At 35.9% G+C, this 72,089-nt stretch overlaps 4 protein-coding genes and 1 long non-coding RNA gene across 6 annotated transcripts; 3 read left to right on the forward strand and 2 right to left on the reverse strand.

Annotated features, from left to right (window-relative positions):
• The first annotated feature begins 1,629 nt into the window (after positions 1–1,629).
• Positions 1,630–3,457, forward strand: LOC145121154 (ATP-dependent protease La (LON) domain protein). Of its 2 annotated transcripts, none has more exons than XM_079057028.1 (7): positions 1,630–2,013; positions 2,145–2,213; positions 2,320–2,439; positions 2,542–2,616; positions 2,750–2,845; positions 2,938–3,079; positions 3,184–3,457. In XM_079057028.1, the coding sequence occupies exons 1-7, from the start codon at positions 1,711–1,713 to the stop codon at positions 3,342–3,344; spliced, it is 966 nt and encodes a 321-aa protein (XP_078913154.1). In that variant the 5' UTR covers positions 1,630–1,710; the 3' UTR covers positions 3,345–3,457. The 2 variants fall into 2 exon arrangements, with proteins under 2 accessions (XP_078913154.1, XP_078913097.1); XM_079056971.1 differs by having other exon boundaries at positions 1,631–2,013; positions 2,711–2,845.
• A 216-nt stretch (positions 3,458–3,673) lies between these two features.
• Positions 3,674–5,116, forward strand: LOC145121303 (alpha/beta-Hydrolases superfamily protein). The gene is made up of 3 exons (XM_079057089.1): positions 3,674–3,945; positions 4,095–4,390; positions 4,482–5,116. The coding sequence occupies exons 1-3, from the start codon at positions 3,844–3,846 to the stop codon at positions 5,008–5,010; spliced, it is 927 nt and encodes a 308-aa protein (XP_078913215.1). The 5' UTR covers positions 3,674–3,843; the 3' UTR covers positions 5,011–5,116.
• A 3,654-nt stretch (positions 5,117–8,770) lies between these two features.
• On the reverse strand, positions 8,771–11,338 carry LOC145104574 (receptor-like protein 46). The gene has a single exon (XM_079041798.1). It carries the CDS (start codon positions 11,307–11,309, stop codon positions 8,889–8,891), a length of 2,421 nt encoding a protein of 806 aa, XP_078897924.1. The 5' UTR covers positions 11,310–11,338; the 3' UTR covers positions 8,771–8,888.
• A 692-nt stretch (positions 11,339–12,030) lies between these two features.
• On the reverse strand, positions 12,031–13,809 carry LOC145121356 (MICOS complex subunit MIC10-like). Its single transcript, XM_079057126.1, has 3 exons — positions 13,551–13,809; positions 12,372–12,493; positions 12,031–12,261 (listed from the first exon to the last, which is right to left on the reverse strand). The coding sequence occupies exons 1-3, from the start codon at positions 13,678–13,680 to the stop codon at positions 12,256–12,258; spliced, it is 258 nt and encodes an 85-aa protein (XP_078913252.1). The 5' UTR covers positions 13,681–13,809; the 3' UTR covers positions 12,031–12,255.
• Positions 13,810–48,738: 34,929 nt separating this feature from the next.
• LOC145104579 (uncharacterized) lies at positions 48,739–50,446 on the forward strand. Its single transcript, XR_013707103.1, has 3 exons — positions 48,739–49,302; positions 49,405–49,459; positions 49,708–50,446. It is a non-coding gene; the product is annotated as an uncharacterized LOC145104579 (long non-coding RNA).
• The last annotated feature ends 21,643 nt before the right edge of the window (positions 50,447–72,089 follow it).

A 72,089-nucleotide genomic window follows, 5' to 3' on the forward strand; every position in this document is an offset into this window, starting at 1 on the left:
GTACGCCCAACGTACTCTCCAAAACGTCACTGTTTCGCTTAATGCCCCTTTACGCCCAGTGTACCATCCAGGTACGCCCAACGTAAGGGCCAAAGTTGCAAAGATTACAATTTAAAGGGTAGAAAGGGAAACTTACCAGGACTCGAGTGTAATAATGCATGCCAAAACCATAGGTCCTGTGAAACAATCGCCTCCAATATAACAGTCGACACCCCATGATCACCTCGCGTGAATTGACCATGCCACACGTTGGGACAATTTGCCCACTCCAATTGTGTACAATCAATGCTACCAAGCATCCCTAGAAAACAATGTTTAGCTTGATGCGCGACATACAACTGTTCGACATCACTTTTAGTCGGATGTCGCAAGTATATGTAACGGTAAAGCTCTATAACACACTCACAAAAAGATATGTACAATCTCGATCCGTTCTCTCAGACATTTTCAAATACTCATCTGATGCGTCTGCGACTATGTCATATCTCAATTGTCTAAAAGCGGTCGTACATTTTTGTATTGTAGTAAAATCGCGTTTACCTCTAGCATCCCATCTTAATTGGAAAAACTCATAATTACGTTCCAAATCTCTAGCTATACGTAAGAATAAATTTTTACTAATACGAAAACGTTCTTCAAATTTTGATAGATCATATAAACTATCAGGGGCAAAATAATCACGTACCAAAAGTTCATTTGCCGCTTCTCGATCCCGCTTGATCCATTTTCTACGTTTTTTCTCGCCGTGTGAATTTTCGCCTCTCTCACGTACCATGTCTTGTGTCGCAGACAACAGTGTGTGCAAAACCAACTCGTCATCAGAATCATCATCGAATGAAGAAGAAATTGAACCGAAAAAATTATCCTTTTTTTAAGTGTGTGATTGTTTTGGAAGAGTGTGTTTTGTTGTGAAAAAATGTGTAAAATGAATGTATATATAGAAAGAAAGTTAATTAATAAATGAATATAATTTTTTTTAATGCTTTTCAAACGGTCGAAATATGCCCCCCCAACGTTTAAATTTGAGGCAACCAATCAAAACCCCCGTCTTCTTCCGTCCTAGCACTCACGTCACACCCAACCGACCGACCCTGGGGGCGGTGTTCACACGTCTCTTGGGGTGCCACCTGAGATTCTCACGCGTGGAATTCGTTCCATTCCGGTTAGCCTTAGGTAAAATGACAATATGTTTTTTCCCTTACCAAAACAGTGTATTTTAAAAATATATTTACTAAAATGGTGTGGTTTTTAAAAAATTTACAATTTAGGTTAAATTTTATACCAAATCCAAATTAGAAGGTAAAGTTAAAAGGAAATGGAAATTGAATTATCATGGTAATTACCTTTTCGTTTTTTTTACATTTGGGTAACTTTTTTTACACATCTAAGTAACGAACTTGTTAGAAGTGTTCGCATATAATGGTCATATATGAACATTTCCAACAAGTTTGTTATCTAAATGTGTATAAAAAAAAGTTACTCAAATATATATTAAAAAAATAAATAAAAAATTATCCTATAAGTCAACTGCAATTTATATTCTTATTAACGTGATTCTTATTTACCTTAGTAAAGTGAAAACCAACCCAAACGCCTCCGAAACAAAATGAAATTCGTGACACGGGTACGTGGGGTAACAGGTTTCCACATAATCATGGCCGAAGAACCCCTATCCCCCCTTCACGAACTTTGTTGTTGCAGTCGTCAAAGATGAGTTGTAGAACCACTCTCAATGCCTTCACCACAAATTCAACTTCCACTTCCATTGCTGCCGTTTCTCGTTCCTCCGTTCTTTTGTCCAACATCACTCTCAATTCCTTCCCTACAGTAGGAACAAGTAGAGGAGGAGGAGCAGCCTCAATTACAACCTCTCATCTGCTTTATTATTATTCCCTCCGGCGTCTAGATTCCAAAACCCAACTACTCAGACGCCCCAATAAGAAATTACGACGCAATATCGTAGCCTACGCGGCCTTCTTGGAGCTTCCGCTTCTCCCTTTTCCTTCTGATCAGGTATCTCGTTTCTTATGTAACTTCGCTATGATTTAACATATCGTAAACCCCACACTCAAGGTCTCAAATTCATCTCAATTTTGAAGCTTATACTTAATTTGAAATGCGGACATTTTTCTTATGTATTTCAGGTGCTAGTTCCATCTGAGGCAAAGACACTTCACCTATTTGAAGCAAGATACCTGAAGTTGTTGGATGAGGTATTGAATTCGCTTCTTTTATAGTTCTATCCTGCAAAAGTGTTATCCTTCTTTAGTTCTTTACTTCAAATTGTTGATGTGATATGCTTTTACTCTTTGATTTCAGTGTTTGTTCAAAAAGAAGAAACTTTTTGTGCATTTCGTGTTGGATCCCATTGTGGTGAGTTCCTCATCCAAAGAAGCATCCTTCGCTGCTAGATACGGTTGTTTGGTTTCTATAGAGAAGGTAAGCTTCCATTAATCATCACATTTCCTTTAATTCCTTTTCATTTTTTACTATTTTTTTCAGTCAAACTCATTGTCCTCTCAGTGTTATGACTTGTGACAGGTTGAACAATTAGATGTCGGGGCCTTGGTCTCCATTAGAGGAATTGGTCGCGTCACACTTGTGAAATTTGCAAAGGTATGTTAGCAATAATGTGTCGATTCTTCATAAGAATCTTTTAATTGTTTAAAAATTACTTCAATCAAAGGGGTAATTTCTAGTGATTCTGCAGGCGGATCCTTATTTAGAAGGCATTGTATTACCATTGCAGGACAATGTTCCAGAGAGTGAAAGTGAAATAAGTTCCAAAGTTGTAGAATTGAAAGAAGCTCTTCACAGTTTGAATAGTTTGGAAATAAAGTTAAAGGTTCTGTATTAAGTCGCAAGTCAAAAAACAACTGTCATACATTGAGATTATTTACAAAATGGTTAAACTTTTCTGCTTATGCTAATGATTAGGCTGCGAAAGATGAACCATTGCAAACACAAACAGCAAACTCCTTAGAATGGGCTCTTAAAGAACCTTCTATAGATTGTGAAGAAGCTTTCATTCCATCTTTTGCTGAGCGTGTGTCCTTTGCTGCACTTCAAAATGTTTCAGGTATAAAGTCAATTCATGATTTGGATTAATTGAAAGATGCTATAACTGGGTGTATCTTTCAAAGCACAGTGACTGAATATGAAAATTGTTATGAATTATGACAGGATCTACACAATCAGAAATGTTGAAGTTGCAAGAAGAAAAGCTGAAAGCAATGGATGTTAAAGAAACACTACAAAGACTTGAAAATTGTACGGGTTTTGTCAAGAACAGAGTCTCCATGACTGCAGCCAAGCTTGCTATACAGTCCTTGAACATGCAATAAATACAAAACTAGAGGGACCAAACTTGTGCATTTTCTAATTTATTATACAGAATTTGTAAATTGCTCATCACAATGCAACTAATAAAAATGCTTGTTTCTTGACCTTGTAGAAATAGTAGAATTATGTTTTTCATTAATATGCAATATAAATTTGAGAAAACCATTTAAAACTCATCACATTTTTCATTTTTTTTTTTTAACTCTTTCTTGAAACCAAAAAGACTAAACTTATTTAAAAAGTTACAAACACGTCCGCAATTAGTGTTTGTTTGCACACGTGGTATAAAATTGTTTACAAATAATGATTATTTGCGATTTTCCACTAGTTGTTTGAATATGATTATTTGTTATTTTGTTATATAAAAATAAGATATGTTCATGAGGCCTGAGGCCTAGAATTTTCTGAACAGATATTTGTTTTGTATTATTCCTATTTTCTCTCCAAATATCTTCCATCATCTTCCACATTACAGAATCCACATTGAGACCAGAGCAAGAAATGGGGTTAACCTCCGCCATTATTATGGCTTCATCAGCAACAACCTCCAGGTATCTTCTCAATGCTCCGAATCCAAGCTTCTCGCCGCGCCTTTCCTTCTCTGTAAGTCTCCGATTTCTCATTCTTAATCTTCTTATTTGCTCCTGTAAAAGTGGACGGTGGTTTTGGATTGGGAAGAGCATAATTATAAAAATCTCAGATATTTCAATGTTAAGTTGAATGTTGACCGTAAAGCTTCAGTTATTGTCCAGAAAATCTGCAATCTAAGCTTAAATCGTTGCCGGAGATCCTCGCCTAGGAAAAAATCATATCGCCGGGTGTGTTGCAGTCAGGTGCAGATCGAAGAAGGCACCGATGAGGAGGCATGTGAGCTGGTGAATGGAGCTGAGGTTTCTATAGGTGAAGGATCCGATACTGTTCCTGCTTATCTTCTCTCCGCTGTGAAGAACAACAATGGAACTGGTATTTTGCTATTGTCTGACGTCTTTGGGTTTGAAGATTCATGTACCAGAGATTTCGCTTATCGAATCGCCTGCAATGGTTACAAGTATGTTTACTAATTCTACCTTGGAATTAATATTCCAAATCCATTGTTGTTCTTGTAAGGAAAGCTTTGATGCTTATAAGTTATAACGCAGCGTTCTATTACCCGACCTATTCAACGGAGATCCATGGGGAAAAGAACGCCCAAAATCCTCATTTGAAGAATGGCGAGCAACTCATAACCAAATCGCTACAAAAAACATCGCAACTTCGATCAAATGGATGGTAGATGAATTCGTAGCTGCAGGAATCTCAAAGAAGCTTGGGATCGTTGGGTTTTGTTTTGGTGGCGGAAAGGTAATTGAGGTTCTGGCTGAAGATGACGAGGGTTGTTTTGGGCTCGGAGTCTCGTTCTATGGCACAAGAATCGACCCTTCTGTTGCTGCTAAAGTGAAGGTGCCGGTTTTGTATATAACAGGGGATGAGGATCCACTGTGTCCGGTGAAGGTGGTGGAAGAGATCGAGAGGGAGAATGTGGGGGGATCAAAGGTCGTGGTTTTCAAAGGGAGAGGCCATGGATTTGTTCATCGACCAGCGTCAGTTGAAGATGATACAGATGCAGAAGAAGCTTTTACGATGATGAGAAATTGGTTGCATAATGGATTGGTTGTAGAGAAAAACTAATATATCTTTGTACGTAATATAGGTTTTTTCTTCCCAATGGCAATCTCTTTCTTGGTTTTTAACAATTTCTTGAATGAATGGAAGTGTTGTATGGTTTGTAGAGTTATGGACAATTGTATATTGAAATTTGCATATAATCTAAGGTTATTTTCATAAAAGACCCTATATTTTGATTTTTTTTTTCTTTTTAGACCTAAAACTTTTTTCTTTTTCAAAAAAGACATAACTTTTTACCTGATACTTGTTGTTTTAGACCTAACAGGTCACCAAAAGGAAATTAAGTATTTTTATTTCATAAAAGACCCTACATTTAGTACTTTTTTCCAATTTAGACCTAAAATGTTTTTTATTTCAAGATTAGTTGTATAAAAACGTGATTATATCTTTTTAGTTTATACATAGACATCGATTTAAACAATGTAATTATTATGCCTACATTTATTTATGATTGGACAATTCTTTGTCCACGTATATTTATACAACACAAAGTAGTTGTAAAAGCTATTTCTTCACTACACCAAGTTCATGTAGCTTAATTTCGTTAAGGCATAAAAAAATACTTATATTCTTTTAGTTTAAATAATAGACAACGATTTAACTTTTGCATCTTTTGGCGTCGTATTGATTTACGCATAAAACATTTTTTTTAAACCATTACACATACAATGAAGTTGTATAGTATATTTTTTTTTCACGGGTGTAATATAAATAATAACAAAATGTTGTGTCTACATTTGGGAAAATTTACAGTTTCTAGTTCCAAAACCTTTTTTTTTATATTATTGGTTTAATTAGTTTTTCGATTTCAGTTACATAAAACAATTACCAAAAGCTAGGAGTTGAATACATAGACATGTGAAGTCAAATTTCCTAACAGCACAAAAGAGATTTTATATAATTTTAAGATCATAAATGCAATAACCAATTGAGTACCAAACACCTTCAAGCTTTTTTAAATTAAAATGAAATCCTAAATTTTATTTTGGTAATAAATGTGATTATACTTGAGAATTAATAATCGCGATATACAAACACCATGTGTTTGGATATTTAAGTGTGCGGTATCATTTTTGTTATTTGGATTTTTAACTTATGTTCAAATGGTTTCAATCCCATAATATAGTTTTATGTATTTATATGTGATGTTAAATTTTTTAAGAATGTCTTAAACTTGAATCTGATATATCTAAACAAAACTATTACGAATGTTTAGGATTAATATTTTTATATATGTATTTGATATAATTATAACATATTATTCAATAATGGGCTAATGCTACCAAATATTCTATGACTTTGGTTTATGAGTATGATAGTGAGTGCATTTATTAATTGTTCTAAAAAAATTGATTAAAAAATTCAACCAAAAAAATAATATAGAAAAGTGAGAGGAAAATATGTCCAAACTCACGAAATAGGTATAATAGACAAACTAAAAAAATTTATTTTGTATACAGTTTGTTAAATTACATGGTATGTTTTTTTTCTACAAATAAAAAAATTTGTTATTATGCTAAAAGATTCTTCCTAGCCATGTATTATCAATGTTACCAAAAAATATTAAATTAACATCAAACTTTTTATTAGCTGTAATAATAACATTTTTTATAAACAATATATCAAGTTTAATGATATAATATATATCCAAGATAAAGTTTAATTATATCTTTTAGACAAAAATAAAATTTTGCAATTCTTCTAGGTTATATTCGTTCAAAAGATAATAGATTAGATAACATTTTTTAGTTTATACATGTATACTTTCTTTTTCGGTGTAGTCAAGAAGTACCTTATATATTTGGTCTTGAAGATTATAACCAATTTTAAAGTTGAGTTTATTTTGAAAAAAAAAACGTTTTAGGTCTAAAATGGAAAAAACTACAAAATATAGGGTCTTTTATGAAACAAAAATACCTAATTTACATGTTGGTGACTTGCTAGGTCTGAAATAACAAGTAACAGGTAAAAGTTAGGTCTTTTTCGGAAAAGAAAAAAATTCTAGGTCTAAAAAGAAAAAAAGTCAAAATATAAGGTCTTTTATGGAAATAACCCTATAATCTAAGGCTGCCATTAGTTACGGTTTCAGAAAAATGAAATAAGTTTTCAATTTTTCATTTTAAGTTTTTATTAGAAATTTTAAAAAAACGTTTAGTTAAAATTTATTTATTTAGTATTTTCGGTTTTTAAAAAATTAGAAAATGTGCTTAGAATTAATTTTTTTATAGGTGTTCATTTTAAGAAAACGGTAATGATGGTAGGATGGAGGTGGAAAGGTGCCGGTGGCGGTGGGTTATCATCAAGACAAACGGTTAGCCATTTCTGGCGGGGTTAAGAATGAATGTGAATACAAGTTACAATCAAATGTTCGATTAGACAAAACTAGGTTTAAACAAGAAAATTTATGAAATCAAAAATGTGAGAACGAATGCTAACAATCTATTTTGGAATGTTATATTTATCGATTTTCTTTTAATATATTAAAAATTTTAATATTTAATTCTCTATAAAGTAACATTAATATCAATACAATATATTTTTTAATACAATTATAAATTCTTTTAATTTTTTAATGATTTTTTTATTATATTTATTAATCACACGCGATTAAATATCGTTCCTTCCTGCATTCTCGATTCCATAATTGTTTAGTTTGACAACCCCCCCCCCCCCCCCCCCCCCTATTGGACATATAGTATTTGAAAACAAACACATGCATTCATGTGTGTATGAGAGAACTTTATAACATGGCGTGTTGCATGTAACTAATTTTTGTATGCCATAAAATGTTTAACCTTGTTCATTTAGTATAAATTATTTTATAGACGAGTATGTTAGAAACATGGGGAAAATAGGGTAGTTTAATAATCAATATGGTTTTTCTGGATATCATGATGATCAATGATCGTGTAGGTTTATTGTGCGTAATTGATATTTCGAGCATATGCTTAGGTCTCATGGCATCCAATTCGGGATAATCATCGATGTCACTTTCAAGTGCAGATATGAAAAATAGAAAGCAATGTACTAGAAGATTGTAAGGAACGTTGAAGATTTTAAGTTGGTTCTCAAAATGGCAAATTATGAGTATAAATACTCATATTATCTGAAAATGGTTAATTATTAATGCCACTTTCAAGTTCGGGCATGAAAAGAGAAAGCGATGTACAAGAAGAATTTAAGGAATGCTTAATATCTTAAGAGAGGGTTCCCCAAAATGGTGAATTTTGAGTATAAATACTCATACTATCCGAAAGTGGACAAGATTGACGAATAGCAGTTTAAAATAGTTAAGAACAGTTTTCTGGAAAATCCGTTAGACAGCTCGAGTTGCATAGAAAAACTAATCATACAAGTACAAAGCATCGTTTCCATAGGCAGCATGGGTTGTCACAGGGGAATTGCCGGGCAACTTGATTGTTCGACATCGTGAGATGCCCCTTAGTGATCCCAAGAAGTACATATTTCTCATTATTCATTTATTCTTATCATGTTTTCCTTTGCATTTATTATCCAAACTTTTGTTTAGGTTTAGGGGCAGTCCCTCTCGACCCGACTCGATGAGCGGTCAGCGGGACCACCATCAAGGGCGTCGCCTCTTGTCATTCGTCATATTTGAGATACAAATTACTTATACAAGTATGCAATCCGTATCTAAATTGTATTATATAACAAGTTGAGTCTCCTTTGGTACTCATAATTTTTTCAATTACATTAAATGGACAGATGACACTAAAATCATCATCAGATTTTTACACCGGAGTAGTAATTTCGTAGCAAAAGAAATTGGCTTAAAACACCAAGAAACAAGATCATATATATCCAAATTCAAACAACTGGTTTAATGGGATTGATTATCGAATTGATAAGGGAAGAAATTTTCACCAACATTTGAATAGCAAAAGAAAATTCAAAAAGTATCCCATGATCAAGATTGATGAGAAGAACCCAACCGGAAAACCAACCCACACTCCTTCCCATAAAATCCATGATTGTTTCTCCTCCTTCTCCTCCACATTTGCTTTTGGTGGTGAGGGATCCTTGGGGCATTTGACCATAATCTGCATACCGCATAATCCACTATTGTTTGCAAAGAAATTCAACTCGTTCATTGTGTTCATTTGCCAACCTGTTGGAATCTTACCTGTTAACCTATTGTTGCTTACATCCAGAATCGCAAGTTGATCAAGCTTCACTAGTGATTGTGGAATCGAACCTGAGATTTTGTTGTGTGACAAATCCAAGCTCTCTATGTCCCTCAGATTCCCGAAAGACATCGGAATTTGCCCAACGAGGTTGTTGTGTGAAATGTTTAGCACTTTTATGCTTTTGAGATTTCCTAGCGATGTTGGGATATCACCAGAGATTTTATTGTTAGACAAGTCCAAGAACCAATACATATCAAGATTGTGACTAGATAGGCCTTGAAGGGAGTTCTTCCAGTTCACTATCAAGTCCTGATACTCAATGTCCTCAAGGAAATTTTCCGAGAAGAATACATCATTGGGAGCATGTTTTGTATAGAGATTTTCGATCGCTCTTTCAAGGTTTGCAATTCCTTGTGGAATACTTCCGGTTAGTTTGTTCCCAGAAAGATCAAGAATCCTGAGAGAAGTGAGGTTTGAGATTGTTCCAGGGATAAATCCTTCAAGGGAATTGTTTCTTAGGTTTAGGACTTGAAGCGTTGGAATTCGAGGAAAAACATCTTGGAAATATCCAGTAAGATCATTATTGTAAAGATCGAGACATTCGAGGTTGACCAAGTTAGTCAAATTCGAAGGTAGGTCACCAGAAAACTTATTCCCACCCAATGAAAGAGTTAAGATCTCTGTAGAAAAGGTCAACGGGATCTTACCAAAAAAGTCATTGTACGACAAGTCTACGTATAAAAGAGGGTTTTCTCTAAAGTTAGGGAAACTATCGCCAGAAAATCTGTTTCTGGACAAGTCGAGAACATGCAACCTGTTCATGTTCGACATAGACATTGGAATTTGTCCAGAAAATTTATTTCCCGACAACATAAGTGTCGTGATCGATCTGGCATGGCCAATATTCTCCGGCAACTCCTCGGAAAAGTTATTCCGGGACAAGGCAAGAAATTCTAACTTCATGGATTCAAACAGTCCCGGTGGGATAGATCCGGAGAGCTTGTTATCTGAAAGAACTATGCCTGAAATATCCATCTCCATGAGCCAATCTGGGAATCTACCTTCTAAATCATTCACGCTCAAATCAAGAAAATGCAAATCTTTCTGTGATGAAATCCATTCAGGAATTTGGCCGGATATTCCACATGAAGTCATGGAGATCTGTTCTAGACTACATCTTGGAATGATATTTGCTTTGTTATCCCAAATCAAGTTGTTTCGAGCTCCACCAATGAATAAATACCTTAATGTTGTGATGTTGAATAACCACCTTGGTATAACTCCGGTTAACTTGTTGTGTTGGAGTCGAAGGGTTTCCAACTTACTCAGCTTTTGCATTGATGATGGGATTGGACCAGTGAATTGGTTCTTGCTTAGGTCTAGTCTCGCCATGTTGGTTAGCATTCCTATGCCAGAAGGAATTTGCATGGAGAAAGAATTATCAGACAAATCCAGTGATTCTAGTTCCTTCATGTATACAACTGAAGATGGGATTCCTCCTGAGAACTGATTCTTTCCAAGGTATAATTCCCTTAACTTGGTTAAATTTCCAATCTCTTCTGGGATGTTTCCCGAAAGAAAATTTTCATTCAAGTACAAACGTTCAAGATTTCGAAGCTTACCAACTTCATGGCTCAAAACAACCCGGAGAATATTATTACTTAGATCAAGAATTCGAAGAGATTCAAGTTTGAAAAGTTGAGAAGGAATGGAACCCTGGAAGTTATTCAGCTTCATGTCAAGGTGAACTAACTCAGTGAGATTACCAAAACCATATCCGGGAATCTCTCCGTTCAAGGAATTCCTCGAGATATCAAGTAGTTTCAGAGATTGGATATGGAAAAGCGGAATCAAGATGTCGGAGAACACCGGAATTGGATTGGCGAACTCGGGAACGACATTGGAGAGGTTGAGCTCGGTAATGGTTGTGGTTGTGCTGCATTTAACACGGTCCCATGTGCAACAATCGGAATCAGGATTCCATGAGTTAAGCTCTACGAACAGTCTGGAATTAATGATGGTGGTGAGGGTGGATTTGAAGTGGAGAAGCGCTTGTTTTTGATGAAGTGGACAGGAGAATGACGGGGTTGGAATGGAATTGAGTACGAAGAAGATTGATAACATTAACAATGGTGTAGTTAGGGTGGTGGCCATGGTGGCTTTCGATGGATTGTATATTTGATTCCTTTGTACAAATAATGATGGTGAATATAAAGGGCTTGAAATGTGGAACATTCGTTTTTTTTTAATCCAAAGTTTTGACTTAAGTAAATAACGTGGAAGATCTAAATTAAGCATAATCATAGCAATGGAAAAAAGATTAATTACGTCGGTGTATCATTTCCATATCAATAAGTTTGAAATTTCTCATTTAACGCTGATTTGCATCAATAAATAAACAACCGTCACCATTAAATTATTTGTAAAAAAACTCTTTATGCTTTCTTTACTCTTTGAAATAAACAACCGTTCTCATTTTGCTCTCTCTGTTATAAGTGTCGGCATGCCGGAGAATATTGAAATGGTCATTTTAAGTATAAACAAAATTAAAATAAAATATTTGACTATGTTTTTTTTTCTTCTGAAAACACGAATTATAAAACATAAATCAATGTAGAACATATTTGGCAAACAAGTTTACTTTGACATTCATGCACAAGGCCATCGAGGCAATAAGCAACAAGAATTCTTTGCATGAATTAGGGAAAAGGAACATTGGTTATTTCTCTTTATTTTTAATAATTGAGATTGCTGATATAAACTTTTACTTATCATATAAACTATACCATCTTAAATATATAAATACCATGAGTGAATTTTGTCAAAAGCTAAGCAAAAAAGAAGACCAAAACATTAAGAAGAAGGTAAATTGGAGTGACCAAAACCAAAAGAAAATAGTTTTGATTGTACATCAAATGTATGTATGTAAAATCAGTAAATGTAATGTAAAAAGTGGACATTGCCAGTTTGCCAAAATTATTACTCTACTTCTAATTCATTCATACAAGATAAAATTCAAAATCCATTTCACTTGATCATTGAAAAACATCAACAATCTTCACAATTACATCTTCAACCCCTCATCATCTGGTTATTTTTTTCAGTCCTGAAATGTGTTCAGAAATTCAAAAAGATTTCATGCAAATGCTGATTGCTGAATACTTTCAGTTTCAGATGAATAGAAATTGAAGAAATAAAGTGAGAAAACAAAGCTACCTTAGCAACAGTGGGAGAAGTGGAAGTTGAGGCATCAAATTTGTGAGAGCAATCAGAGTATGCAGATCCAATTCCCACTCCAGCACCAAGAGCAATTGATGCCCACCGTGTAACAGGGGAACCTACCAATTTAATTTAACAAAACATTTCATCTATTAAATAATATTTTAAATTACCTTGGGCTGCCATAACCAAAGTGTTGTATAAATTATAGTAGCAACTTCATTTCATGTGGCATAAAAATTATAATTACATCAAAGTTTCAATTAACAATAAGAGAATAGCACAAATGTAGAACTTGAAGGTTTGACAGCCACAAACAAAATTTGCAAGAAATTTTTAGAACTTATGAGACTATTTCAAATGCCCAAAGATTTAGCACCTATTAGAGGAAAGATGATATCGAAAAGGTAATCAAAGAAATGATAAGAGGCAGGGGTTAAATTGATAATTTCACATGGGTTGGGTGTTCAAGAGCTGTTGAAAAGAACTGAATGATATAAATTAGATATGATACGTGAGGATCCATGCTAAGGACTTGGTAGACGAGCATAAAATGAACATTTCACAGGCTTGTGGTGGTCTTAACTGATTTTGCTATTTGTTATTCTGTTAGAAACTTACAAAGATCGGGTATATAGATGTGTATGCATTACCTATTGAGGATATGAAATGAATACTGCTGTCTTCTCAACAGCTAGTTAATAACATATATGTTAAAAAGAACTTAGTTAAACATATAGGGAAACTCATGAAATTCTTTCTCCTTTCTATAGTATGAATATTATAACTTCAACTTCCATGAGAAATGCCCATTTTCGATAATAATTTCAAAGAAAACATCTCAGTAATCTTGATACGCCAATGTCAAATATATAAACTAAACGATAAATTGAAATCTAGCATTAACAATTCAGAAGGTTGTATTTGCTGATTTAGCTTCAATTTTATTCAACTGGTTAAGGAGATATCAAACGGAGACGCATGTATGGCAAGTTCGATTTAGAAACTCCTCCTCAAACAATAACTACCTATAATATCCGTAACAAACAGAAAGCTGATTACAGTGCCCTAGCGACATATAGTTTATTATATTCTATCAAAGCATATCGATCGTCATTTGCAATCAGCGATAACGAAATTATGAATCAAGGGATTGACAATGCAATAGGAACTCACGGAATAACAGAAGACCGGCGAAAGCACCGATACCGGCGGAGTATACGAAACGACGAACACCCAAATCTAGACAGGCATCCCACTTCGCATTCAGATCGTATTGAGACGGAATCTCTTTATTTTCAGCCATTTTATAAATTTTAGAGCGTTTTCCCCTTCTTTGATCTTCAATTTTCTACAAATCGAAGGAAATGTAACCTGATTTGCTTGAGGTCTCCACGACCGCCGAGGGTTTTTCGCGAGGAAGATATGAGCCGATGACAATATACCGGTTTTCTCATATTCTTGAAACGATGGCAAAATTGTAAATTACACGGCCAACCAAATTGCCAGGTCCATTGGGCTGTGAAAAGCCTTACTCGGCTTTTACAACATTCCAACTACTTTCGGACCCAAATCCCTTAAACAATTTGGGATTTTATTTCTTAGTAAGTGGGCTTCTAAAATAATCAAATATTTGTTGTATCGTAAATATCTTGTTATGAATAGTATTCATACCCCCAAACTCCATTTCTTTCCCCATTCTTTTCCAACCTTATCCCATTTTCACCTCCATTTTTGGAGATATGAATAGTATTCTCCCATATATGGGGGAATACTATTCATATCTCCAAAAATGAAGGTGAAGTTTGGTTGCCAATTTTAGTCTCTTTCATTTTTATTTTATACATTTCTAGTTTATTTTATCTACTAATTATAATTTAAATGCAATATTTAATAATTATAATATCATGTTATATACTAATTTATATTAATTAATCATAAATATAGAGTTTAATTAGTAGAGGGGTGTATTTGGCAATATATATAAGTTATAAAAATGGAATATTCTACGAATATATTTTTTTGGGTAAAAAATGGGGTAGAAAATGAAGTAGGGTTGGAGATGAAACACTATTTACTCCATTTTTTACTCCATTTATGGGGGAAAAATGGAGATGGGTTGGAGATGGTCTTGGGGCATCTCCAACTCACCCCCAAACTCCATTTTTCCCCCATTCTTCTCCAACCCTACCTCATTTCACCTCCATTTTTGGAGATATGAATAGTATTCCCCCCATATATGGGGAATACTATTCATATATCCAAAAATGGATGTGAAGTTTGGTTGCTAACTTTAGTCTCTCTTATTTTTATTTTATACATTTTTAGTTTATTTTATCTACTAATTATAATTTGAATGCAATATTTAATATTTATAATATCATGTTATATACTAATTTATATTAAGTTAACATATAATATATATTTGTTAAAATCTAATTAGTAGAGGGGTATATTTGACAATATATATAAGTTATAAAAATGGAATATTCTAGGAATATGTTTTTTGGGGTAAAAAATTGGGTAGAAAATGGAGTAGGGTTGGAGATGAAACACTATTTACCCTATTTTTTACTCCATTTATAGAGGAAAAAATGGAGATGGGTTGGAGATGGTCTTAGAGGTGTACATTTCGATCTTCAGGTAGGTTTATTAAACCGTAGGGCGGGATGTTATTTTTACCATTTTTTTCTCAGTCAAATAGATGCCACCTAAATATCATATTATTTTTATCATAAAAGTGTGGGTTTTTTTTGGCCACACAGTAGGTGTGGATATCTTGGTAAACAATTGACGAGAGAAGAGGAGAGGAGAGAGAGGAATCTAGAGCAATGTTTTAAAAATCGGTTTTTTAGTTGAACCGGTATGGTGACCGGTTTTCGGTTCAACCGGTTTAAGCGGTTCGACCGCTGAGTAAACCGGTTTCTTTAATTTTCATCTTTTTTCGTACTTTTGTAGACATACCTACATACACCGATCAAAAATATGATGTCCATAAGTTCAAACATTAAATACAAATGAAAACAAGTTGTAGATCATTCTAAAAACATTAAAATAACTCATAATCATAAGTTTTACATCAATCCACGTGCATTAAAAAAAATTAAAGTCATAGATGAATATAAATGCATCAAAAAACTTCATAAAATTTATCATATGCTTTTATTCAGAAATTTTTTAATAAATGTGAAAAAACTACTAAAGTTTATTATGCAAAGGTTTAAATTTCATGTGTTGTTATTCAATTTAACCGGTTCAACCAGTTTAACTGAACTGGTTCAACCGGATTTTTGTAAAAACCGGACGGTTCAATCCGGTTCAGAAATAAACATAAAACCGGTGATAGTTGAACCCTTTCCTTCCTCGATTCCCGGTCCAACCGGTTTGACCAACCGGTTCAAACCGGTTTGACCAACCGGTTCAAACCGGTTTTTAAAACATTGATCTAGAGAGAGAGTGTGTGTGGCAAGATTTAGCCGAGTGCGGCCAAACCACACTCGAGACCGCAAGGTGGGGGTGGTGTTTCCAACGGGTGAAGTAGCAAACCGTGGGTGCTACTACACCCACACCCTCAATTTATATAACTAAAACATGTTTTTTATTCTATTTTTTATAACAAAACCGAATTGAATTTTTAATGCAATTTCATTTAAAAAAAACGATTATAACTGAAATCGATTTAAAAAAAAAACTAGAACAGTTCAAAACCAATATATGTGCACCTAGATTTCATCTAAGACACCTAGCGAGTAATTTGTAGTTTTTAAAGCTATTTACAAATAGTTTATTTTTTATGCTAATAATATTGAACTTATGCTGTCATTTATATTTCATTCATGTAAATAATTAGTGGTGAGTAAAACTACCAAAATATCATAATTTGAATCGGTCGATATTGAACCGACATTGTTTATGTGAATGTCAGATGGTACTCGGTATTCTAAAATCATGAAATTTAGGATTTGATATCATCGCTACCGGTGCTAGTATCGAAACTCGGTATCATACCCAGTACCATTACCGCTACCGGTAACATTAACTCGATTCAGTGGCGAATATACATATTGGGAAATCATGAAATTTAGGATTTGATATCATCGATACCGATGCTAGTATCGAAAGTCGATATCATACCCAGTACCACTACCACTACCACTAACATTGCGAGTATACATATTGGAAAGGTGGGTCACTTGACCCACCTAATTCTTTTTTTTTATACAAGTAATATATAAGATTTATTTGTTAAACATCTAAAATTTTATAAGTGACCTATCTTAAATTGTTTGAAAAAGAAGTTAATATAATTCATTAACTTTTAAAGCTCATATTTTATATCTCAATGGCCCATTTATTTAAATATCCATTAAGAAAATAACCCAATATAATTTTTGAGTTATAGTTTATGTCAGATATTAAAAAATTTGTTTTATAGTGTTAGTAATGATTCAATTGTCAAAATATTTGAAGATATTAGACCTCGTTGGATACACTTGCTAGATATTTAAATTGTTTTTCCTTATACAACCTCCTTATACGACCTGACCCGCTACTTGTATTTTGTTGACTATTTTATTTCTATATATATCGGTTTATTTAAATAGTGAACCACGCATGTTTCTGTTCTAGACTCGCCACTGACTCGATTCAATTCTCATATTGATATCGGTGCGATACCATACTCATCCTTAAAAACAATTACATCAATACTAACACCAAAAATTTATCAACAACTTGCTACATATCCAAAGTGAGGCATTAATTAAGTTGTAATCATGTATTCATATTTTAATATCCCACCTACTATGTATCCGATAAGTATTCCCTATCATGTTTGTAATATAGATGAACATGGTTTGGGACTATGGATTATATGAAAGAAAGAAAAATCTGAATACATAACCATGTACATAAGAAAAACTTTGGATTGAATCACTTTCTAACGTTGAAACGACATAGCTAATATCTAGTAAAGTTCTTTTTTCACAACACCCGGTCCTCAATGTTGGATATGAAAAAAATGTAGTGTTACGAATGGAGTATGTGTATGTATCGGCAAGCCAACTTCCTCCTCAAGGGTATTGTATAACTAATAAATGATGTATTCAACGGTTTGTTAGAAACAGGAACGAACCTGATTAGCAAGGATCTCATATCCAGATGAGTGGTTTTATAACTCACACTATCAACGTTGGAAAAATCTAGGTTTGTAAAGTCCCAAATATGTCATCAAGGAAACAATAATAGGAGAAAAAATGTAAAAGGTAACTTTATGTTACAAGGAAATGTTAAAATCAGTTCTATGAAATGCTTATAAATCTATAGATAGAAAGAACTAGAAATCGAGGTGAAAAAGAATAATAATATTATCTATATTCATTAAATTGAAACCAAACCAATATAGACAAAACCTATTTTGAATGAAACTAAAACCAGACTCATCTAAAATGGTTTTGCCCCAATAGAAAACTAACTTTTGGAAAAACTCAAAGTCTTGATAATCAACTAAAAATCAATACTTGAAACTTTTACCAGTATTTATTAGTTCAAAACAATTTTTAAACACCATAACTAATATTTCCATAGAGGAAGATAAGCGGGAGTGAGAGTTAGCCGGACGGAGTTTTCTCAGTTTGTAATGCGTGGAGACATATCGATGACTTTACTCTTGATGTTTGTGATAAGCCACTAGATGGTGTAACTTGGTCCCCATTAAGATTCAAGCGTATACTATGAATTTATAAGTTGTTTCTTGTAATAACAATTTATAAAAAACATTGATATTGAGATCAACTAGAATAAAAGATACATATTGTTGTTTCTAATCCTACTTAATAAATGAAGGTTTTTTTGACATTTGTCACACTCTCATTCAATTTAATTTTTTTTTCACATGTCATTTTATGAGATTTTCTATTTTATTAAATTCCATATAATATTTTAATATAATAATTGCAATAAATGTAGTAATAAATGTATATCAATTTTATTAATCAACTTACCTTTTAATTTTAAAATCCCCAAAATTAAAGCTCATTAGTTTCTTTTGTTTATTTATTTAAATTTAAAAGATAAAAAACATTTTCATTATAATAATTCATTATTTTTCTTATTTTCTTATAAATTCAAAGTTTTCAAATATTTTGACCTTTATATTTAACTTTTTTTTTAAATTTACCCATGTAATACATGAGTCTCACAACTAGTACATAAGTAAAGAGTTTATTTAATATTAAGTAAATAACAAAGAGCCTTTGGCCTTGAGGAATAGGAGTTGATAAATAGATGCCCTCAACCAATATTAGTGGTTCAAGTCTTGTTAGGGACTAAATATATAGATTTAGGAGTATAATAATAAATGATGTTCTTAAAAAAAGTAAACAATCTTTATTTAATGTCATATTTAGTTGTTGGCTTATGATGGAAGTTAAAGGCTTTGAAATCTTTATCTAATAGTTTATGTATGTATTATTTTAATTTTAGAACAGCTAACACACACACTTGCTATCTTACTTCTAAATATATACATTTTATCTCTAGTGATAACTAAACCCTCAGATTTCGATGAAGTCGTCTTTCTGTCAACTCATGATATCGCTAGACTATAAGTCATTTGGTAATAATTTATATATTTAAGGATGAGATTAGGGTCATTAAGAAAATAAACAATATTGTCAAACACGAATCTCACACTAAATGGCCCTCTCCCTCTTTTCCTCCATTAAGTTTGACGTAAAATAAAGAAACATGGAAAGATATTTTGATATCCTTGATCTGGTTGAAGGTTTAGTAGTCACTTGTATAGGTACATCATAGATACAACCCACTTCTATTATAATTTTGTATGCTTTAAGTGTTTGATCTAATTAAAGGTATCTCAAATAATTAAAGGTATCTCAAAATTGCTCAATCTAAAATAATTAAAAAAAGAATAACAAGTTGTATAAAAATTATGGGGTAAAATTGGGGAAAATATATTTAAGTAAAATTGTAAAAAAAATTATAAACTTAAAGTTTTTCTTATGAGTTTTATTTAAAAAAAAACCGGAAAATCAATGAAAAATTGTAAAAGATAGTAAACTAAAAAGTTGAACGAAATCTATGAGGTAAATTGAAAAAAATGAAACCCATAAAAAAGGGGAAAAAACATTTTTTTTTTTTAATATCTAGAAAAGAAAACTCATAACCATGACCTGCTTATGTCATAAAAGTTAAACCATCTAACTTAATCTATGGATTTAAGAAAATTGTTTATCCAACATTTAAGATATTCTACACAAAGTAATAATAGAAAATACCTTATTTTAAAAGCGCTACAATTTACCATCGGTAATGTGTCATCTAGGCTGATGGGGATATGTTTGTCATTTTTGTAATTTTTAAAAATATCAGTGTATGGTGTTGATGGTATTCACCATGGGTAAAGGAGAGAGAGAGAGAGAGAGAGAGAGAGAGAGAGAGAGAGAGAGAGAGAGAGAGAGAGATCCCATCATTTGCCTCACATATGCCACCGGTAGAAACCCACTGCCGGTATTATACCGGCGGTAAAAATCTTGTTGCGGCCCGGTGTTTACTGGCGGTAAAGGAGCCAGCCCAGCATACCTCCGGTGAAAATTTTACGACACCGCTTAGCCTAAGGCTAGTAGGTGTGGGCAACGTCCACATCCGCCTTTTTAGAAAAAAAGAAGGAAATGACGTTAAATGGAGGTTGTGGTGGTAACGGGAATCAACGTGCATGCGTATAACACCCAAAAACGATGAAGGGGGCGGTGTTTGTGCGTCATAATGCACAAAAACGTCCCGATGGACATTGTCCATACCTAGCAGTCTAGTGATAATAATAAGATGTTACTAGGTGGCAATTGGTATAGGCGCCTTCGACTTAAGCATGAGCAGAGGTGAGGAAATCGTGGGCAACTATCGATGTGTAAATAGAATCAACGGATCCATTTTGACAAGCACCGAAAGAAAAAAGGTTATATAAATTGAACCTTTATCCAATACCATGTAGAGTTTTGTATTGGATTCGAACTGACATCTACTATAATAAATGAATATCAATTTTGCCACATGTCAATTTCTCATAAGTTTTAACACTTGTCATTTTGTGATATTTTTAAAATAAAATAAAATCCACATGTTAATTTCTAAATTTTTCAATTTTTAAAATTAAAGTCACATAATACTTATGTGTATATATAATTATATATAAAGTATTAAATATAATAAATGTGATAATAAATTGCAATTAATATGTTTTTCATTCCTTATTTAAAAATTTTATTTTAAAAAATATTTATTATTTACATTTTGATATTTATTTTTTTTAATCAACCCGTGTATTATACGAGTTTTACACCTAGTTGTTTACTTGTTTAATATAAGCAAAAAAAATTACGCTTTTTAAGAAGTCCTTTTTTGTTTTTCCCCACGCTACCTTTTGTATCATATTCTCATGTGTTGCATAAACTTGAATGAAATAACACTCGTATTTATAGAAAGCAGTATAGCCATAACACTAAGGCCCTGTTTGATATTCATCTGACCGAGTCAGATCAGACATTTTTGGCTGACTGACTCGGAAAACAAGGTCTGACCGAGAAAGATGTTGGGAGATGGCTGACTGAGAAAGAAAGCAAGGTTTTCCAGTAGTACCTTTGGCTTGGATAAAAATTCGTAGTTATTGAAGGTTATAGGAATAGAACTTGGGTCTCCTTTGTAGAAGGAATGATGCTTACCAGCAAGCTGAAGGGCTTTTTGTATTTTATCTCAAAAATAATATATTTAATGTCTATTATGTTGGAAGTTATTATTATTATTATTATTATTATTATTATTATTATTATTAATGTCTATTATTATTATTATTATAAATGTCTATTATTATTATTATTATTATTATTATTATTATAATTGTTGTTATTATTAATGTTGTTGTTGTTGTTATTATTATTATTATTATCATCATATTGCATAGAAACGTGTAGAGCATCGGGGTAAAATGATTATTTTGCATCAGTCAGCACATTCAGTCAGATTCTCAATCAAACAACATGATTTCTTACTCAGTCAGAATTTCTTACTCAGACAGACCTTTCTCAGTCATCACTTTCTCAGTCAATTATCAAACGGGGCCTAAAACAATATATAAGACCTAAAAAGATAAAATTAACAAATTAGTAGTAAATAAATGATGTTGAAGTAAAAATGGATTGTAGGTGGCATTTTGGTGAAAAAAAGTAAGAGCCGTTTGGAGCAATGAATGAAGACCGTTAAATGGGGTAAAAAAAAGCAGCAGTCCACCAGGTTTTGTTGAGGGCCCACACCACATGTGCATCAGGATTCAGGACTGTTGGAACAAACATCGGCTGGAGTTGTTGTCGGACTTGAATCGGGTAAGACACTTGTGTACTTCTACTTCCGTCGTTGTTCCCTCTCAATTGGTTAAAATATAAAACTCTCTTAATGAAAAATAAAATAATCTAACAGTTTTTCACTAAAATTACCACATATTGATTAAATATATCTTGAGAAAACAATTTGTTTTTAGTTGGGAAAATGACCACGAGATTCACAAAATTTATTGGGCAGTAACTGGAAATCTGGACCAATCATAAAGGACTAAATGAGATCGATAAGGTCTTGCGGATGCTAATTGTTACTCGCGATTTGTTTGATGTATCATTCTTCTCTATATCTTTTCCTTTTTACTGTCTTGTGTTATTATTATTTTGCTTTGATGTTTTACTTTTAGATTGTTATTTTTAAGGAATCACATTTTAAAAGGTTTACTTTGGCTATATTTATCACATCATTGCTAGCTGTTGAGGCAGTTTATTATTTTGAGATTTTTGAGATTGTCTGTTTGGCAATCGAAAAAATAGTCTGTAAATGAAAATGTAATACACCAAAAGTAATAAGTGATAACATAAGTCGATAAATGGGATTCTCTAACAATTAATCATTTGAAACAACAAAATTATATATAATGGCGATGTGGTGAATTTGATGATGTTGGTGTGGTGTGAGAACCTCACCCAATAGCCACTAGCCTAAGGGATATTTGGACATAATTTGAAATGTTGATTTAAAAATAATAATCATATATTATAAATTGCCTGAACATATGTATGGTTTTTATGCAATCTGCTACTGCCTGTTATAAAATAATAAACTTCAATCAAATTTGTCAACTAATAAGAATGGTTTTTATGCAATCTGTTGGTATAAAGTAATAAACTTCAATCAAATTTGTCAACTAATAAGATTATCCTTGGATATTTAGGGGGTTTATTCACTTCATAACAAAAAGAAAGCGGCAAAGACAACAATGTTAGCTCTACTAGTCTAGTCACATGCTATCTTAGAAAACTTAGGACATGAGATAAGATTGACAAATAATATGGTAAATTAAAATTATTTAATTTATTGATTTCAATTAAAGGAAATCTAAAACACTTATATTAATTACAAAAGGAAAGGGACGATCACAACACTGTTGGTTGACTAGTGACCGGCTCTATTAGCATGTTACTTACAAAAGGAAAGGGACGAGGACGACACTGTTATCTCTACTAATAACGCATAGAATTTTGAGGACAAAGTTGAATCATACATAAATAGATGGGGGAAATAACAAAATGAAACAGAAAGAAACTCATCTTCAAAAAGACATTCTTTTTTATCCATCCGGGAGTTTTGAGACTGAGTTGATATGTAGAGAAAGCTTTCCACATGTTGGAGTTAATGAAAAATAGCTTAGGGCGGTTTTTCCACCTGCTGTCCTTGGATTTTGCTAGTTAGGTCTCCAAGTTTCAGTTTTCCCTAACTACGCTGCAGTTCACAGTTTCAAATATTATGCTTTAAGCTCTTGCGACAAGAGTCTAGCGGTTGACATGTAAATTATATACAGTATGTTTAAGATTCAAAATTTGCACGTCCAAAATAACGATAAAGCTCTGCGATTTGCCACTCAAGTGATGTGCTCTGGAGCAGGTTCGACATGAGTTGTCTAGAGGATGTGCCTTGCCTTTGAAATATTTTGTATTAAATATCAAATTATTTGATTTCCTTGATTACCAAAAATCACACAAATAGATGCCTATTTAAGTTTTATAAATCAATGGCAAATTTATTAATCCAAAATTTGATCATATATGCAAAATGTAACCACACTCTGTATAAAAGTTCATTCGTCATTCGTAGGCCTTAAGGACATAAATTGAATAAACAAAATCCCTTTACGATTTACTTGAGTAATTATCGTTGCGGTTGTTCACTGTTTAGACATACCAAATTATATAAACTAAATCTATGTGGCATTATCAGGGGCAAATCTAGGATTATATAATAAGGAGGCACAAACAAGGGAAATTAAGTAGTCTAACCACTTTTGGTGGTTTTTTTTTTAATCAAAATAACCGGGTTTTTTTCTTCAAAATAATCATTTTCTTCATAATGGGTCATTCCAGAATCCACTTCAAAGTATATAGATCCGGCCTGGCCCATTCACATGTTCCTGGATGCCTATGCCAACATATTTTGGAGGAAGAAATACAAAACTTTTATTCTGGATTTTATTCTGAAATATCCACACATATCGGAGATCTACACATTTTGGAGCAAAGGATCAACGAAGGTATTGGTAATATTTTTTAATAATAACAGAGTCCTTTTGGGTTGCCCTTATGACACATTTGAGGAATTAAAAGAAAATGGATTAAGGAGAAAAAATAGTTTATTAATTTATTATGCTTGATAAATTAATTAGAAACTATTTTTTGAGTTAATTGAGAATTAATTAATTCAATGGGTTGAATATTAATTAATTAAAAGTTAGTTGATTGTAATATTCAACAATCCTTTAAGGATAAGAAAGGGAACGAAAATTAGGATCATCCCACATAGGATTGGAGTTATTTTTGGGGTAAGCATTAGCAACCTATAAATAGGATACGAAGGGTCAAACCCTCCTTGCTCGCTTGCTTAGATTTTTCGAACCTCCCTTCTTCTTTTCCTTGGACGAATTTCTTAACCCTTTATAGGGTTTGTAAAAATCAATCATTCTAATTTTCTTTTGATTCTCTCTTTGGTGTCTTGGATGTGATACCATAAGAGGGATTCTACTTTGGATCCTCCCCATCCAAGCAAGGTGGCAAGGGCAAGATCATAAGCTAGAAAGTATCTAGCTACAAAAGAGGTATGTTATTCTATTTGTTCTAGTAGTTGTAGTAATAGATTGAAACCTATATCATTATAGGTTACATGTGCACATAGGAATTTTATTTAAGTCTTCTGCCGTTATATTCATATGTATAGAATGCCCCATAACCCATCACTATGATTCTAATAAGTGTTGAATTAGGTGTCTAAGCCCATAACTATTTTGGTATGTACTTGACCCGATTATGAGCATGGTCCTTTTGGGTTGCCTTCACCATAGCAACTGATAGGATGAATTAAGGAGAAAAATGATTAATTATGATTTATTAATATATTATATGAATAATATATTAAAAGAGAAATCATATTGTTTAATTAATATTGGTCAAAAATTAATTAAGAATTAATTTTGTGGCTAAAACATATTAATTAAATAAAGGGGACTGATATTGCAATTATATGATAGTTGCAAGTTGGGCTATGGATTCCTAATGGAAAGGGCATTGGACGAAATCTATGGGAAACACATATGAATTTCGTCCAAGGGCTTTCTAGAGGGACTCCATGGGTTGCTTAAGGCCTAAGCAGAGAATTAGGGTTTCACCTGAAACCCTAGCAGCCCACACAAGTATATAATGACCCCTAGGGCTCCCAAAAACGTGGCTAAGCTTTCTCTAGAAGATCTTGGACGTTTTTGGTGCTCCTCCTCCTTTTCCTAAGTCATTTTGTTGCTCATGGTGTTTGTGACTCCATTAGAGGTGCAACACTTGAGGCACTAAGCTTTCAAGAGTCAAGATCAATTTGGTGCTCCTCCTCCTTTTCCAAAATCCGATTTTTTAAGTTTGGAATGGTTGTCCTCATCAAAATTGATGGATTTGGTTAAATATGGATAATATAGGATTATTATTAGTCAAATATTTGACCTAGTAAGATTGAAAAGTTTCAATTTACACCCTTTAGGTTTTATAGTTTAAATTTGAACTTAAAAGGTTTTAGTTTTTGAAATTTAAATAGTTAAACTCTAATGTTTTGAAAAGTTTCAAAATTTGTCCTCAAGTTTTGGAATTTAAAATTTAATTAAAAAGTTTTAATTTTGAAATATTAAATTCTAAAACCCTAGTATTTTGAAAAAAGTTCAAATTACACCCTTATGGCTTTATTAATTAATTAAGTGTATAATTAAAAGAGAGTTAATAAATCCATAATGATATGGTTTAAGTTTAATTGTAACGCCCCGTTCCTGGAACGTATTTAATTTGATTAAATGTTTCTTTTTGTAAGAGCTACTCGGTGAGTTGTAGCCCTAACTCGCCGAGTAGATGTCGAATTGGACGTGGGCTTTAAGTGATCTACTCGGCGAGTCCACGCTTGGACTCGGCGAGTAGGCCAGTCAGGAGGAAACCCTAATCCTTAGGGTTTGCACCCTATTTAAACGTCCTTATAGCCCCATCTCAGCCTCCATCACCCTCAGAGCATTCCTTATCGAAACCCTTTGTCTCCATTGGTGAGTTTGAGTGATTGTTGCCTTGTGAAGGGACTTTGGGTGCACATTGGAGCAAGTGGAAGAAGGAAGGGGTTGAAGAGCTCAAGGAAGGGGACTTAGATCCAGAACACATTCATTTGTGGTCACCCATTCTGGTAATAAAGTTTCCATCTTGATTATTGATCTATTAGATCTTGTTTGTCCCTAAATTGTTGCTTTTAAGCCCTAAAACCCCAAATCCTTGGTAGAGAAACCTTATGGTTGGGCTATACTTCAGATCTGGACCCTCATTACCTTCTAGAGTTGTAAAGTCTCAGTTATGTTCGTGATTGAGGTCCCTCTTGAGCTTAGAACCCCATTAAGAGCTTAGTTTTGACATTTGGAGCCCTTAAAGCTATGCATGCATGTAAAGTTTGCAACTTTACGTGATAAGCATGCCCTAGAAGCCTAGATCTGTGGTTTGAAGCCGCTGCATGGCTCAAACCAGGTCTGTATGGAAAAAGGACTGAATGAACTCGGCGAGTAGAACGCTGGACTCGGCGAGTCCTATGAACATAGCCGTGAACTCGGGGAGTTGGTTGAGCAACTCGGCGAGTTCGTTGAAGATTGCCTTGAACTCGGCGAGTTGTTAGAAGACTCAGCGAGTTGGCTAGGGTTTCTTCCAAATCTTGGCCACGTATGAACTCGACGAGTTAAAAAGGGAACTCGACGAGCCAATCAAGGATTTCACGACTTCTCGAGTTCAGGAAGGACTCGACGAGTCAGTGATCTGCACTCGACGAGTCGAGTCAACATAGACTGTGGACTTTGACTTGGACCAAGGGTTAACCAGTTGACTTCTGATGGTTTCTGGTAATTGGGAGATTTATGAAAAAGGTTTGTATGGTACCTATAGGTGGTGGAGTTCGTGTTGGACCCAGGAGTTGAGCCTTCTTATTTCCGACGACAGTTGCAAGGTGAGTTATCCTCACTATACTAAGGGGTCTAAGGCACCAAGGCTGGCCCATTGGATATGATATCCTAGTAGTTGTATTATGTTGAGTATGAGTTAGTTATGCATGCTAGTTTGATACGCTAGAGGGTAGGTCTGTAGGACTACCTGTGATACTGATTGATTGTCTGTATGTGCATTATCTGTTACATGTTGATATGTTATGTGGGATGGGTTGAGGTTGTACTGCTCCGTGCGGTAGCCAACAAACCCTAGAGTATTCCAGATATGAGCTGAGGGCCCGATAGGCATTCCAGACTCATACTGAGGACTTGGGAGCATTCCAGATACGAGCTGAGGGCCCGGTAGGCATTCCAGACTCGTACTGAGGGCTCGGTGGCAATACAGATGTGAGCTGAGGGCCCGGTAGGCATTCCAGACTCACACTGTGGGCCCAGGGGTATTCCAGTCTGTAAAGCTGTGGACCCGTTATGTGCTGTTCTGCTCAGTTTGTTATGATATGTCATGGTGTGACATGGTTATGTGGACTGTTTGTGTATCGGTATTTTGGGGGTAACTCACTAAGCTTTCGGGCTTACAGTTTCAGTTTATTGTTTTAGGTACATCAGGGGATCGCGGCAAGGCGAAGGCATGATCATACAGCTCCTCCTATTATGTTATGTTTCTGGGAAAACTCTAATATAAATGTATTTTGAAAACAAAGTTGTAATGTTTTGATAAATTCGACATGTTTTGAAAGTTTAAATTTGGCTTGAATTTTTGGGTGTTACAAGTTGGTATCAGAGCCTTGGTTTGAGTGAATTGGAGGAACACTCGTGTGACTCCAGTCTCAAATCAAGGAAATGATTTTCAAAATGATTTTTCAAAAAGGTTTTCAAAATAAATAAAGGACGATGCAGGGCGTACGATCAGCTGGAGCCAGTAAGTAGACCCCAAAATACCATACAAGTTATTTGATTATACGATATGATAGAACAGCATGTTAGTGCTAGGCTAGGGATCTTCAGGAATTGCATGATAGAATTGCCTGAATACATGATGCCTGCTAGCCTAGGGTTTCCTTTATGTGAGATTGACATCATTACTGTAGTTGTCTAATGTATGCATCCCAGTTGTACATAATTAAGATCTTATAGCCTGAGAATGTTTGATTTGGCCTTATGTTCTGTTCTTGTTTGATTGGGAGCTTGGGGTAGGATTGGATATTCGAAAGTCTATAGGGTCCAACGTTATGCATGGCTAGCATACATTAGTGCTGCAGGGTTGGTGGAAGTTTCATGGATAGGAGGGATTGAGTGAGACCGGGAGGTCAGTTATAAGATATTTAGCATTCCTCTAGGAGTGAGGATTGAGCGCTCGCCATGTTGTGCATATTGTTAGGGTGTTGTGGTGATACTTGGGGCAAATATGGGTAGGTGTGGAAGGTAGTAGGGGCCCATGCTACTGAAAGCACAGGGCCTATACGCGTGTCAAGTAAGTCGAAATCCCTAGGGTTAGTAGGGAGTTGGCTCCCAGTGATTTATATGAATTATCTGATAACTGGTGATATGTTTCAGAATGGTGATGACGAGGCGCTTCGTGGCTGGATCCGGTTCGGGATCAGGATCAGGGGACAGGGGCCAAGAGGGGCCGACAGCACCTGAGCCAGTGGTGGAGATGGGTACAGAGGAGTTGGATGCCAGGATTCGAGAGATCCTGCATGATGAGGTTGCTGCTGCATTCCGGGCTCAGTTACCGGAGATGTTCGGGTCGATCAAGACCGCCATGGTGGAGTATTTTGATGAGCGTTATGCAGCCCTTGCAGAGACAGCCGCCGCAGCAGCTGCATCAGCTGTATCAGCGACGGGAGGAGGAGTTGGTAGAGGTTTTAAGTACAGGGACTTCGATAACACGAAGCCCCCTACTTTTGATGGGACGCAGGATCCCATCAAGGCTATGAGGTGGATTTCAGATGTGGAGGGGTGTTTCTTCACCTGCTCGTGTCCTGCTGACCAGAAGGTCAGGTGTGCTCTGAACCTGCTTAGGTCTGGGGCCAAGGACTGGTGGAGACTCGCGACTGGGTCGTACTCTGATGATCAGAGAGCTGCTGTTACTTGGGAGCAGTTCAGGGATATGTTCCGCGCCCGTTACATTCCACGGGTTGAGCGGGAGCGATTGGCACAGGAGTTTTTGAGTTTGAGACAGGATGGGGAGTCGGTGACGGAGATCACCCGGATGTTCACTGAGAGGGCGATGTTTTGCCCGGAGTTTGCTTCAGAGCAGGCCCAGATGACCCGTTATCTGAGCATGCTCAAGACGGATATCCGTCAGTTTGTGTCTACCCAGCGATGTGATACTCTTCTAGAGTTGCAGGAGGCCGCCAGACGGCGTGAGTTGGAGATTGAGCAGCAGTTGAGAGAACAGCGGCAGGCCCCGTTACATTCTCAGCCGGCGCCGAAGCGGTCTAAGACCGCTGATACTAGGACCGAGGGTCAGCAGAGCCGCACATGTGGGAAGTGTGGCAAGGGTCATTCTGGTGTGTGTCGAGCTGGTAGTGGATGCCACAAGTGTGGCAAGGAGGGGCATTACGCGAAAGACTGTCGCCAGGCCGCTCCAGTTCAGAGTATGAGGTTATGTTACCATTGTGATCAGGTTGGCCATTTGAAGGCCAACTGCCCGTTACTCGCCGCCAAACCGGCGTAGGCTCCAGCGCCGGCTACTTTGAGGATCACGGATGGGAGACCAGTCAGGGCAGAGCCTCCAAAGGCTCAGGGTCGTGCCTTCCAGCTTACAACGGAGGAGGCCAGAGCAGCACCATATGTGGTTGCTGGTATGTTTCTATCCTTATCTCGTTTTCCTATATCTGTTGTATGCTTATCTGTTGCACCTGTGGTTAGGTACGTTTTTAGTGAACTCCTTGCCTGCTTTGGTCTTATTTGACTTGGGGGCGAGTCGGTCCTTCGTATCTCAGACATTTAGTAGGGAGTTCAGTGCGCCAGTGGGCGAGTTAGAGTGTCCGTTGCGAGTGTCTATCGCCAACGAACACGGGGTTTCTGCTTCTTCAGTTTATCGAGGGTGTGACTTGGAGATTTTCGGGGTGTCATTTCCAATAGATTTGATTCCGATTCCCATGGGGGAGGTATGCGTGATTGTAGGCATGGATTGGCTCAGTCGATTCGGTGCCATGATCGACTGTGAGGGGCAGCGAGTAGTAGTTCGAACCCCAAGTGGGGGAGAACTGATTGTATATGGCGAGGGCACAAGAGTGGGATCAGGGTTTTGTTCAGCTGCCAGGGCACGACAGTACATTCAGCACGGGTGTGCAGGTTATCTAGCGTATGTGGTAGATACGCGAGCCAGGGATCAGATTTCGGTTTCCGACGTACCGGTGGTCAAGGAGTTCGCAGACGTATTCCCGGAGGAGTTACCAGGGATACCTCCGGAGAGGCAGGTCGAGTTCAGGATCGACCTGGTGCCAGGTGCGGCCCCTATTGCTATGGCGTCGTACCGATTGGCACCGCCATAGATGCAGGAGCTGTCATCGCAGCTGCAGGAACTGTTGGGCAAGCAGTTCATTCGACCTAGCAGTTCTCCATGGGGAGCACCGATACTTTTCGTCCGGAAGAAGGACGGTTCGCACCGGATGTGTATCGATTACCGGGAGTTGAATAAGTTGACGGTGAAGAACCGTTATCCACTCCCGAGGATAGACGATCTCTTCAACCAGTTGCATGGTGCATCTTGGTTTTCCAAGATAGACTTGAGGTCTGGGTATCATCAGGTCAGGGTCAGAGAGGAGGACGTGGAGAAGACCGCGTTCCGAACTCGTTATGGACATTACGAGTTCGTGGTGATGCCGTTTGGGCTCACCAACGCGCCAACGGTGTTCATGGACCTGATGAATCGGGTCTGTAGACCGATGCTTGATCGCTCGGTCATAGTGTTTATAGATGATATCTTGGTGTATTCCAAGACCCGAGAGCAGCATGAGGAACATCTGCGAGAGCTGTTGGGAGTTCTGAGACGGGAACGGTTGTACGCCAAGTTCTCGAAGTGTGAGTTTTGGTTACGGGAGGTCCAGTTCCTCGGACATCTCGTTAACCAGGAGGGGATTTTGGTCGATCCGGCCAAAATCGAGGCGGTTATGCAGTGGGAGGTTCCGAAATCTCCCTCAGATATTAGGAGCTTTCTGGGGTTGGCAGGGTACTACCGGAGGTTCATACGGGACTTCTCCAAGATTACAGTGCCCCTCACTCGTCTGACAAGGAAGGGAGTGGATTTCCGATGGGGTCCCGAGCAGCTGAGGGCGTTTGAGACCCTCCGTCAGCATTTGTGCGAGGCTCCAGTATTGACACTCCCGGAGGGAGTCGAGGATTTTGTGGTGTTCTGTGATGCATCCATCACAGGTTTATGGGCGGTCCTCATGCAGAGAGGACGAGTGATAGCCTACGCATCGCGGCAGCTGAAGCCGCATGAGACGAGATACCCTACGCATGACTTGGAACTGGGGGCGGTGGTGTTCGCCCTCAAGATATGGAGACACTACCTCTATGGGGTCCGTTGTACCATTTACACGGATCACAAGAGCTTGAGACATATCATGGATCAGCCGAACCTGAACATGAGGCAACGCAGGTGGCTGGACGTAGTCAAGGACTACGATTGCGAGATCCTTTACCATCCTGGTAAAGCGAATGTAGTGGCGGACGCTTTGAGCCGCAAGTCAGCGGGGTCTTCCACCCCAGCAGTATGTATGAGGATAGCGGTGGATTCTCCGCTGGTGAGTTTGATCAGAGATGCCTAGGTTGAGGGCATCCGCCCAGAAAATTGGAAGCTGGAGAGGATCAAGGGCGAGAACACCCGGTTTGTGTAGGATAGTCAGGGACTATTAACCCGATGCGGTCGGGTTTGGGTTCCAATGACGGGTGGGGTTAGGCAGACGGTTATGGAGGAGGCTCATAAGTCTCATTTCTCTATTCACCCGGGGGCTACCAAGATGTATCAGGATTTGAGTTTGAGCTATTGGTGGCCGTGCATGAAGCGGGAAATCGCTTGGTACGTTGAGAGGTGCTTGACCTGTAGGATGGTCAAGGCCGAGCATCAGTGGCCGCATGGAAAGTTGCAGCCCCTAGAGATTCCCATGTGGAAATGGGAACAGATCACGATGGATTTTATTACCAAATTGCCGAAGACGGCAAAGGGGTTTGATGCTATATGGGTCATCGTGGATCGATTGACCAAGAGCGCCCATTTCTTGGCTATACGAGAGGGCTCATCGGCCGAGAAATTGGCCGAATTGTACGTTCGGGAGATCGTGTCTCGCCATGGGGTTCCTGTCTCCATTGTCTCTGATCGGGATGTCAGGTTTACCTCCCGCTTCTGGCAAAAGTTTCACGAGGAGCTGGGCACGCGATAGCACTTCAGCACAGCATTCCACCCGCAGACAGACGGCCAGAGCGAGCGGACTATTCAGACCCTCGAGGACATGTTGCGGGCATGTGCCATTGATTTCGGTGGGAGCTGGGATTCTCACCTACCGCTTACGGAGTTCGCCTACAACAACAGCTATCATTCTAGCCTTGGCGCCCCGCCATTCGAGATGTTGTACGGGCGGAGATGTCGCACCCCGGTTTGTTGGGGCGAAGTTGGGCACAGGGTGATGGGTAGTACGGAGGTAGTCTTGCAGACTACCGAAAAGATCCAGCAGGTTAGACAGCGTTTGCAGACCGCTCAGAGTCGGCAGAAGAGTTATGCCGACAAACGCCGATCCGAGTTGGAGTTTCAGGTAGGTGACATGGTCCTCCTGAAGGTATCACCCTGGAAGGGTGTCATCAGATTCCGAAAGAGGGGCAAGCTGGGCCCCAGGTTCATTGGTCCTTTTAGGGTTTTGGCCCGGGTGGGTCGGGTCGCCTTTCGATTGGATCTCCCGGCAGAGCTTAGCCAGATCCACAACATTTTCCATGTTTCTCAGTTGAGGAAATGTTTGGTGGACGAGTCAGCAGTAGTACCCATGGAGGATATTCAGGTTGATAGCAGCCTGAATTATATTGAGAGACCAGTTGCGATCTTAAATCGAAAGGCAAAGACCTTGAGGAACAAGGTGGTTCAGTTAGTGAAGGTGCAGTGGCAGCACCGGAAGGGTTCAGAGTGGACGTGGGAGTCCGAAGAGGAGATGCGGGGGCATTACCCGGAGTTGTTTTCAGATGCAGCAGCAGCAGACTTCGAGGACGAAGTCTGAGACAAGTGGGGGAGAATTGTAATGCCCCGTTCCTGGTACGTATTTAATTTGATTAAATGTTTCTTTTTGTAAGAGCTACTCGGCGAGTTGTAGCCCTAACTCGCCGAGTAGATGTCGAATTGGACGCGGGCTTTAAGTGATCTACTCGGCGAGTCCACGCCTGGACTCGGCGAGTAGGCCAGTCAGGAGGAAACCCTAATCCTTAGAGTTTGCACCCTATTTAAACGTCCTTATAGCCCCATCTCAGCCTCCATCACCCTCAGAGCATTCCTTATCGAAACCCTTTGTCTCCATTGGTGAGTTTGAGTGATTGTTGCCTTGTGAAGGGACTTTTGGTGCACATTGGAGCAAGTGGAAGAAGGAAGGGGTTGAAGAGCTCAAGGAAGGGGACTTAGATCCAGAACACATTCATTTGTGGTCACCCATTCTGGTAATAAAGTTTCCATCTTGATTATTGATCTATTAGATCTTGTTTGTCCCTAAATTGTTGCTATTAAGCCCTAAAACCCCAAATCCTTGGTAGAGAAACCTTATGGTTGGGCTATACTTCAGATCTGGACCCTCATTACCTTCTAGAGTTGTAAAGTCTCAGTTATGTTCGTGATTGAGGTCCCTCTTGAGCTTAGAACCCCATTAAGAGCTTAGTTTTGACATTTGGAGCCCTTAAAGCTATGCATGCATGTAAAGTTTGCAACTTTATGTGATAAGCATGCCCTAGAAGCCTAGATCTGTGGTTTGGAGCCGCTGCATGGCTCAAACCAGGTCTGTATGGAAAAAGGACTGAATGAACTCGGCGAGTAGAACGCTGGACTCGGCGAGTCCTATGAACATAGCCGTGAACTCGGCGAGTTGGTTGAGCAACTCGGCGAGTTCGTTGAAGATTGCCTTGAACTCGGCGAGTTGTTAGAAGACTCAGCGAGTTGGCTAGGGTTTCTTCCAAATCTTGGCCACGTATGAACTCGACGAGTTAAAAAGGGAACTCGACGAGCCAATCAAGGATTTCACGACTTCTCGAGTTCAGGAAGGACTCGACGAGTCGGTGATCTGCACTCGACGAGTCGAGTCAACATAGACTGTTGACTTTGACTGTGGACTTTGACTTGGACCAAGGGTTGACCAATTGACTTCTGATGGTTTCTGGTAATTGGGAGATTTATGAAAAAGGTTTGTATGGTACCTATAGGTGGTGGAGTTCGTGTTGGACCCAGGAGTTGAGCCTTCTTATTTCCGACGACAGTTGCGAGGTGAGTTATCCTCACTATACTAAGGGGTCTAAGGCACCAAGGCCGGCCCATTGGATATGATATCCTAGTAGTTGTATTATGTTGAGTATGAGTTAGTTATGCATGCTAGTTTGATACGCTAGAGGGTAGGTCTGTAGGACTACCTGTGATACTGATTGATTGTCTGTATGTGCATTATCTGTTACATGTTGATATGTTATGTGGGATGGGTTGAGGTTGTACTGCTCCGTGCGGTAGCCAACAAACCCTAGAGTATTCCAGATATGAGCTGAGGGCCCGATAGGCATTCCAGACTCATACTGAGGACTTGGGAGCATTCCAGATACGAGCTGAGGGCCCGGTAGGCATTCCAGACTCGTACTGAGGGCTCGGTGGCAATCCAGATGTGAGCTGAGGGCCCGATAGGCATTCCAGACTCACACTGTGGGCCCAGGGGTATTCCAGTCTGTAAAGATGTGGACCCGTTATGTGCTGTTCTGCTCAGTTTGTTATGATATGTCATGGTGTGACATGGTTATGTGGACTGTATGTGTATCGGTATTTTGGGGGTAACTCACTAAGCTTTCGGGCTTACAGTTTCAGTTTTATTGTTTCAGGTACATCAGGGGATCGCGGCAAGGCGAAGGCATGATCGTACAGCTCCTCCTATTATGTTATGTTTATGGGAAAACTCTGATATAAATGTATTTTGAAAACAAAGTTGTAATGTTTTGATAAATTCGACATGTTTTGAAAGTTTAAATTTGGCTTGAATTTTTGGGTGTTACATTAATTAAATTAAAAGTATAATTTATTGAATTAGACCACCTAGTATTTTAAAAGTGTAAAATACATCCTTATACTATATATAAAATTAAAAGTCTAATATTATATATGTATGAGTAAAGAGTCAGTCTTACCGTTAGTAGACCTTATTCACGAAGCTGGTCTATAAGGGGTGTTTAAGGAAATTGCCTATAAAATGGCGATTGAATGGGTATCCACTCTTACCCACCGCACTCTTGACTAGTGGAGGGTCGTTAGCCGAACGGGTAGGATAGGACACAACCTTCCATTATAAGTATAATGAAATACGAAGTAACTAAACAATCTCATAAATTCCCAAATCTTAGTTACTTTAGGAAAAATGTGGAGTTGGTGATAATCCATGAAATTACACATTGCACCTTGTTGGTCGTTAGTGGAGCGTGTGTGGTTAACCGACACACTAATATGGGACCAATGAAGGATGGCAATGGGTAGCTCGTAGATTATCATAGATCAGTGGAGCGTGTGTGGTTAACCGGCACATTGATTAGGTGATGACATATTCGAGAGTACCAAACTAATTTGCATAGTTATCCACAACTTGTTTGTGATCCTCGGCATCCCAGTCACAAACTTGAAGGGCACAATCGAGATTTAAACATGTCATTGAAAAGTTCAATGAATCTCAAAAGATCTAGGAGTTTCAATTCATCTAAAACCTAATTTTCAATTTTCGTTTTTCATGGTGGAAATTGGTAAATCGTCATTTACATACCTTCAAATGTTCTGCAATTTGGATTACGACATCCCTCTTCCAAATTTTAGAATATTGTGTTAGATCCTAGCCTCAATATTTCATTTGGGTGCTATATTAAGGATTTTATCAACTAACTTGAATTTGTCCCGTTTTGTAGATGTCAAAGTCTAACAACTATGGTCTTCCTGAATCCGTTGGAAAAAGTTTTCCACTTGAAGATGGTGTTCCACGATTGGATTGTGGAAATGGAAATCATGCTTCACTACCTCCACCTTCTCCAATAATTCTCCCTGACCCACGTGTTCGAAGACTTGAAAAGTTCAAGGTCACTCAAGCCCTATTGGCAAAAAGACACGAAGATGGAAAGTCTGTATGTGCTCATGTCTTGGATATGAAGTTGTATATTGATAGATTGGGAATGTTGGGTGTCGATGTCTCAAGGAAGTTGGTTGTTGACTTGGTTCTTCATTCACTTCCCGAATCATATAGTGAGTTCATTAGAGAGTACTATATGATGGACCACGATGTGACCCTCATTGATTTGACTTATTTGCTTATTGCTGCTGAATCAGTGATGATTTGGGGCACTAGTCAAGCAAATTTGTCTGGTAAATCAATATCCCAACCTTCTATGGGCAATGGCAACATTGGAAGTCCAGAAAAGTTTTCTCTACGCAAGAGAAAGGCTGAGTATGAGATAGTCCTGTGTACCGTTCCAGAAGAATCCATATGTTTCTACTGCCAAAAGAGGGGGCATTGGTTACGAAGCTGTCCTGACTACCTGAGAGATCTAAGAGATGGGAGAGTCAAGATGTATGACTCTGCTTCAGGTAAAATCCACTATCTAACTCTATTAAGTTTTCTATTTTAGATTCTTAATACATGATGTGATAAGATTACATTTGGACGTTTTGTAGGATCGAAGAAAATAAAGGAAGCTTAAAGGAAGAAGCGAGCTGAGTCTGATCGCGAAGAAATGGATCGCATTATTCGATGATCGGATTTTTGGAGCTGCTACTTTTAGAGTTATGATAGATTGTTTAGGAATATGAAATAGCATAGTTTTCATTTGAATTTGCATTGTAAGGACAAGTTTTCCGCACCTTTTTATAAATAAAATAAATTTTGAGTTTTGTCTTATTTATATCCCCTTGCAATATCATTTGTGAAAACTTGATGCTCGTGTGTTTCTATTATAAGCAATATTAAGTGGATGTGATTCTTAGTTATGTTATTTATGGTAGTGTCGAAGTTTTCTAAGTATGGAAAGATTCCCATCGCCCAAGTTTCAAATGGACAGAAGCTTGGAATCATATGATTTGAATCATGTGATGTATGGAAATCTTGGTACTTAGGAAATTAAGACTAATTCCTTGATCACACAAGTATGTGAGTTAAGTGAAGGATTAAAGGATCTAGTACGCAATGTTGTGCACTGGTCGAGTCCACCACAAATAACAATAAGATTATTCGTCATGATTTACTAAAAGTCTAGTAAATGTGGTTATGCTTACAAGATTAAGTGTAATTCTGAATCATTGAAAAGTTTCAATGAATGGCAGAACGGATAAGAAGAATCAATCAAGCAGAAAGATAAAAGTTTTTCCAATCTGAAAAGATGGGAGAGTACTTTAGTATCATATTTTATGATCGTCTTATTGATTGTGAAACCATATCACAATTGATCATCTAGGTAAACCTTAGTGCACTAGTATGGCTAATAAGAGGAATCAGAAATTGTTGAAATGGTTAAATCAAAAGGTGAATCACACTTCGTTCCAGAATCAAGTCTTAGAGTCATACTACAAGACTGTGACTTGAGTGACACATCTTAAGAAGTTCTAACACACTCATCAAATGTGGAGTAAAAAAATGTTTTTCTTACTCTTGCACGTTTGAAATTGGTAAATTGTGATGTCTTGGATAAGACAAAGACCAACTAATACCAATTGTGTGTAGTGTTTGTCTTGATAAGAATCCTCACTAACTCTTGAATATTTGTTTGTCAAGAAATGTTTCTTGACAAGAGAATCTTATATGTCAAGAGGTCAGTAGGAGACTAAATGATCTTGAAAAGGTTCAAGAACTAATCAAGAGTAAACCTATTAGACACTAACGCACGACTTGAGGTTTGTAACCTATCGTGTTGACAAAGTTTTATTTCTATGCCATTCCAGTAAAGTTACTTATACATATGAGTTCTACGAGTTCTCAATTGACTGCATAAGGGCAAGCACCTTGTTCAATGAAAGTACATTGACTAGTATAGGTGAGCTGATAAATAACTTGGAAGCAATGGTGGGACCCTTGATGGCAAGAAATTAAGAATGAACAGGTTCTGTCCATAAGAGTTTGGATTTTTCACGAACATTATCTTATGATTATGGTTATGACAAATACACATGGTTAAGAGCACATACACCATAAAATCTAAGTGTCATAAGGTTTCTCTCCGTTTCATGAAAATGATTGTGAGGAAACGCTTTCACTAAGAGAGATTTTAAGGATATGGCAATTGTGATATTTGCATTCTCAAATTCGATTATGATTACGACATCCCTCTTCATAGTTCGAATTGTGAGATTTGGCAATTAGTTTGAACATTCGAGACTTATTGCTATAAGTTCTAGAATTGTTTAGACACACATGTGAGCTATCTAAAAAAGGTGTATGAGTTTGAGAAGCTTAGATAAAGGCTTATCGAAGCATATCGTATTAGAAATATGAACTTTGGAAGTCAATACGTATTGATTTCTAGAAGTCCAACTGTTTTCTAAATACGTGTCAAAGTTAGTGGGAGCATAAATGTTATGTTGGTATGGATATAATCATCATGTTAGTGGGAACATGATTATTATTTTAAGTGTTGCAAGTTAGCAATATTAATTGTAGAAAACAAAAGTTTCACTTTGCAAAGTTGCAGTGGTTGAAAAATTGTTTTTCTACAATTAAGGGAGAGAATATTATACTTCGTTTCAAAATCTAAAGGCTTGGATCGAGAAATTTTAATCAAATTTAGTCAAAAGACATATATGGATGTTATGTTGAAAAGATTCAACATTAAGGAATTCTATATATGGTAATATTATAGCAAGAAACTGGTAAAGTATCACGTTTTTCATTATGAATCGTGTCCCATACGCTTTGGGTATAGGATCAATTGCATGTGCTGTAATATTCGAACGTTCTAAATTTTCCAAATGTCTAGGGCATTAAGAGGGAAAAAGGACCAGAACCAGATATGACTATTTTTAAATTAAACGACTGTCAAGGACAATATGAGGTTCGCCAAGGATTGGTCACTTGTGGGCAGTTGGAAGTATAGTAACATATGGACCATAATGACATTATTATGATTAGATATGATTCTATTAATAATGAGTTGTCGTATTGCAAATATGGAAATGTTTCCATATTGGGAGTTGGATATCGAGAATCTATGTCTAGATTAGAAACTTTTATGCAAGAAGGATGTTCAAAGGAATGTACTTTGAATGTGAGACTTCATATTTATGGAATTGCCTTGTAACAATCTCCATTAGAGCACTTTGTAGTATCATTGGCAAAGTCTTGGTGGCTTTGGTGCTGTGACATTATGAAAGGATCGTTGCATAAAATGTTAGAATCTGACATATTCTAATAGTGGCAAGAATTTGGTATTCTTACACTTATGATAAGGATTAGGAATTATGAAATGAGTATCATTTAAAATGTGTTCAATTGATCTATTTCACAAAGTAAAGACCATAGGTAAACATAGTGTGCATGCTTGGAGCATGGGACAACTGTTATAATTCAAGTAATAAGTTGATTATCCGAAACATTATACAATGAATAATGAGTAATTAATATGGTGATTAAATAAAGGTGTTTTATTTATACTCAAAAGTTTGGGGCCATATAGGATTAGTATTATTCTTGTGTTTCATTTTGCATGTTTTGACTTCCCGAATAATAAGATTATTCAAACCTTCCACATTCGATCATACTTTGGAAGTAGGTATGAAAGAAGATTGTCATGAATCCGACTGTAGATTGTCTAAAGCGTCTTAGACATAGCAAAAGTCTGCTGCAGTGTTTATGAGTACTTCTGAAATAAGATTTGAGTATTGGATTAAACCCACACTCACTTGAATCACTTCATGGATTTTATCACGAGTGATTAGTGAGACGATAATATCTTATATTCTTGAAACCGAGACATGTGAGTTGTAATTTACAAGTCGGTTGCACATTGATAATATGTAAACGCACCAGTAACTTGGTGTTATAAAACATATTGTTGTGTGTGATTTGATGAGTAGGTACAAGCGAGCATTTGAGTCGAAGTTTATCCGTTCCTTTTACCCAAAGTGGGATAAAAGCGATATATGTGGGCCCCTCGATGATTTAGTGATGACACCCTAAGAGTTTGGCCAAGCTGGGACTAAGTTGATGTGTTCAATTGTAGTCTGTTGTCAGTCGTCATAAATCGGAAATCGGGAAACAACACATGAACAGAGAGTATGATTAAAATCCATGTCTCAGTTCATACGATATCTAGAATGGAGGAATATATGATCCCTTATCTAAAGGACGCATTACTGATAAGATCAGAGTTGACAGCGGCTTTTGAAAGCTACGATTGCTGATCAGGTTCTGAAGTTATACTTAATAGTTATTAGACTTATCCAAGTGGGAGACTGTTGGATTAGGTGTCTAAGCTAGGGATGAGCATAACCGGGTACCCGCCTATTTTAGCTGGAACTGGAACCGCTCCCGGAACCGGCGGTTCTTAAGTTTTTGGTATTGGAACCGGAACCGCCTACACCGGTTCCTAGAAAATTGGAACCGCTCCCGGAACCGCCGGAACCGGTTCCAGTTTCGGGTACCCAGCTTTTTGAGTATTAAAACTTGTTATTTTATACATGTCATATAAATTATGTAAATTAACCTATACAAACAATACAAGTACAAGATATAAAACCAAAACATTTACAAAAATTTGATTTTTTAAATAACTAGCTATTAAAAACATTTCCTACTTTTAAATAACACAATAGCAAGAGCCAACAACAAGATGCAACACTAGCTCCTTCAACTCTGTCAACAAGAACCATTCATGCTGGATTTTGAGTAGGCTGAGCTCTAGGCAATCTCTTGGCTGTTTCAAACACAATAATTATTATCTCATAAATAAAAGCCAAATATTTTTTTTATAATTTAAATTAAAGAGTGCAAATTTTTAAATCTTACCATATTCCTGAAATACATCGTTAACACTAGCAGCAGTTTTACCATGTTTGGATTACCTACACCACGCACACGATGAAATATGAATTCATCCAAGATTTTGAACAATGAATGAAAAGAAGATAAAAAATATAGAAGTGAACAAGATCAATTGGGAGAAAACCAAGAAAAGGGTTACTGGTTTTTGTATGGAATTAAAGTTGAAAGATTTATGGAGGAAGTGAAACCTAAAGTAGTTGATGATATCTGCTCACCTTGTTTTTGAAGTTTTGGAATCCACTTTTTAACCCGTGTAAATGAATCCTAAAATTAGTCAAGTAAACAGAAAGTGAAATTAGTTCCGAAAACATAAGAAAGAAAAAAGAAAAACTAGAAGATATAATAAATAAAAGAAACCAAATCACTACTAAGAAACTTGCATCAAGATGTTGGTAATAAAGATAAACATTTAATTTCATTAACTTACAGCAATCAGTACAAAAATTGATAAGATGCAATAAAGGCCAAAACTCACACATTCATAAGTTAGTGGAAATCAAAATATATCTATAATTATCTGCCACAAGTGAAAGTCAGTGATCCAAACTGAAATACTAGTACGATATGCTAAGAATTACCTAAAATCTAAAGTTAATAATTTCATTGCTATTAGCCTATGATTCCTTAAAAATTCAAACATGGTTCCATATCAAGTACTACTGTAAGTCTGTAAGAAAGAAAAAAAAACTTAACAGAAACATGCACTCTCATTCTATTTGAACTCAGTTAAGTGTTCTTAGTTAACAATCTATATCCTATCAAGTATCAACTACTACAAATCACCACAATTCCAAGTTAAACAAGCCATATGATCGATCCACTGATCACTATGAAAATTCCACAGTTCAATTTCACAAAAGAAACCGGATATGAACAAGATTCTAGTAAGCTTACTGCTAGGGTTTGCAAAAAAAACGCCACTCCGATCGTCGATTCCTATCACCGCAGTTCAAAGCAAACACAGACGAACGCATACTCTAAATCTAAAACTGAACCTTACCATTTTTACAACATCAATTTCATAAGTATCCACCTGCGTAGTTGAAAACACATATTTGAAGTGGTGAGAAGCAACAATTTCATGAGTATCCACATAACAGATGAATCTTACCACTTGAGCAGGTTTGGTCGGCGATTGATAAGGATAACCAGAGAGTTAACAGCGTCGGAGAGAATAGAGAGATAAAGACATGTGTCGGCATCTTACGATTGAGATAATAGTTGCAGATTGAACCTTCGATTGAGCCAAATGAACAAAGATGACGGATGAATGACGTTTGATGTTGGGCGGACCGGCGGATGATAGCGGTGGTATTTCTAGTTAACCGATAATGTGACCAACGAGGACTGGTTTGAGAGGAGAGAGTGACGAGAAGAAGAGAGTGTGTCGGCGATTTTTTGTAAGAATGAATCTCACAAACCCTAAAAACGACTAAGGTCACGTAAAAATTATTTTCCCTATTTTTTTAAAAACAAAGTCACCAAAATATAAAAATTAAATATATATTTTTTAGAAAAAGGTGGGTACCCGGCTGTACCGGTTCCGGTTAACCGCCGGTTCCGGGTAACCGGTATTGGAACCGGAACCGGCGGGTATCCAGCGGGTACCGGTTTCATAAAAATGAGAATTGGAACCGGAACAGCTTCGGGCTGTTCCGAAACTTTAGGAACCGGAACCGGAACCGCTTAAGGCAGTTCCAGTTCCAAAACCGGCAGTTTCGAGGTGGTTCCGGTTCCGAAAGCAGGTACCCGCTTCCGCTGCTCATCCCTAGTCTAAGCCCATAACTATTTTAGTATGTACTTGACCCGATTATGAGCATGGTCCTTTTGGGTTGCCTTCACCATAGCAACTGATAGGATGAATTAAGGAGAAAAATGATTGATTATGATTTATTAATATATTATATGAATAATATATTAAAAGAGAAATCATATTGTTTAATTAATATTGGTCAAGAATTAATTAAGAATTAATTTTGTGGCTAAAAGAGATTAATTAAATAAAGGGGACCGATATTGAAATTATATGATAGTTGCAAGTTGGGCTATGGATTCCTAATGGAAAGGGCATTGGACGAAATCTATGGGAAACCCATATGAATTTCGTCCAAGGGCTTTCTAGAGGGACTCCATAGGTTGCTTAAGGCCTAAGCAGAGAATTAGGGTTTCACCTGAAACCCTAGCAGCCCACACAAGTATATAATGACCCCTAGGGCTCCTAAAAACGTGGCTAAGCTTTCTCTAGAAGATCTTGGACGTTTTTGGTGCTCCTCCTCCTTTTCCTAAGTCATCTTGTTGTTCATGGTGTTTGTGACACCATTAGAGGTGCAACACTTGAGACACTAAGCTTTCAAGAGTCAAGATCAAGGAGGTTTGTGATTGTTATTGCTACATAACAATCAAGGTAAGATCTAAACCCTAATTATATGTTTAATTTGATTATAGTATGTTAGATCTAGGGTTTATTGCTTTGGTATTCAATCTTGTATGTTTACTTAGAAAAACCTAGATCAAAGCAATTAGGGTTGCATGAACACCATAGGATTGATGTTATGTTCATAACCCATCAATAAGTTCATGGGCATATGCCTTAGAAACTGCTTCAAAGATTCCTAAAATATAATAAATCGTCACTAACATATTTAAAATTATGAGTTTGCAATGCTTACATTCGTTGTGAAGCTCACGAAAAATTAGAACCCATATTAGAGAAATGTTATTGGATATCCTATTGGATCTTTTGGTATTAATTTTATAAACCTTTTGAGACATTTGTTGCTCGTAGGGCAGTCTTCCTAGAAAGGGGTTGATATCTAAGGAGGCTAGTAGGAGCCAAATTGATCTTGAATAAACTCTATATTCAGCCAATATAGAACTTGTTGTTGGCACTAGTACTCAACAAAATGTTATATAACATGTTGAGCCTTAGCAAAGAGTTATTGAGGAATTTGACACAAAACCGTCTCTCTAATAGAGCACATCATGTACCATAAGCAGGGCCGGTCCAAACGTATATGGGGTCCGAGGCGAAAAGAAAAAAAAATGGCCCCTTAAAGACAAATATAATAAAGATTCAAAAAAATATCATTTATTCTTCACTATAAACGCGATCAATTAACAATAACAAGCAAGCCAAATTGTTTATTTTTTGAGCTAGTTTGAGTTTAAATCAACTTTAGTCTCTAAAAATCATTTAGGTAATATATATATATATATATATATATATATATATATATATATATACTACATAGCCCAGAAATTTTGGGCCCCCTGGAGACGTGGGCCTTGGGCGCTCGCCCGAGTTGCCCGCCGTCTGGACCGGCCCTGACCATAAGGATACTTTTTACTCATATATAATGGTAATGGGTCTATGGTAGATCATGATGAGCCTACCGGCTATCAAAAAGCCATATGCCCATATCAGGCCCAAATTTTGATAGGTGGAAGGAGAATATATAAATTGTGAGCTGAAATCTATGTATGATAATTAAGTATGGAACGTGGTTAATCAATCACCTGATTGTAACAAGGTTAAGTGAAAGTATATATGTAAAAAGAATACTAACATTGAAAGGAAGTTACACACATAAAAGCCAACTGGTGGCAAAGGGTTACACACAAAATATTGGTATAAACTAGCAAATGGACGTGAGAACTATTTTCTTTAATGAAAGTTTCACTAACTATGTGTTCATGACATATCCTAAAGTGTTTGTATTGTTGTACATCCTAAGTATCCAAATTTAATGTAAGCTTTAGAGTGCCATTTATGAACTCAAACAAGCATCCCATGCTTGGAATCTTTGCTTATAACACCTTGTTTCGAATCGTATCTGAATTTAGGGTCGTGACCCAAGGATCAGTTATCATAAGTCTACGGGTCTTGGGGAAGGAGAGATTTAGACCCCTTGGATGTAGATAATATAGATAGGTGATCTAAGAGTTCAGTTTGTGTTTTGGATCCCAAGGCTATAACCGTAAAGTGATAGTTCGGGCAATTTATGAATTTTGGGTTTAAGCTCAAGAAGTTTTAAGGAAAAGGAGAGTTGATAGAATTGTAAAGGTTCTCATTACCTTTCTGTGGATATAAAGAACGTTGAAATCAAACTTAGAACAAAGAAGTTATGGATTTCGGAAGATTGGTGGTTTTAGCCCCTAGCCGAGTATGTTGGGCGTACTTAAGGAGTACGTTGGGTGTAATGGCTCGATGCATGATCGCGGAGGCACCCACGTATGTTGGGCGTACGTGGGGCATACGATCGACTGGGACAAACCCTAATTTTTAGGGTTTGTGCCCTATTTAGACAACTTATGTTGCTTTGGGTCATTCTTATGTCCCGCCTCCACCTATCCAAACCCTAAGAACGAAACTGTTGCCTTCATTTGAGTGTTTGTGAGCCATTGTTGTGATCTTGTGGGGTTTTAGGATCCTTTGAAGGAACTGAAGCTTGGTGGTGAAGCTTTGGTGGACTTGGAGCTTGAAGATCCATAATTTTCATCAACTTTGCAAGTTATTTAAGGTATAAAGCTCTTAACTTGATGGATCATTAGGTTAGATCTAGTTAGGGCTTGTGTTTATGTTTTTTATGGTCCTTTAAGCCAAGCTTGTGAGTATGAGCTACTGCAGAAGCTAGGGATGGTAGATCTTGGCATTTTTTAGGTCCCTTGTTCATAAAAATGCAATCTTGATGAGTCATCTTGGCCCATGCATGAGTTAGAGTTGTTCTTATGCTTCTTTTTGAGTCTTGGGCCCCATTAAGTCATGAAAGGGTGTTAAGTTGCCAACTTTACGTGTTAAGACACCATTTAGGATCAGATCTGAGAGTTTAGCTTAGTAGATTAACCGATTAAGTGCTTAATGGAGGTTTGGTTGTATGTGGAGTACGCTGGGCATACCCAACTTGTACGTTGCGCGTACTGGCCCCAAAGGGAGTATGTTGGGCGTAAGTCTGAGTACGCCGGGCGTACCCAACAACTTGACTTTTGGTTGACTTGTGTTTTGGGCCATTTTTGGACTATTAGAGTTTTGGGTTTTGTTAGGCCAATAGTCTTTCCAAATTTGGGACATTATTAGACTTTGGGCCTTCTTGGATTTAGGCCCATAATGCGTTTTTGTAACATCTCAAAAATCACAACAATTTTAAACTTTTCAAAACAACCCATAATCATAAAATGTTTACAAAATCATTGATTCCAAAATGTTTATCCAATGTCATAGTATCCCAAAATCATAAGTACATTCAACGGGAGGATGTGTACGTTCATGCCTTCTCCTTCCCGCAATCATCAGAAGTACCTGAAACAATAAACTAAAATCGTAAGCCCAAGCTTAGTGAGTTCCCCTAAAGTACCACCACATAAAACATATCAAACAACAACATGCATACATGAGTCTTCAGCCTGACTGGACCGACTCGCAGCGCCTACAGCTAATCTGGACCGCCCCCGAGCCTTCGGCATGACTGGACCGCCTCGTAGGGCCTACAAACTATATGGACTGCTCGTCGGGCCTTCGACCTGACTGGACCGCCCCGTAGGGCCTACAGTCTATCTGAACCGCCCCGGGTATCTTGGCCTTCATCACAAAGCATGACTGTCTCAACCCAACCAACCATAACATGTGGACATACACATAACAAATAAACATATAACCCGACAACAGATAACAACCAGATCTATAGATCACTACCGCATGCGAACATCCTATATACCAGGATACCGATCTAACAGATCTCTACAACATAACAACATAATATCATATAACAGGATATCCAATCTGAAGGGTTGGCCTTGGTGCCTTCGACCCGTAAGTACAGTGAGGAATACTCACCTCACAGTCTGACGAAAAGTTGAACGATAATTGCTCCAAATACCGGCTCTACAGGTCACCTATTCAACAGATAGAGACCAAGACTCAGCTATTGCTCAAAAATATACAAATAAGACATGATCCAGCATACATACATCGGTGGGGGGGGGGGGGGGGGGGGATTGTTTTATGAGAACTTTGAAGATTTGAATTTATTAGAGATGGCTATGGCTAGAATTATCGATTTTTGAATTAAAAAAGGAAGCAGTATAAAAGTTTAAAAACTAATTACCTGTCAAAAGACAATCCATTCCATCCTACAGCCAAACAAACCCAAATTCAACAAAATATGGCAAGTGGCATAAATCGTTCATCAGGTAACAAGATACATACAAACAACTCCAACAAACAAAATGCTTATCAAAACAAGAAGCAATTACTACAAGAAAAACTAACAAGTAGAAAGGATAGAATAACTTACATAATTTCTTGTATAAAAGTTAAACACTGCAAATATTTGAAGAAATGTCCAGAATCGCCCAAAACGGAGGTGAAATGATTTTTAAATGAAGTTGAGAAATCGAGTATTTTTCTTAAAACTGATGAATAAAGATCGAGTTGTAGGTCTAGACTTTTCATCTTGAAATCGATTTGCGAGTCTTCAAATCGAGACCCATCCATGCCACGTAGGTCCAAGAATAGAGCATTGGAAGGTCATTGTTGTATGGCGACACTGATTCCGACGAAAAGGTTGAGACCGTCTTCACTCATGGTCGGCGCTAAGTCATTGCGATGAACTGTATGATGATGGGCGACAGGAAGGATTTTGCCAGCATGTAGGTTTATTGGAGACTAATTATTGTCAATTACCAGTTACTTACCATAATTATAGGAAGTTAATATCAAATACTAATTAATTTAATTAATAAAACTACAAAAATACAATTATCAAATGATTGGTCAATAATTAGCCATACATTCACATAATAATTAAGATTTATATATATATATATATATATATATATATATATATATATATATATATATATATATATATATATATATATATATATATATATATATATATATATATATATATATATATATATATATATATATATATATGTTCCGGTTTCTGTGATGACTCTTTTTAAAATGAGGACTCATAAGAACACCTTAAAAAAATTGTAAAAAAATTTAAAAAAATACAAATCATAAAATCGAGCATAGTACTATATCCAGGAGAAAAAATTGGATTTTTTTTATCATTAAAATTGAATTATGGATCATAAAAGTTGAATCATGGATTATAAAAATGATCCATGCTTCAATTTTAATGATACAATTTTTTTTTCCAATTTTTTTTCTCCCGGATATAATACTATGCTCGATTTTATGATTTGTATTTTTTTAGATTTTTTTCAATTTTTTTAAGATATCCTCACGAGTCTTCACTTTAAAAAGAGTCATCACTCGATCTTTTTTTTTTTTTTCTCTCTCTCTCTCTCTCTCTCTCTATATATATATATATATATATATATATATATATATATATATATATATATATATATATATATATATATATATATATATATATATATATATATATATATATATATATATATATATATATATATATATATATATATATATATCATTTCATTATTATATATAAAAGCCCTAATTTTCTCGTCCCATGAAAATCAAATTTATAGGGTTTAATCCACGCTACGTACCTTTCCTTTTTGAACAACGCCATATACATCAACCTGGATTCAAACCGCCTCATTATCCGATGCGTTGTATTGATTGATCAACGATGTTTCAACCATTGCCAACTGCTATTTTTCTCATGGCTCCTACTGCACATTTATTGGATTTCAAGGACGTCACGTGGACATAAAAAGGAACGATGTTATGTACATAAAGTCGATTCAAAATGTCGATCCCCACATCCTCACGTTGGACTGCATGTATCTGACTTCATGTTCGACGGTTTGGAGTACGCCATTTGGATCCATTTTCTTTAACGATGTAACTTTTCTAGGAAACACATATACCCTCTGCAATCATCCATAGATTCTTCTTCAGTTTAACTTTGTTCATCATCCTCATGACCAAAATTTCTTTTATTCAAAAAACTCTCTTCCTTGCCTCTTTATTTCATCATTAATCTCCTTAATTCTAATTTCCCTTGTAAGTTTTCTTGTTTCCCTTTGATGCTCTGTTTCTTCGTATAATCTTAACCGTGTAAACAGAAGAAGCGTGAAGTGCGATCACGGGCAAGTATGTGGGTAGTGTAGATGGATTTAATTAGGCAACGCTCTTTGATTTCGTTCAAGATTATTCTGTTTTGATTAGTACCTAATTCCCACCTTTATTTTATAGTTGTTCAACTCAAATCTTCAGATGGAACTTCATCTTCCATACCCTACAGTTGCAGGTATCTGCTATTTCCTTGGATGTAGAAACTCTTGAGGTTGTAGATGCGTGAAAATTTGATAATAAACGTGTTCGCTTCATTATTTTCCTTCCAGTTTATATTCTTGCATTTGTTTGGTTTTGCTTAAACGATCAATTATTGGGCAAATTATGCTTCTTTCTTGGGTTTTGGAACCATAAAGTTGGTAATCGATACAAAGAGTGCTTTATTAATTTCATTTCATTTAATTGTTTTTCTTTGTTTGGTAGAAGTTGGAATTCAAGTGCATGACCACCAGGTGAGTCTTCCTTAAATTTATCACTTTCTAAATATAATAATTTTTTTGCACATTAGCTGTTTGATTAATTCTTCAACTGAAAGAAATATTACTATAATTAGTACATTAGTTTCTTTTATGATTTAGGTGTAAGATGAATCAAGGGGAAGACATTGCACAACAACAACAATGTTTCCTTAGATTTCAGGGTATCTCAGCTTTTTTATGCCTAATATTTGTGAAAATTAAGCCCATTACCCTAATTATTTCAACAATTTGTTTTTTGAAAGAATCAACTTAGGTTTTGATTATGGAAAAGAAAAGTTCATGTAAGATTTGTAGTTATCTTTTGTTTTTCTAATATGGTGTCGACATATTAGATCAATATGATTTAGTTACAAAGAGTTTATGTGAAACATTTCCTCCCTATTTTCCAGTTTTGTGTAATATGTGTGATGTTTCCAGTTTTGTGTAATATGTGTGATGTATCATGAGAATGAGCTCTGTTGATTTTGCAGTGAGTGAAGTTATCCCAATACATACAAAATTCACTTGCTTGACACCAAGAATGTGATAATCCATGATACAAACTTTCTTGTGGTAATTTATTTGTTTAATTTCCCAATTAGAAAGAGTTAAAAGTTGTTATAATACTTGAATTCACGTGGGATGCAAGAAAGATGATATTGTTGCATTCTTTTTCTATTGATTAGGTTGTATTTTTTTTATTGTTGTAGAAAGACATTCATTGTATCACATCATGTTAATGTTTTCTATGAAATATTTTGTTTGTTTATTATCATTCAAAATTTTACATTTCCATATTAATTTTTCTATGAAATATTATGTTTCTTTATTATTATTCAAATATTTACATTTACTCCTTCCTCTTTTTATTTAAACATTATGAAGCGTCCAAACTTGAAAAAAAAAAAAAACTTGCATGTGATTAACCGTGAATGTATTCAGAGGTTAGATTTAGAGATTTTCAAAGCCGACATCATATCCGAGTTCCATATGTATAGAATTATTTTTTAGACGATCCACTCTTTTGATATTGTAAAGCCATGAGGATCTATCGACTATGAGTCAAAAATGCACCTCGAGACCATGATAGATGGTATAGGTTGGCTCGGTAACGTAAGCACAAAAGACACATCACTTTATTAGAGACCAAAGGTAGTAAACGAGAGAAACACCACACAAAAAGGTATCACCCAAGATTCATATCACATTGTAGCTTCATCTTTGCTTATTACGAATATTGTACTTTTAAAAAATCCTTGATAACATTCTACCTTAATTTATAAAATACCTAAATTACCCTCAATTATGTTTCATGGGTCGTGCTTACCACGGGCCTAAAACTTATATATATATATATATATATATATATATATATATATATATATATATATATATATATATAGTCAAGATCAAATAAGAAGTAAATTTTTGGTAGGAAGGTAACAAATTTTTTTTCTACATATTTTTTTCGCAAACAAACAAAATGAATAATTAGATGATTCATTTGTAAGATGATTCACAATAAAAAATTCTCAAAAAAACATCTCGATGATTCATTTATACAATGATTTTGTTGTTATTCACTAAAATTGTCATAAAAATGATTTTTTTCTTAATTTACTTAAAAATTAATCATAAAGATGTTTTTTTGGGAATTTTTTCTTGTGAATCATCTTACAAATGAATCATCTAGTGATTCATTTATTTTGTTCGTCAAAAAAATATGTAGAAAAAAAACTTCTTACCTTCCTACCAAAAAAAATTTCTTACCGGATCTATAACCTATATATATATATATATATATATATATATATATATATATATATATATATATATATATATATATATATATATATATAGGGATAGGGAATATACATTACAGCGCTACCTAAGCTTAGGTATTAAACCTCTAAAATATTTCGTTTTAACTTAGTAATTGTACTTGATTTGGTTTTCAAATGGTAAATATATCGTCCCCGATAACATTTCTTTCCTACATTATCGTTTTACCATCATTGTTTTCCTTCCTCCATTATTGTTTATTATTTCACCCTAGTGAACAGTATTGTTTTCCACCGTCAAGAAGGTCAAATATAATCAATGTTCTTGCTTCCTTATCAAAAGTATTGTGTAAATCATGATTCTCCATTTTGAAGTGTTAATCATGAATCCCCTAATCACAATCTTTATATAGTAAAACAACGTATTTTCATGAGGTTTAGTACCTAAGCTTAGGTGGGGCTGTAATATATATTCACTTTTCCCATATATATATATATATATATATATATATATATATATATATATATATATATATATATATATATATATATATATATATTGCACTTAAATCATATATTAAAATAAAAACAATTATTAGAATCCGTGTAGATGATGTTGACGAATCCCCATAGATGGTTTGTAAACACATATTGAAAAAGAATAACAAAGTTCCCGATTATATGAAATATACAAAAGTAACCAATCCAAAGTTCTTATCACCAAAAACAAGCTTTAAGTTAAATAAAGTATAATATAAAAAGAAAAAGGGAAAGGAAAAGAGATATTAGGAAAGGATTATCGAGAAATCCGACAACCATATAATCATAAAATGACCCTCCAAGGTGCTCTCTCTCTCTCTCTCTCTCTCTCTATATATATATATATATATATATATATATATATATATATATATATATATATATATATATATATATATATATATATATATATATATGGGCTTAGGAATATGTGGTTGTCATGTACCTAAGCTTATATATAGAACCCTCCAAACTATGTAGTTTAATCCATATATATGAAAACCAATCATGATATCTCATTTACTATTCTTTCTTAATCATGTGACATACTAAATCGATTGAAATTATATTTTTTTTTTTCTTAATTGTGTCTAAGAACTTAAAGCATTTAAACTCATGACCATTTAATCAACTCTTCTAAAATTTAAATGAAAACTAATAGAATAAAAGATAAAAGAAGAACATACAATAACTCAATCAAGGTTTTCACAAATCATTTGAAACAGTTTTTCAATTGATTGACAAAACTTTTCAGTTATACTCGATAAAAAAATATTGGTTTTTTACTTTCTTTATAAACTTCAATGATTTTTTGTAATAAAAAATATATATAATTGATCTTTTGCATTTCATTATTTAACTCAATTCAATGATATTCTATTAAAACAAATATAAAAGAAAAATAAAATCATATTTTTTTTTGTTTAAAACTACGTCATTTAAAAGGTTCTATACCTAAGTTTAAATACATAACAACCACATATTCACTTTTTTTTTTCTCTCTCTCTCTCTCTTTCTCTATATATATATATATATATATATATATATATATATATATATATATATATATATATATAAAGAGAGAGAGAGAGAGAGAAATTACAAAATTAGCCAAAATACTTAATCAATTATTAGTTTTTAACCAAAAATTAACATTTATCCTAAACTAGTGATTAAAACCGTAGACCATTAAGTTGTCTACGGTCAATGCGTCATTGACTACGGTCAACGGTCGGTTGACTACTCTTGAGGGCATTGGGCTACTATTTGGTGGGCCGTTTACTCTTTTAGAGCTCGTTGGCCCAGAATATATAAAGTTGTAATTTCAGTTTTGCTTATTTTATGTGTGTTTGAAGTTTGGAATTTTGTCTCAATGGATCCTTCAAAGAACAACCATTTGTGTCTCCGAGTTTTGAACTTTTTTTCTTGTTTTTCTTGTTTAGAACGAGAATTAGCAGATACATATTTTTTTGAAAAAAAAAAATACTAAGTTTCTAAGAAACCTACGGTTTACAAGCGTTCAATGCATAAAACGTGCATTACATACTTGTATACCGTAGGTTGTTTTGGACCTACGGTTTCGTAAATCTTTTTGTAGCTTGTATAAAATGTCATATATAATGGAATGTAGTAGTCAAAATTCATGAATTAGTAGTCAACTTCTACCAAATAGTTGTCAAATACAAATAAAATAAAATAAAACCATAGCTTTTTGTTCGAAACAGTAGATCATTTATGGTTTATGGTTTGGGAAACAGTAGACCATTCAGAGGAAACAGTAAACCAATAAGTGGTCTATGGTTTTATTTTGGCTTATGTTTTTTATTGTTATTTTGGTCTAAGTCCTACATTTTGGCTAAAAATAGAAAAGTCATTAGTGAATATGACTATATGACTAATTTTCTCTATTTTTTATTACGAAATGTAAATAAGGTTTAATTATCCAAAGTTTATTAAGTTACTAGAGATGGAAACTGAATACAAAATCGTTATGTCTGATATGTAGACTATGGTAAATATGAGCTAATTTGTGACTGACACATTTGATAACTTTTTTGTTTTTCAGATTAGAGGTCTTGAAAAATCCGAATATTTACGATATCTACTAAATTAGTGATATCAACTTCTAATAACTAGTCTGTTTAAAAAAATCAAATATAAAATTCAATATAAAAAAAATTATATGCTTGTTACAAGAAAATAAAATAAAGAATTTCTTACGGAATATAGTTATCAGGAGCTAATTATATTCAATGAAAGAAAATGTTAATTTTTTCTAAAAAAACGGAATAAAATAGAAAATTTCATTAAACTAACCCTTTCAAAAAAATGTAATCAAATATGAAATTTAATGTAAAAAACAATTATATGCTTGTCGCAGGAAAATTAAATAAAGAATTTCTTACGGAATATAGTTATCAGGAGTTGATTATATTCAATGAAAGAAGATGTTATTTTTTTCTAAAAAAAACAGAATAAAATAGAAAATTTCATTAAACTAACCCTTTCAAAAAAAATGTAATCAAATATGAAATTTAATTGTAAAAAACAATTATATGCTTGTCGCAAGAAAATTAAATAAAGAATTTCTTACGGAATCATTGGATTAAATCCTACTTGAAGGATGTTTTTTTTTGGCATGACAACAAGCGGACGAAGCGAGAGCAGTAATTCTTTTTTTTGATGAATTTGTTAATTCCAGGACTATGTTGAATGAATTTGTAGTTCAGTATGATAAAGCAGTTGAGTCTCGAAGAGCCGTTGAAGAAGATGAAGACTTCAAGACTATGAACTCAAAGTAAGTTCTTTGTCAATTCATCCGATAGAAGCAAAAGTAGGCGAATGTTATACCAGAAAGATTTTTGATATTTTTCAAAAAGAGTGGATACAAGCTACTAGCAATCTAACTCATGAGACAATAAGCAAATGCACAGAAGAAATCAAATATCGGGTTGGGCAACTGGATGTTGATAAAACGCACTGGAGAGTTGTCATCTTTTGTCTCAAAGATAAAGTGAATGTCACATGTTCCTGTGCAAAATTAGAAACATATGGCATATTATGCAAGCATTGTTTATATGTGATCAGGAAGAGACATGTTCAAACCCTTCTGAATCATTATATTTTGCCTAGGTGGACATATGATGCTAGATTCAATGTGGATACTCGTAGCATTGGATTGAACAAAGTGAAAAATGAAAAGGAAGTCAGTGCCTTAACCCTATGGTATGTGTGTGCAAACAGTACCAAAGCAATCGAACATGCAAAAAATTCCCCTTCAAAAATAACAAAACTCAATAATTTGTTGTTAAAGTTTTTAGAAGATGAAGTTATTCAGGAAAAATCTGAATGCACCTGAAAATCCATCTCAACATTCTTGTGCGGGAATTACACAAGTAGACACAATGCCTCAATTTTCTATTCGGGATCTTGCTGTTCTAACTAATACGAAAGGGCGTCCTAAAAATGCAACCACGATTAAGTCTTCTTTAGAGATGGTGAAGAAAAAAAAAGAACTTGTTCTCATTGCAAGGGATTAGGTCATTATGCAACTGGGTGCCTAACGAAAAAGGTGATTTTTAATTTTTATATTACTTTTAATATTTCATGATTTCTCATGTCCAATGCTTACATTTTCTCATCTTAGGCGGAGGAGGATTTAAACGACAAACAAGGATGTTACTCTTGAATGGTTTTAACACGACCACTTGGCAATAAAAGGTGAATAATTGTTGTTGCTCGACATCTATAGATTTTCATTCAGTTTAAGTTTTAGCTACATAATCTTTAATTTTGATAATTTGAACTATACCATTCTTGAAATCTCTACAGTCATATTTAGCAGCCTGGTTTTTCGTTTCTTTGTTGAAGTTTTGGGAGAATTATAGACCATCAATTTGTTTTCTAATTAATGAATTATACTTTTTTTCATATTATAGCATCCTACTTTCAATGTCTTTCTATTATGGCATTGTACTTCTAGTTTTGTTTCTTATTAATTTTGTAGTGGAAATGTGGAATGAATCATTTCTTATACAAATTACATGACATGAGATTTTGTTGAATTGAATTGTTGCTTATAGCCCCCAATCAAATTATCAAATTACAGGACCTGAAACTATAACAAAATTGACCCTAGTATGTTGCTATTTAACCCAAGCATGGTATTCTGTCATAAAAACCAAATGTTTAGCCCAATGGGAAACATGTTAAATTAGGGAAACTAATGAAACCATTTTGTGTAGACCTGATACATTTAACATAACTAAAATACTAATTAACCCAATTCCTACATTTTATAAGTACATTGCTATTTATCCCAATTCGTGTTTTACCATACCTGGTACATTTTTAACAGACATGAACATTCATTAAACCATTAAAAACAAGCATTATCTTTCGTTTATTCTGTTATAGCATTGCACTATTATTTTTGTTTTCTTATCTAGGCATTGTACTAGACACTTATACCCAAAAATAACATCTTAACGGTGATTCTAGAATTTTATTAATTAAATATCCCATTTTGCAACAAAAGCACCCATCGTTTTTATATAGGAATTCTTTTACCATATAATAATAAGACTAAATTAAATTTTGTTGTAAAAGAAATGAATTTTCATCATCATTTCAATTCTTTTACTTATTTGTTGGAACTGAACAAGTTGACCTCAAAAGTAAAACTAGAAAGCCATATAATATTGTATACATTCGATTCCATACATTTGCAAAAGCACCCTGAATGCTATAAGATAATAACAACAAAACATCACCAAATGAAGTCTAAAGAATCTAAAGAGTATGATGAATCAAGGCGTTGAGATGGAATACTATGCATTTCCATCTAAATCACCAGAAGGGTTGGAATAAAGTTTGAACTCTTCAATTGGGCTCTGAAGCATAGAGGAAGCAAACCTAATTAAGATCACTTGGCTTGAATTTTCAAAATTATGCAATTTTCTATAAATGGGATGCCTAAACCTTCCATGATGTCACACCCCCAAACCAGAACGGCAGAAACGTCTGAGGGTGGATGACTTCATATACAGTATCATAACATAATGAATAATATTGATCAAAACCATACAACCATCATATTGATAATTAAGAAGTTTACATTGCATCCAAAACATTGTTTACTTGATACCAAATACATATGACAAAAGTAAATAACGTAACGCTGCGACGCCCCATCCTCAAAACCTTTTGATTACCTGTTTACTGATTTCCTGAGAATACAAGTAGTTTTGAAAAAGTGTCAACAATTAAGTTGGTGAGTTCATAAGAGTTTTGTATGAGAAAAATCGGTAACTTTTCCTTGTAAAATGATAGAGTGCGCTTTCAGAAAATCCAATATTTTCTTTAAAAATGAGTTGTAAGTCTTAAACCCAAAGACCAAAAACGTAAGTAGTGTTGTACTGGAAGATAGTATTATGTAGTTTTATCAGTATATAAAACCGATTGAATGTATGTTAGCCCCGTAAACCAAATGTATTGTTAATACCCCACGTGAGTTATTATAACCGTGCTACTGACTAGTTGGCCTGCTACGACGTTCTTCAGGCTAGGCGTGTTCGTTTGGATGGATCGGTTTGATCCGATCCAATCAAGTGAATAAATTGATTTCGGTTTTCAAAACATGGATCCGAATAGTCCAAACCAAAATCAAATCCGATCCGATCCAATTACAATTCGGTTGGATCGGTTTTTATAATTTGGTTTTCAAAAACCGAAACATTTTAAAACGACATGCAATTATAATATTACTCAACCTTACACAAAAAGCGAAAACAAATTATTTAGTTGTGATTTGAAATTTATGAACAACTAATAAGAAGATATATTATAGTTAAATATTTTACAGATAGAAAACTTTTGAGAGAAAATGCATATTAATTTTTTTTTATCATGTGAAACGTTTTGAACCTATTTGAAAAAATAAATTAATAAATTAATAAATAACTATAGATATATATTATAAATAAATAAATAATAAATGTTTATTCGGTTTTTTTGGACTATTCAGTTCTTATTTTATAAACCAAAACCAATCCAAAATAATAATTCGGTTTTGTTGAAAACCAATCCAAAGATTCAATTATCCAAACCAAATAGTCCAATCCAAATTGTCCAATTGGACAATTCGGTTTTATCAAAATAGTGAACAATCCTACTTCAGGCGTCAGAATGTTAGACATTTGTCACCCTAGACCTGCCGGTCTAACTGTATCTAACAACTTAGGTGTGGGGTTGTTAGTCCCGTATAGATCTATACACAAGTGTCACGCTCTCTTACCGAGACTCTGGTTATAATTCAAGAACTTTAGTATGTACTCAAGTAGGTACGGTGAATGCTATGTCTCACAAAATTATATTAACAGGTTTACGTCTAGTGTAATGAAAACCCTTTTTTGTAAGTGAAAGTATTACCCTTCCATAGTGGTTACATTATGTAAAAATAATTATACCTTTAAATAATTATATGTTTCGTCCGAAATGATAAAGTAGTATTTACGACCCACAAACTATACCAATTATAATATATTATAAATGTTTTGTTAAGTCCATCTATATAATCATATATATAAATACGTATAAGTTAACATGTCTAGATGTTTTAAAAGATTAAATCATATAAATTCACATCTAACACAAGTATAAGAACATTTAGTACGCTAAAGCCAAATTCTAGTTTTTGCCCCTTTTTAACGACATTTACCGGTAACTAGTAAAATATAACTTTGTAAAACTTAAATTTAAAACCATATATTTTTAGTCAAAACCCACAAAAATAGTGCCAAAAACTAGTTAGGACCATTTTTTCTAGAAAAACCAATTTTTACATAAAATGATAGATTTTTGAGTTTTCTTTTTGTAAAACTAAATCTTTGATATTTTTGACTAGTTTCAAGACATATGTTCCAAATAACATATTTTGGTTTGTTTCACACAAAAATAATGTAATAACTTGTTTAAAACCATTTTTGCTAGAAAAGTCATATTATGTTCATAAAAACCATAGTTTTTATAGTTTTGTTTTTGTGACCTTTTCTCAAGAACATGTGGTATGTTTATACTCATTATTTATAGATTTTTGCATTTTAAGCAACATACCACACATAAATATTCATAATACTAGGTAATAACATTATTTCATGTAAATAATACTTTTACACAACTTGAAGGCTAAGTATGTATAACAACTAGTGTTATTATACAAGTTTACTTGTATTCCCCCTCCCCCCACCCCTAAAACTTGGATAAAACCGAAAATGAGGGGTATGAACTCACCTTCAGTGTGTTTGTGGTTGGTTAAAGAGTTGAAGATGAAGATCCTCAAGCTTAGAACACTTGAAGATGGTTGTATGGTGGATAAAGATGGTGTTGGGAAAAGATGAACACATCTTGTCTTTAAGTCAACTCTCTTCTTCTTTTTTTTTTTATAAAAATCTAGTAATTTTATAAAAGTGTGGTAATTTATATAAAAATATGATATTCTTTATAAAAAGTGTGGTATTTTTATAAAGAAAATATGGTATAAATGATGTATAAATATTTAATTTGAATTATAAAAATTCAACTTTTTAATAAAATCGTTATTATCAAAAATAATAATACGTTACACGAAAATTTGGTTGCTTCCTAAATTCTTTCCGTTAAAAGTTGGGCGTTTAGTCGGGTATAGAATTTGTCGCAATTGGGAACGAATTCAACAAAAATTTGTATATGTAACATTTGATACGCATTTGCCATGTAGTGTAAGGTTTATGAACTCCATTATATTTAATTATGAATATTATTTACACTAAAATAATATAAAATTGAATTACCGAATTGTTGCGATACTAACCTTATTTAAGGTTTATTTTCAAATATTTTTCAATAAGAGAGGTACTTTGTATTAAAATTCGTTAATCGTACACTGGACGCATTAGGGAATATCCTTATTCACCTAAAATTCTACTATAAGTTGAGTTGACCTGGTTGACTTATGTTGACTTTGTTTGACCAAAGTTGACGGTTGTCACATCATCCCCCCGATAGAAGGAATTTCGTCTCGAAATTCGCACTTTGAGTAGGTTTTCACGAGCTAGGGAAAAGATGTGGGTACTTATGTTTCATTTGGTCCTCCCGCAAAGAATGCAGAGGTATGTGGATTGTTTGTTCAAGTTGAATGTCAACTTTGACGAAGATATGGCTACAGATATAGTCCTACACTCTTTGACTCCTTGCTATGATCAGTTCAAGATGACTTATCATATGAGCAATGAGGAAGTCACATTGAACAAGCTTCAAGGCCTGCTAAGAGCTGCTGAAAGTGGATTAAAAGGGAGAAGTGTCGAATCCACTCCTACTCCTGCTGCTGCTTCTGTCCTGGCTATTGGACAAGGAAAAGGGAAAAAGAGGAAAGCTCCCTCGAAAACTGGAATGGAAAGTCTCATGATGGATCTTCTTCTAGTGGATCCAAAACTAAAACCGGTTCTGCCCCTCCCTCCTTCGATCCTAAAGAAGCAACGTGCTTCTACTGCCATGATAAGGGGCATTGGAAGAGAAGCTGCCCGAAGTACTTGCATGACATCAACGATGGGAAGATAAAACCCACCTTTGCAGGTATTTATATTATTCTATCTAAAAACTCATCACATGCTAGTTCTTGGGTCCTTGATACAGGATGTGGTTTTCACATTTGTTCTAATTTGCAGGAATTAAGAAAAAGTAGGGACGTGGAGCATGGGAAGATGAACCTGATAATGGGAAATAGGAAATCGTCACCTGTTACCAAGATCGGAGTTTACTCTTTAGTGCTTAGTAGTGGGTTAGGATTAGATTTGAATGATTGTTGCTACTCGTCAGAGATGACGAGGAATATTATTTCTTTTCATGGTTTGTACAGACAAGGATTTAGATATTCATTTAATAATGAAAGTGGTTCTATAAACGGTTATTATAATGGTATTTTTATTTTGAAGCATTTCCATGTAATGGTGTATATGAAACTGTGATGGTTGTAGATAACTTAGGAAATAATGTGTTGCATATTGATTCGTCTAATGGTATGAACAAGGCATGCTTGTGGCATTGTCATCTTGGACATGTCAACAAGAAGCGCATAGCCCAACTCCAAAAGGATGGAGTGTTGGAGTCATTTGACCTAAAGTCAGATGACACGTGTGATTCTTGTTTACTTGGAAAGATGACTAAATCACCTTTCACTGGTACTTGTGAAAGAGGTGAGATATTGTTGGATCTCATACACACAGATGTGTGTGGGTCCTTCAGATCCACCACAAGGGATGAAAACCACTTCTATGTGACTTTTACCGATGATTATAACAGATATGGATATATCTACTTAATCAAGCATAAGTCAGAAACTTTTGAAAAGTTTAAAGAGTTTAAGCAAGAAATGGAGAATCAATTGGGCAGGAAGATAAAGATGCTCATATCTGATAGAGGTGGTGAGTATCTTAGTATCGACTTCCACAACTATCTTAAGGAATGTGGAATTGTTTCACAATTAACGCCTCCTAGGACACCACAACTTAATGTTGTGGTTGAAAGGCGTAATCGAATCTTGTTGGACATGGTTCGTTCCATAATGAGTTGAGCTTCGCTACCAATCTCATTCTACGGGTATGCCTTAGAGACTATCGCCCATATCCTTAATCTAGTCCCAACTAAGAAGGTTGCCAAAACACCTCATGATATGTGGACAGGGAAGGTCCCTCGTTGGCACATATCAAGGTTTGGGGTTGTGAAGCTTTCGTAAGACGAGAGACTCACGACAAGCTTGAACCTTGAAGTGAGCGGTGTATTTGCATCGGCTACCCATAAAAATCCTTTGGATATATTTTCTATAGACCTAGTGATAACGTGGTCTTCATAGCAAGAAGGGGGGTTTTCCGCGAGAGGGAGCTCATATGCCAAGAGGACAATGGGAGGACAATTGAACTCGAAGAGATTCAAGAATCAAGAGGTGAAGGAACCTCTAACACTAGCGTTCAACCTGAGGAATAGATTCATATTGAACCTATTGATGAGTCATTACCTCTTATACGTTCCACTCGAGTTAGAATGGCACCGGAGTTTTATGGTTTTCATATTACTACGGATGGTGATACGTTTATCAGTGATAGTACATTGGTAAATTTGGATGAGCCTTCTAGCTACAAGGAAGCCATGGTCGGCCCTGAGTCTGTCAATTGGAAAGAGGCAATGAACAGCAAGATCCATTCCATGTATGAAAATCAAGTTTGGAACTTGGTTGACAATGTACCAGGTCGAAAAATAGTTGGGTGCAAATGGATCTTTAAGAAGAAGACCGACATGGATGGAAAGGTGCACACGTTCAAGGCACGACTGGTTGCGAAGGGCTTTACTCAAACCCCAGGGGTTGACTATGATGAGACCTTCTGACTAGTGGCCAAGATCAAATCTATTAGGGTTATGTTAGCCATCGTTGCGTTTCATGATTATGAAATCTGTAAGATGGATGTCAAAATCGTTTTCCTTAATGTGAAGCTGGCTGAAGATGTTTACATGTGTCAGCCAGAAGGTTTTGTGGATGCTAAATACCCCAATAGAGTGTGTAAGCTTGAGAAATCCATTTATGGATTGAAGCAAGCATCTTGCATATGGAATCTTTGCTTCTATGAGAAATTCAAAGAGTTTGGTTTCTCTAGGAGTGAGGATGAGTCATGTGTGTATGTCAAAGCTAGTGGGAGTATAGTTAGCTTTCTAGTGTTATATTTTGATGACATACTTGTTGGATTAGGTGTCTAAGCCCATAACTATAATTGGTATGTACTTGACCCGAGAGTAGCATGGTCCATTTTGGGTTGCATTCACCAAAACAATCTGATAGGATGGATATTTGAGAAAGATGTTTATTATTTAATTAGTAATGATCAATAATTAATTTGGAATTAATTTAGTGATCAAAAGAGACTAATTAAATATATAGGGGTTGATTGTGTAGATTAATGACACATATAAGTTGGGCTAATAATCCATGATTGATTAGTGATGGGCTAAGCTTATGAAAGGATCCATGAAGTGTTAGTCCATTACAAGCCCAAGTGTAAGAAGTAGGGTTTACACATAACTCTTGGAATTCTACACTATATATATGTAACCCCTTGGCCTAAAATTGGTGACACTAGTCTTCTTAGAGAAACTAGCCGATTTTGAGTGCCTCCAAGCTTTCTCTCAAGTTTTCCAATTGTTGGTGATGTTTTGTGAACCATTTGAGGCATCACACTTGAGGTGCTAAGTTCTTAAAGGCCAAATACAACAAGCTACAACAAGAGGTATTCTTCTAACTAGTTTTATGATTCATATACCAAAATTTGTATGCTAGTTTAGGCTTCATGCTTTGGAAACAATATTGCATGTATAATTAGAGAAAACTTAGATCCAAAGCATTAAGGTTGTATGTGCACCATAGGAGTGTTATAGTGCTCAAAACCCATCAGTGGTATCAGAGCCTAGGGTGTTTTTCTCTAATATTGATGCATTGGTAATTGTTCAAATTAAGAAAATTGTTTTCTTTGGAATCTGACTGATGACCACGATGTGGTCAGTGTGACCACGACGTGGTGACTGTTCAGTGGACATTTTTTTTGGCCAAGTTTGGATGAGAATCATTACCACAAACTGTTTTGACTATTAGAAATCGTTTTTTTATATGGTGGTGATTATACTCATCCAATTAAAGGACAATTATCAAATTTTAAGATAAAAAGTTGATTATTTGTATTATTTGATTTGAACTGCCTTATGAGTTAGCTTAGATCAATGACAAATTACATGATAATTTTATTGGTTAAAATTGATCTAAATGTCTTTAAAGAATTCCATAACTTGTGCTCAAGTTATGGAAAATGAATAGTCTCATTCATAAAAATGCATTAACTCATAAGTTATGGAAACCAAGAGTTTTGAAGAGTTTCAAAACTTGCCCTCAAGTTTTGGAATTTGTAAAGTCTCACACATGAGACATTTAATTCCAAACCCTAGGATTTTAAAAGTTTAAAATTCAACCCTTATACTATTATAATATTAAAAGTTTAATAATTATATATATGTATAAGACAAGTCAGTCTTACCGTTAGTAGGCCTCATTCACGAAGCCGGCCTATAAGGGGGGTATAAGGTTACTGCCTATAAAATGGTGGTGTAATGGATGTCCACTCTCACCCACCGCTTCCTTGACTGGTGGAGGGTCGTTAGCCGAATGGGTAGGATAGGACATTAATTCACATTAAAAGTATAATGATAATTATAAAGTAACTAAATGTTTTATAAAATTCCCAATCTTAGTTATTTTAGGAAAAATGTGAAAATCATGCTATTCCATGAAATTTCACTTTGCACCTTGCCAAGTCATTAGTGGAGCGTGTGTGGTTAACCGACACACTAACTTGGACTAACAAGGGTGGCAAAGGGTAGCTTTATGATTGTCATAGATCAATGGAGCGTGTGTGGTTAACCGACACATTGATTAGGTGATTAATGACATCAAGAGTACCAACCGTATTTGCATGGTTATTCACACCTTGTTTGTGATCCTCGGTATCCCAGTCACAAACTTGAAGGGCACAATCGAGATTTAAACATGCCATTGAAAAGTTCAATAAATCTCAAAAGAATCTAGGAATTTCAATTCATATAAAACTTAATAATCAATTTCGTTTTTCATGGTGGAATTTGGTAAATCGTCATTTACCTACCTTCAAATATTTTGCAATTGGATTACGGCATCCCTCTTCCAAATTGTAAAATATTGTGTTGGGTCTTAGCCTTAATATTTCATTTGGGTGTTATATTAAGGATTTTTATCTAATCTAAACTTTGTCTTTCTTTTTCAGATGTCTTCCAACACCGCTTCTGGCTCAAACCCTTCTGGCTCTTTCTCCCTCATGAACTTGTGTGGGAGGGTCATCTTTGATGGTTCGAATTTCAATGATTGGATTCGGAACATAAGGATGGTCACTCGTTACAAGGACAAGTAATATGTCCTCGATAAAGAGCTTAAGGAGGTTGATGAAGCCACTGCTACTCCTGAAGAGGTTGCTGAATATAGGGCACATGAGAAGGACGCCACAAAGGTGTCATGCATCATGCTTGCCACTATGACAGCTGAACTTCAATAGTGTTATGAGGACTACTACCCTTTCGAGATGCACCAAGACTTGATGGAAAGATACCATCAAAGTGCTCGTCAGGAAAGGTATGAAATCATTGCCTCTATGATAACAAAAAAAATGAAGGATGGAGAGTCCATCACAGCCTACATGCAAAAAATGCAAAGGTTTGTGGACCGCTTGCTGAAATTGAATGTGAACTTCGATGAAGATTTGGCCATTGATATTATCCTACATTCTTTGCCTCCTTGTTATGATCAGTTTTGTATGACTTATCATATGAACAAGGAGGAGGTCACTCTTAGCAAGCTTCAAGGCCTTTTGAGAACTATTGAAAGTAGTCTAAAAGGAAAATCTATTGTATCTACTCCTACTCCTACTGCTGCTGCCCCAGTCCTAGCAAGTGGACATGGGAAAGGGAAAAAGAGGACGGCTCCTTCTAAGAGCCGCAAGGGAAAAGTCTCATGATGGATCATCTTCCAGTGGGAGCAAAGTTGGTTCTGCTAATCCATCTACCAATCCAAAAGAAGCAGAGTGCTTCTACTGTCATGATAAAGGGCACTGGAAGCGAAGCTGCCCCAAATACTTGCAAGACATCAAGGATGGGAAGATAAAGCCCACCCATGCAGGTATTTACACTATTATGTCTAATAACCCATCACATGCTAATTTTTGGGTCCTTGACACATGTTGTGGTTTTCACATTTGTTCTGGTATGCAGAGACTAAAAGGAAGTAGGGATGTGGAGCACGGGAAGATCAACTTGATCATGGGGAATAGGAAAATGTCGTCTGTCATCAAGATTGGAGTTTATTCTTTATTTCTTACTAACGGGTTAGAATTAGATTTGAATAATTGTTGCTACTCGTCCGATATGGCGAGAAACATTATTTCCTTTCATGGTTTGTACAAACAAGGTTTTAGATTTTCATTTGATAATGAAATTGGTTCTATTAATGCTTTTTATAATGGTGTATTTTATTTTAAAGCATTGTCTTGTAATGGTGTATATGAAACTGTGATGGTTGTAGACAACTTAGGAAATAATGTATTGCATATTGATTCGTCCAATAATTTGGACACGGCATGCTTGTGGAATTTTCGTCTTGGACATGTCAACAAGAAGCGCATAAGCCAACTCCAAAAGGCTGGTGTGTTGGAGTTATTCGATTTAAAGTCGGATGACACTTGCGAATCTTGTTTGCTTGGAAAGATGACCAAGTCACCCTTCACTGGTACTTGTGAAAGGGGTGAGGGTTTGTTAAACCTCATACACACCGATGCATGTGGACCCTTCAGATCCACCACAAGGGATGCTAACCGCTTCTATGTGACTTTTACTGATGATTACAGCAGATATGGCTATATCTATTTAATCAAGCATAAGTCAGAAACCTTTGAAAAGTTCAAAGAGTTTAAACAAGAAGTGGAGAATCAGCTGGGCAGGAAGATAAAGATGCTCTGATCCAATCGGGGTGGTGAGTATCTTAGTATCGGGTTCCATGACTATCTTAAGGAATGTGGAATTATTTCACAATTGACGCCACCCAGGACACCACAGCTTAATGGTGTGGCTGAGAGGCGCAATCGAACCTTGTTGGACATGGTTCGTTCCATGATGAGTTGAGCTTCGTTACCTATCTCATTTTGGGGGTATGCATTAGAGACTACCGTCCATATCCTTAATCTAGTCCATACTAAAAAGGTTTCCAAAACACCTCACGAGATGTGGATAGGGAAGGTTCCCTCGTTAGCACACATCAAGGTTTGGGGTTGCGAGGATTTCGTGAGGCGTGAGACTCACGACAAGCTCGAACCTCGTAGTGAGCGTTGTATTTTCATCGGCTACCCACAGAAGTCTTTTGGATATCTCTTCTACAAACCGAGTGACAATGCTGTCTTCGTTGGAAGGAGAGGGGTTTTCCGAGAGAGAGAACTCATATGCCAAGAGGACAGTGGGAGGCAAATTAACCTTGAAGAGATTCAAGAGTTAAGTGATGAAGGAACCTCAAACACTAGTGCTCAACCTGAGGAGGAAACTCCTGTTGAACCAGTTGACGAGTCCGTACCTCTGAGGCGTTCCAGTACAGTTAGTGTTCCACTTGTGTTATATGGTTTCCATATTACTACAGATGGTGATACATTTATCAGTGATAGCACACTGGTAAATTTGGATGAACCTAAAAACTACAAGGAAGCCATGGTGGACCCCGAGTCTGCTAAATGGAAAGAGGCTATGGACAGTGAGATTTAGTCCATGTATGACAATCAAGTTTGGAACTTGGTTGGCAATTTACCAGGTCGTAAAACAGTTGGGTGTAAATGGATCTTCAAGAAGAAGACCGACATGGATGGGAAAGTACACACATATAAGGCGCGATTGGTTGCGAAAGGATTTACTCAAACTCATGGAGTTTACTATGACGAGACCTTCTCACCAGTAGCGAAGATTAATTCTATAAGGGTTATGCTAGCCATAGCTGCATTTCATGATTTTGAAATATGGAAAATGGATGTCAAAACCGCTTTCCTTAATGGAAAGTTGGCTGAGGATGTTTACATGAGTCGGCCAGAGAGTTTTGTCAATGCAAAGTACCCTAATAGAGTGTGTAAGCTTGAGAAATCCATTTATGGATTGAAACAAGCATCTCACAGATGGAATCTTTTTTCGATGAGAAAGTCAAAGAGTTTGGATTTTCGAGAAGTGAGGATGAGTCTTGTGTATATGTCAAAGCTAGTGGGAGGATAGTTAGCTTTATGGTGTTGTATGTGGATGACATACTTCTCATAGGAAATGACATCCCAACCTTGCAGGAGGTTAAGTCCTAACTTGGGAAGTGTTTCGCTATGAAGGATCTTGGGGAAGCTGCCTATATTTTAGGGATAAGGATATTGAGAAACAGTAGTAAAAGACTAATAGGACTTAGTCAAAGTACCTACTTGGACAAGGTGTTGAAGCGTTTCAACTTGGAGAATTCCAAGTAAGGTGAATTACCTATCCAAATCAATACCAAACTGAGTAAGACTCAGAGTCCGAGTAGAGAGGTCGAGATAGCAGAGATGAGTCGAGTACCATATGTTTCCGCAGTTGGCTCGATCATGTATGCTATGACTTGTACTCGCCCTGATGTGGCCTTTGATTTGAGCATGGTCAGCAGATATCAAGGGAATCCTGGTAAAGCTCACTGGACTGCGGTAAAGAACATTCTTAAGTACTTGTAGAGGACTAAGGACTGGGTCCTTACCCTCGGTGGGAGTGATGACTTAAGAGTGACAGGGTATAGTGACGCCAGCTTTCAGACCGACAGAGATAATTTCCGCTCTCAGTCGGGCTAGGTATTTACCCTGAATGGAGGAGAAATAACTTGGAAAAGTTCCAAACAGGAGACAGTAGCTGATTCAACGTGTGAATTAGAGTACATAGCAGCAAGTGAAGCGTCAAAGGAGGTGATATGGCTGAAGAACTTCATCGGAGACCTTGGAGTTGTACCAGCTTTAAAGGAGCCTATGGAGATTTTCTGTGACAGCGATAGTGCGGTCACCTTAGCCAAGGAACTGAGGGATCATGGCAGATCCAGACACATCGACAGAAAATATCACTTCATAAGACATCGGATAGAATAAGGACTCCTCGTAGCAAAGAGGGTATCGTCAGAGGAGAACCCAGCAGATCCCTTTACGAAGGGACTGAGTAGGGTTAAGCACTTGCAGCATGCGAGGAGCATTGGGCTGAAGGACAATATTAGTTTTAATGATTAGATAGCTATTTAGAAACTTGTAATAGATAAAATGTATTTGACATTTGATGATTAAATAAAAGGAGTTTTACTTATGAGTAAAGTTACTATCTTGTGTCAATTGTTTACTATTGTTTCATTTTGCATGTTTTGACTTCCAGAATAATAAAATCATTCAAACTATCCATAGTCGATCATACTTTGGAAGTAGGTATTGAGGCAAGACTATCATGAATTTGGCTTGTAGATTGTCTAGAGTGTTTAGACATGACAAAAGTTTGCTACAACATTCATGAGTGCTCATAAGGTCTGAGTATTGGATTAAACCCACGCTCACATAAATCACTTCATGGAATTTATCACGATTGATTGTGAGACGATAATATCATATAGTCTTCAAACTGAGATGTATGAGTTTTTGACTATGAGTTGGTTGTACATTGATAGTGCGAAAACGCATCAGTAACTTGATGTTATAAAACGTGTTATTGTGTATGATTTAACGAGTAGTTAGTACAAGCATATAAGTCGAAGTTTATACGTTCATTTTATCTTTTTAGGATTAAAAGCGATATCTTGGGCCCCTCGATGATTTTGTTTTGACTTATGTGTCGGGCCCGGTCAGAACTCGATTGATGTGTTCAATTAAGTATGACTATGTTTCATGTATTTGTCTGCACGATATCTTGAAGAATAGAGGATTATATGATCCCTTATCTAAAATGGCACGACAACGACTTTTAAGAGCTACGATTGCTAGTCGGTTTTAAGTCGTACTTCCAGCTATAGTTATTAGACTTATCCAAGTGGGAGACTGTTGGATTAGGTGTCTAAGTCCATAACTATAATTGATATGTACTTGACCCGAGAGTAGCATGATCCATTTTGGGTTGCATTCACCAGAACAATCTGATAGGATGGATATTTGAGAAAGATGTTTATTATTTAATTAGTATTGATCAATAATTAATTTGGAATTAATTTAGTGATCAAAAGAGACTAATTAAATATATAGGGGCTGATTGTGTAAATCAATGATACATATAAGTTGGGCTAATAATCCATGACTGATTAGTGATGGGCTAAGCTTATGAAAGGATCCATGAAGTGTTAGTCCATTACAAGCCCAAGTGTAAGAATTAGGGTTTACACATAACCCTTGGAATTCTACACTATATATATGTAACCCATTGGCCTAAAATTGGTGACACTAGTCTTCTTAGAGAAACTATAGCCGATTTTGAGTGTCTCCAAGATTTCTCTCAAGTTCTCCAATTATTGGTGGTGTTTTGTGAACCATTTGAGGCATCACACTTGAGGTGCTAAGTTCTTAAAGGCCAAATACAACAAGCTACAACAAGAGGTATTCTTCTAACTAGTTTTATGATTCATATACCAAAATTTGTATGCTAGTTTAGGCTTCATGCTTTGGAAACAATATTGCATGTATAATTAGAGAAAACTTAGATCCAAAGCATTAGGGTTGTATGTGCACCATAGGAGTGTTATAGTGCTCAAAACCCATCAATACTGCTCATCGGTAATGACGTTCCAACCTTGCAGGATGTTAATTCCTAGCTTGGGAAGTGATTCGCTATGAAGGATCTAGGGGAAGTTGCTTATATTCTGGGGATAAGGATCTTGAGAAATAGGAGTAAAAGACTAATTGGACTTCGTCAGAGTAATTACTTGGGCAAGGTGCTGAAACGTTTTAGCATGGAGAATTCCAAGAAAGTGGAGTTACCTATCCAGAGCAATACCAAACTGAGTAAGACTCAGAGTCCGAGTATCGATGCAGAGATAGCGAAAATGAGTCGAGTACCATATGCTTCCGCCGTTGGCTCGATCATGTACACTATGACATGTACTCGTCCTGATGTGGCTTTTGCGTTGAGCATGGTAAGCCGATATCAAGGGAACCCAGGTAGAGCTCACTGGACAGCAGTTAAGAACATTCTTAAGTATCTGCGAAGGAATAAGGACTGGGTCCTTGTACTTGGTGGCAGTGATGACTTGACAGTAACAGGGTACAGTGACGCCAACTTTCAGACCGACAGATATAACTTCCGCTCTCAGTCGGGCTGGTTGTTTACCCTAAATGGAGGAGCAGTGACTTGGAAGAGTTCCAAGCAGGAGATTGTAGTTGATTCAACGTGTGAATCAGAGTACATAGCTGCGAGCGAAGCGTCGAAGGAGGCTATATTGTTGAAGAACTTCAATGGAGACCTTGGAGTTGTACCAGCCTTTAAGGAGCCCATGGAGATTTTCTACGATAATGAAGGAGCGGTTCCCTTAACCAAGGAAGCAATGGATCTTGTTAGATCCAGACATATCGACAGAATATACCACTTCATCAAACATCGGGTAGAAGAGGATTCCTCGTGGTTAAGAGGGTATCGTCAGAAGAGAATCCCGTGAACCCCCTCACAAAGGGTGTAAGTAGGATCAAGCACGTTCAGCATGCGAGAAGCATTGGTGTGAAGGAAGATATTAGTTTTAGTGATTAGATAGATATTTTAGAAACTTGTAATAGATAAATGTAATTGACGTTTGATGATTAAGTAATGGAGATTTATTTATGAGTAATGTTTACTATCTTGTATCAATTGTTTACTATTGTTTCGCTTTTGCATGTTTACTTCCTGAATAATTGGATTGTTCAAATTATCCATAGTCGATCATACTTTGGAAGTAAATAATGAATGAAGACTGTCATGAATTGGCTTATAGCTTGTCTAAGTGTTTAGACATAGCAAAGGTTTGTTGCAACGTTCAAGAGTACTCTTAAAATAGGATTTGAGTATTGGATTAAACCCACGTTCATTTGAATTACTTGATGGAATTTATCACGAGTAATTGTGAGATGATAATATCGTATAATATTTAAACCAAGATATATGAGTTGTTGTTTACAAGTTGGTTGTGCGTTGAGAATGCGTAAACGCATCAGTAACTTGATGTTATAAAACGTATTGTTGTGTGCGATTTGATGAGTAAATAGGACAAGCATATAAGTCAAAGTTTATCTGTTCCTTTTTCCCTAACGGGAAAAGAGATATCTTGGGCCCCTCGATGATTTTGTGTTGACTTATGTGTCGGGCCCGGTCAGGACTGAATTGATGTGTTCAATTAAGTTTGTTGTCA

This window comes from Lactuca virosa, chromosome 1 (genome assembly GCF_052849685.1).
Source record: "Lactuca virosa cultivar CGN04683 chromosome 1, Lactuca_virosa_CGN04683_v6, whole genome shotgun sequence".
Lineage (NCBI taxonomy): Eukaryota > Viridiplantae > Streptophyta > Magnoliopsida > Asterales > Asteraceae > Lactuca > Lactuca virosa.

What these genes read in the sequence shown, in the direction of transcription:
- LOC145121303 (XM_079057089.1), top strand. Translation starts at nt 3,844, where the DNA reads ATGGGGTTAACCTCCGCCATTATTATGGCTTCATCAGCAACAACCTCC. An exon ending in CGCCGCGCCTTTCCTTCTCT is followed by an intron (nt 3,946 to 4,094) that starts GTAAGTCTCCGA and finishes GTTATTGTCCAG; the next exon opens with AAAATCTGCAATCTAAGCTT. An exon ending in ATCGCCTGCAATGGTTACAA is followed by an intron (nt 4,391 to 4,481) that starts GTATGTTTACTA and finishes GTTATAACGCAG; the next exon opens with CGTTCTATTACCCGACCTAT.
- LOC145121356 (XM_079057126.1), bottom strand. Translation starts at nt 13,680, where the DNA reads ATGGCTGAAAATAAAGAGATTCCGTCTCAATACGATCTGAATGCGAAG. An exon ending in CGCCGGTCTTCTGTTATTCC is followed by an intron (nt 12,494 to 13,550) that starts GTGAGTTCCTAT and finishes TTAAATTGGTAG; the next exon opens with GTTCCCCTGTTACACGGTGG.
- LOC145104574 (XM_079041798.1), bottom strand. Translation starts at nt 11,309, where the DNA reads ATGGCCACCACCCTAACTACACCATTGTTAATGTTATCAATCTTCTTC.
- LOC145121154 (XM_079056971.1), top strand. Translation starts at nt 1,711, where the DNA reads ATGAGTTGTAGAACCACTCTCAATGCCTTCACCACAAATTCAACTTCC. An exon ending in GTTTGGTTTCTATAGAGAAG is followed by an intron (nt 2,440 to 2,541) that starts GTAAGCTTCCAT and finishes GACTTGTGACAG; the next exon opens with GTTGAACAATTAGATGTCGG. An exon ending in TGCACTTCAAAATGTTTCAG is followed by an intron (nt 3,080 to 3,183) that starts GTATAAAGTCAA and finishes GAATTATGACAG; the next exon opens with GATCTACACAATCAGAAATG.